The sequence below is a fragment of the Nicotiana sylvestris genome, chromosome 5, assembly GCF_000393655.2.
Source record: "Nicotiana sylvestris chromosome 5, ASM39365v2, whole genome shotgun sequence".
NCBI classification, from domain to species: Eukaryota; Viridiplantae; Streptophyta; class Magnoliopsida; order Solanales; family Solanaceae; genus Nicotiana; species Nicotiana sylvestris.
The window spans coordinates 41,315,899-41,387,987 of record NC_091061.1 but is presented as its reverse complement, the minus strand read 5'-3'; the positions used below and the strand labels follow the sequence as shown (position 1 = coordinate 41,387,987).

At 36.4% G+C, this 72,089-nt stretch overlaps 4 protein-coding genes across 4 annotated transcripts; all 4 read left to right on the top strand.

Annotated features, from left to right (window-relative positions):
- The first annotated feature begins 23,290 nt into the window (after positions 1 to 23,290).
- On the top strand, positions 23,291 to 25,650 carry LOC104210505 (ABC transporter G family member 5). Its single transcript, XM_009759417.2, has one exon. The coding sequence runs from the start codon at positions 23,429 to 23,431 to the stop codon at positions 25,334 to 25,336; it is 1,908 nt and encodes a 635-aa protein (XP_009757719.1). The 5' UTR covers positions 23,291 to 23,428; the 3' UTR covers positions 25,337 to 25,650.
- A 5,839-nt stretch (positions 25,651 to 31,489) lies between these two features.
- Positions 31,490 to 32,284, top strand: LOC138868552 (uncharacterized). Its single transcript, XM_070146107.1, has one exon. It carries the CDS (start codon positions 31,490 to 31,492, stop codon positions 32,282 to 32,284), a length of 795 nt encoding a protein of 264 aa, XP_070002208.1.
- Positions 32,285 to 59,089: 26,805 nt separating this feature from the next.
- On the top strand, positions 59,090 to 63,423 carry LOC104247565 (uncharacterized protein At1g10890). The gene is made up of 4 exons (XM_009803613.2): positions 59,090 to 59,464; positions 60,866 to 61,078; positions 61,881 to 62,100; positions 62,599 to 63,423. The coding sequence occupies exons 1-4, from the start codon at positions 59,337 to 59,339 to the stop codon at positions 62,836 to 62,838; spliced, it is 801 nt and encodes a 266-aa protein (XP_009801915.1). The 5' UTR covers positions 59,090 to 59,336; the 3' UTR covers positions 62,839 to 63,423.
- Positions 63,424 to 66,681: 3,258 nt separating this feature from the next.
- On the top strand, positions 66,682 to 68,981 carry LOC104247566 (aspartic proteinase nepenthesin-1). Its single transcript, XM_009803614.2, has 2 exons — positions 66,682 to 68,087; positions 68,567 to 68,981. The coding sequence occupies exons 1-2, from the start codon at positions 67,041 to 67,043 to the stop codon at positions 68,864 to 68,866; spliced, it is 1,347 nt and encodes a 448-aa protein (XP_009801916.1). The 5' UTR covers positions 66,682 to 67,040; the 3' UTR covers positions 68,867 to 68,981.
- Positions 68,982 to 72,089: the final 3,108 nt, after the last annotated feature.

Here is a 72,089-nt window from a genome sequence, read left to right as displayed (position 1 = left end):
GAAAAGAATCACATACCCTCCTTGTCCTCTTTGTACTCATCTATTGCCTTGTGAGAAGCATAAGAAAATTTAACATCAGGTCCCAACTCAGGGACAATGAACTGATGAAGTGGCTGGATCAAACAATGAAAAACCATAAATCAGCACACGGACAAGATAATCATATATCCGATGAAAAGAAAAGGTTGATGTGTCACTTGCTAGTTGGTGTCAAACCATTTTGTCATCTCCATAGAAGGGACAGAGGCATTTCCTCAGGCCATAGACAAGAATGTTTCGAACCCGATCTCACCACCGGTCCAGTTCTCACTTCTCTGAGTTCTCTCTCACAGTCAACGTAGCCGATCTCTATTCTCTTAGGTTAGGTTTCTCTGTCTCTGTTTCTCCCTTCTAATTCCCTAATCCCTAATTCCTTGTAGTGAAAGACTAAAGAGGTTTCTGTTGGGCCTTATTGGGTTGGGTTGGGCTGGCCGGCTGCGGCGTTGGGTACCCCAGCAGTGTGGAGAATTAGATGTACAACATATTGGGTTGGGCTGGGCAGTATAGGTCCAACATAAAATTCTTTACAAATTCGGTATTTCGGTATACCGAAATTTCAAGATCCTAATACCGAGGACCGTACCGTAATACCAAAATACCGAAAATGTTATACCGAATTAGACCAAAATACCGAATTAATTCGGTCCGGATCGGAATTCGGTTTTTCGAATTTTATGCCCACCCCTACCATGAAGGCAAACAATCTCTCTAATATAAATCTCATCCAACTGCTCTGAAGAATAAGTAGTACCTATTGGAATGAAGTGCGCGGACTTAGTCAGCCGATCCACAATCACCCAAATAGCATCAAACTTCCTTGAAGTTCGTGAGAGCCCAACTATGAAATCCATGGTGATCCGCTCCCACTTCCACTCTGGGATCTCTATCCTCTGAAGCAATCCACCCGATCTCAGATGCTCATATTTTACAAATTGACAATTGAGACACCGAGCTACAAACCCAACTATATCTTTCTACATTCTCCTCCATCAATAGTGTTGTCTCAAATCCTGGTATATCTTCGCGGCACCCGGATGGATGGAATATCGTGAGCTATGAGCCTCATCAAGAATCAACTCCCGTAGCCCATCTACATTGAGCACACATATCCGACCATGCATCCTCAACACCCCCATCATCTCCAATAGTGACATCTCTGGCATAATCGTGCTGAACATTGTCCTTGAGGACAAGTAAATGGGGATCATCATACTGGTGCTCTCTGATGCAATCAAATAAGGAAGACCAAGATACCACACAGGCTAGAACCCGATTGGGCTCCGAAACATCTAATCTCACGAACTAGTTGGTCAAGGCCTGAACATCAACTGGAGGTCTCTCACCAAAGGGAATGAATACAAGACTACCCATACTCACTGACTTCCTACTCAAGGCATCAGTCACCATATTGACCATCCCCAGATGATACAGAATAGTAATATCATAGTTCTTTAGCAACTCCAACCATCTCCACTACCTTAAATTTAGATCATTATGTTTGAACAAGTGCTGGAGGCTACGATGATTAATAAATATCTCAAAAGACACACCATAAAGATAGTGCATCCAAATCTTCAACGCATGAGCAATGGCAGCTAACTCCAAATCACAAACAAGGTAGTTCTTCTCATGGGGCTTCAGCTGAGACAAAGCATAAGCAATTACTCTACCCTTCTACATCAAAACACACCAAATACTGATCCGAAAAGTATCATAATACACTGTATAAGAACCAGAAGCTGATGGTAGAACTAAAACAGGAGTTGTGGTCAAGGCAGCCTTGAGCTTCTGAATGCTCTCCTCATACTCATACGACCACCTGAAAGGGGCACCCTTTTGGGTCAATTTGGTCAAGGGCGATACAATAGACGAGAAACCCTGCATGAACCGACTATAATAACTAGCCAAATTAAGAAATCTACAAATCTCTGTAGCTGAGGACGGCCTAGGCCAACTCTAAACCGCCTTTATCTTCTTTGCGTCCACCTGAATACCCTCACTTGACAACACGTGCCCCAAGAACGCCACAAAACGGAGCCAAAACTTACACTTGGAGAACTTGGCATAAAGTTTCTCCTACGGTGCAACACAATCCTCAAATGTTGGGCGTGCTCCTCTTGGCTAAGAGAGTACACCAGGATATCATTAATGAACACAATAACAAACGAGTAGAGATGAGGCCGAAACACACTGTTCATCAGATGCATGAACATTGTTGGGGCATTGGTCAGCCCAAAAGACATCACAGGGAACTCATAATGACCATAAAAGGTCCTGAAAGTTGTCTTTAGAACATCCCAGTCCAGAATCTTCAACTGGTGATACCCTAACCTCAAATCAATCTTGGAGAACACCCTCACTCCCTGAAGCTGGTCAAATAGATCATCAATACGCAGCAAAGGATACTTGTTCTTGATTGTGACTTTGTTCAACTGCCTATAATCAATGCACATTCTCATAATGCCATCCTTCTTCTTCACGAACAGGACCGGTGCACCCCAAGGTGACATACTAGGCCGAATAAACCCCTTATCAAGGAGTTCCTGAAGCTACTCCTTCAACTCAGCCGGCGCCATACAGTACGGAGGAATAGAAATGGGCTGAGTTCCCGACACTAATTCAATATCAAAATCAATGCTCCTGTCAGGCGGCATGCCTGGCAGGTCTACAGAAAAAACATTCGGGAAATCTCGCACCACCGGAATAGAATCAATAGTAGGGGTTTGTGCACTGACATCCCTCACAAAGGCCAAATAATATAGGCAACCCTTCCAAACCATTCATTGGGCCTTCAAGTATGAAATCACTCTACTAGGAACATAGTCTAAAGAACCTCGCCACTCAATCCGTGGAAACCCCAGCATCGTCAACGTCACAGTCTTAGCGTGAAAATCCAAAATAGCATGACATGGAGACAACCAGTCCGTACCCAAGATCACATCGAAATCAATCAAACTGAGCAACAATATATCAACTCTAGTCTCTAATCCCCCAACAGCCACCATACATGACCGATATACACGATCCATAATAATAGTGTCGCCTACCGGTGTAGATATATGAACAGATAAAACTAGATACTCATAGGGCATATCCAAATAATGACCAAAATACGATGAAACATATGAATAAGTGGAACCAGGATCAAATAATACAAAGGAATCCTTGTGGCAAACTGAGACTATACATGTGATCACTACATCTGAAGTAATGGAATCTGGCCTGGAGGAAAAAGCATAGAATCGGGCCTAATCCAGGGCGACCTCTAGCTAACTGGGCCCCACCCCGAGCTAGCTGAGCGGGTGGTGTAGCAACTGGTGCAGATGATGTTGTTTGACTCTTCTACTGCACTGGACCTCCGTGATGACGAGGACACTGCCTCCACACATGCCCAAACTCCCTACACTCAAAACAACTCCCTGGTACTGGTGACGGGGACTGAAAGGAGCCCCGAACACCAGGATAACTGGTAGAAGGACCTGGCATAGATGAGCCCTGAACCGATGGAGCATGGGATGAACTCTGAGCTGGAAGAGAACTGAGAGATGAGTGACCCTGATGAGAACTGTGAGAACCATGGCCAGATGATGCACCACAATGAACTAGGCGAGCCGTCTAAGCATGCCTGTAAGGACGACCTCTGTCATGGTAGAACTGACCTCAAGAAAGAACACCACTAAAACCACCTGATCCACGAGACCTCTTGAACTCCCTCTCAACTTTCTCCTGGCAGCGGACCATCTCTATCTACCAAGCAATGTTAACAACCTCATCGAAAGTAGCACCAAATACACTTACCCTAGTCATAAGCACCCGCAGCTAAAATGTGAGGTCGTTAATGAACCTCATTATCCTCTCTCTATTAGTGGGAACTAAACAGACCACATGACAGGCCAACTTAGAAAACCTCATCTCATACTGTGTCGCAGACATATCATCCTGACATAACTGCTCAAACTGTCTGCACATCACCTCTCCGCGAGACTGCGGCATGAAATTCTCTAAGAAGAGAACGGTGAACTCCTGCCAAGTAAGTGGTGCTGAACCAACCGGCCTACGCCTCTCATAAGCCTCCCACCAACTGAAAGCAGCTCCAGTAAATTGAAAAATAGTGAACGAGACCCCATTGGTCTCTAGAATACCTGTTGTACGGAGCATCCTTTAACACTTATCCATGATGCCTTGTGCATCCTCTGCCTCTACACCACTGAATGATAGAGGCTGGAGTCTCCCAAACCTCTCCAATCTACGCTGCTCATCATCAGGCATAACAGGAACCACATAGTCCTGAGCAGCTACAACTAGCTGGGCTGGTGGTGTCCCCGGTGTCTGGAGTCCCTGCATCACCTACTCTGGTGTGCGGGCGATGGGAGTCTGAGTACCTCCCGTGGCCTAAGAAGTGGTTGCTGCGGCTGCGGCCGGAACAGAGATCGCCTGAACAAGAATAGTGCACACGGTAAGAATCTGAGCTAAGTCCTCCTGAATGCCTGGAATCACAATGCGCACAGGTGGTGCCTGAGCTGGCCCCACTGGCTCATCCACAACCGAAACCTACTCTTGAATTGGGGCAATTGGTGGATCTGCAGGTGTTGCCCTAGCTGCTGCGTGAGCTGCACCTCTACCCCTACCGCGACCTCTACCTCGACCTTGGCCTCTTGCGGCCCTCACTAGTGATATTGGTGGTTGTCCATCCTGCCCAGTAGTACGTGTCCTCACCATTTGTGAGAGAGTAAAATAACAAAAGTTTAGTTACTACAATCAACAGATTTGCATGACAAAAATTCAAGAATGTGAAGTTTCCTAAGGGTTCGGCAGCCTCTCGAAGATAAGTACAGACGTCTCCAAACCGATCCGCAAGACTCTACTAAACTTGCTCATGACTCGTGAGACCTATGTAACCTAGGCTCTGATACCAACTTGTCACAGCCCAAATGCTACCCTATCGTGGGGACGCCTATCGATGGTACTAGGCAAGTTGACAGTCTCCAAAATACTTCCAAATTTAACAGAAAAATAAATCCAGAAATTTTAAATAAGCAGGGTTTTCATAATCAGGGTGAAACCCAAAACACAGTATGGAAAAACATCTCCCAATATCGGGGTGTCACTAAGCCATGAGCATCTATACAAAATCAGTCTGGAAATGAAATGACTATAACAGTTTGGATCCAACTACAACAAAAGAAAAAATAAGGAAGGAGAAGGAACAAGGTCGGCGAACGCCAGGCAGCTACCATGCTATCTCCAACGGTCAGCTACAAGGACTATCAACACCCTCCACGTCTAGAAACTCCTGGATCTGCACATGAAGTGCAGGGTGTAGCGTGACTACAACTAACTCAATAAGTAACAATAATAAATAAGGAACTGAAAGATAGTGACAAGCTACACGATTGTAATTCATTTTCATTAGTCTCAACAAGGAAAAATATACATGCTTCTCAAATCCGCAAATCAAGTCAAATTAGTTGTTTACGCCAAGTTCAAGTAAAATCGGATGAAAATATCTTTCAGAAGTTTTCGAAACAGAGATAAAGGAAACTATGTGCAACAATAATGAAATCATATACAACCTCTCAGGGAAACAATCACATTGTCCTCCCATTCACTCTAACCTCACAATCACTCATTCCTTACAGTCACTCATTCCTCACGATCACTCAGCACTCGGCACTCGCACTCAGTAGGTACCTGCACTCACTGGGGATGTGTACAGACTCTAGAGGGGATCCTCCAATCCAAGCGCTATATCAAGTCAATCATGGCATAAATCACTGAAACATGATGCGGCGTGCAGCCCGATCCTATAAATATCTTCACAATCAGGCCCTCGGCTTCACTTAGTTATAAATCTCTCCAGTCTCTCGGGCTCTCAGAAATCAGCAAAAATCAGCCCAAACAGCAATAACATGATGTATCAATAAGAATAATAGAGACTAAAATATGATATGCGAGTAAAAACTGAGACTGAGTACAAATAGCATTTAGCAGATAATTCAACAGGTAACACAACCTCTGTGGGTCCCAGAAGTACCAACACATAGCCTAAACATGATTTCTAATATGAATTACGATCAAATTTCTATGACACATAAAGAGCATATAGCTAACAGCAAGTTATTCAACTTTACAGTTTCACGGAATGGACCGAATCACAATTCACACGGTGCACGCCCACATTCCTGTCACCTAGCATGTGCATCACCTCCAAAATAATCACATAACAAAAAATTTGGGGTTTCATACCCTCAGGACCAGATTTAGAACTGTTACTTACCTCAGCCCTAGTAAAACTCTACTCCAAAATGCCTTTGCCTCGCGAGTCGGCCTCCAAATGCCCCAAATCTAGTAACAAGCAGTAAAATACAATCAATATAGGCTAAAGGAATCAATTCCACAAGAAAAATACGAAATTATAGCCAAAATCTAAAATCGGCTCAAACCCGGCCCCCGAGCCCACGTCTCAAAATCCGACCACAAAACCCGAAAGCCCATTCACTTACGAGTCTAACCATACTAAATTTACCAAAATCCTACACCAATTGATCATTCAAATCTCCAAAATTTATTATCCAAATACCTAGTCTCAAACCCCCAAATTTCACCTCAAAAACACACCAACTAGGTGGGAAATCAGTTGGGAAACATCATTATTGAAGAAAAATGAACACAAGGAGCTTACCTCAGTAATCTCTTCAAAAATCGTGTCAAAAACCTCCAAAGTTCGAGCTCAAAGTGATGAAAATGGTGAAAAATCTTGAAGTCTCGTATTTATATGTTCTGCCCAGGTCTTCAGCACCTGCGGCTAAAAATATGCTTCTGCGGTCCCGCTTCTGCGGTGAAAGTTTCGCTTTTATGGAAGTCACTTGCCCTTACTGCCTCCACTTCTGTGATTCCCCGTCCACATCTGCGGCTCCGCAGGTGCGGGAAATTCTTTGCACCTACAACCCCTACCCCTCCTAGCCTTGCCCGTTTCTGCAACCTTTCTTCACGCTTCTGCGAGCTTGCACCTGCGGTGCCCACTCCGCAGGTGCGAATGCACCAGCAGTGGCCAAAACTTCAGCTGCACTTCTGATTCAATCCAATTTCGTTTAACCACCTGAAATCAACCCGAGGCACTCGGGACCTCAACTAAATGTACCAATAAGTTTTATAACTCAATACGAACTTAATCAAATTCTCAAATCACCTCAAACAACATCAAAAACACGAATTACACACTGATTCAAGCCGAATGAACTTCGAAATTTTCAAATTCTACAACGACGTCGAAACCTATCAAATCGCGTCCGATTGACCTCAAATTTCGCACACAAGTCATAAATGACACCATGAACCTACTCCAACTTCCGAAAATCCAATTCGACCCAGATATCAAAAAGTCCACTCCTTGTCAAACTTTCCAAAATTCCAACTTTCGTCATTTCAAGTCTAATTCTACTACGGACCTCCAAATCACAATCCGTACGCACTTCTAAGTCCAAAATTACCTAACGGAGCTAACAGAACCATCAAAATTCAAATTCGAGGTCGTTTATACATAAGTCAATATCCGGTCAACTTTCCAACTTAAGTTTTCAATTAAGAGACTAAGTATCTCAATTCACTCTGAAATCTCTCCGGACCCGAACCAACCAACTCGGTAAGTCATATAATAGCTGTAGAATATAAAAGGAGCAGTAAATGGAGAAAAGAGGCTACAACTCTCAAAACAACCAGCCGGGTCATTACATTTTATTTTGGACTATTTCAGTATTTCAGTTCCTTCTCATTATTTAATTTAAACTGTTAAAATAGATAAATTGTTCTAACGTTAGCTTGCCTAGCATGTTATATATTAGGCGTCATCACGGTCCCCACGGTGGGAATTCCGGGTGTGACAATACCCTTTACTATTAAGGATATAAAATAAGGAGAGATGACATTTGAGTTAGACACAATTTTATTCAATCCAACAATCATGATGAATAGAAAGACATACCATATGTCTTTTAATTCTCTGGCCGAGTTGAAATTGCGGGAAGAGTTATAGCTTCGGACGGAGATTAACGATTTGGCATTATCGATTAAAGAAAAGTTCTTGACGCTCGACTAATTAGAGAGTAGGTTTTGGTAAGAACAGTAAACACCGCAGACTCTGGTCCTAGGGAACAAGAGTCAGAGTTCAATTACAAAATCCATGTGGAGAAAATGTGAAGGCATTTTTCACATTGAGGCCATTAGTGGAGAGGGGTATTTTGAACCTTTAAAGTAAAGACGGAGTTGTAGGGTGGTAATTTGAGCCGAAACTCATTAAGTCCACCCAACTCATCCAAGGTTAGGTTGGTCGTTGACCCACCCGTTTATTGAACTCAGTCCATCTTGACTCAATCCATCGAAAGTTGAGCTGATTTTTAGCCCAAATTAATTCATGAGTAGCTTTGCTGAAATATGTTAAAAATAAATTTTTTATTTGATATATTATATATGACCACAAAAAAAAAAACTTATTTAGCTTGGTAAGAGTTAGACAGGTTGGGCTATGACCCAAATTTTAGCTCATCTTAACCCAGCCCCAAGTAACTTTTGGGTGAGTCATTGTCATTTATTAACTCATCCTATTTTGACCCGCTCAACATCAGTCTACCCGCCTACTTACACCCCTAGACGAACGCTATTTTGTCATAATAGTATAACAAAGCCAAAATCAAATCTTTTCAAATAGTAGATGGGCAAATTGACCTTATCTAGTCTATGCAAAAAAACAAAACAAAACAAAAAAGAGAAACCTTTTTAAAATCTTAGTAGAAACCACCCCCCAAAAGTACCAGAAAAGTGTGTATATATATATATATATATATATATATATATATATATATTACACGACAGAAAGGAAAATCTTTCATTCTTTTTCTCAGAAAACTCTTTTAAAGTTTTTAGCAGAAACCACCAGCAGAAGCACCAGAAATATATATATGTTGTAGAGAGGAGAATCTTTCTTTCTTTTTCTCTTTTACTTTACTTTTCATTTGTTCATCTGCACTTTTTCGCCTGATTCCTAACAACATTAAATTCAATCACCAAGCTTAGTCCATGACTAAAATATATATTAAAAAATATTTTAGGCTACGTTGTTCGGATTTTACAAATTACACAAATAATATATTTTTGAAGGATTCGGCATAGAAATAACAATATTTTTAATTAGGAGTTCGAGCAACATAAAATTTTAGAAATGAGAGTATTACACTACATATTGATAATTTAATGTTCTAACATCTTCAAAATCCTACTATATCTTTAAAACTTATACATGAATTTCTATATCAGTTTACACATAACAAAATTTGGAATAAGAACATGTGAATTAGCAATACGTAGGAAAAAAAAACTCTCTCAAGATTAATCCCCAACTCTATGAAACTCCAAACACAATACCACCCAAACTTCTAGACATTGATCTCGATAAGTCCATACACGAGAATCTAGAGGAAAAATCATCCTTTAAAGATATGCTAACAACCTCTAATCCAATGACCTTTGCATCAACTGTGAATTAGTCCGACATGGAACTGTCAGAAACTACCTCAGAAGAAGGAACGATCGAGCATACAATGATATCGAACACACGAGACATTAAAATTATCTCGTTAATAGAGGAATATAGACAACGAATTTATGAGCCCTGAAAAAAATTCTATCATTGTGAAGCTTAGTGGGAAAACGCATGTTACAACACTACTTAAAGAAGAAAATTCAAGAATTATGGCGGCCAACGGAGGACTTCTCACTAATTGATCTTGGAGAAGACTATTACATAATTAAGTTCAAAAAAATATGGAAAAAGCTATACATCAAGGGTCTTGGTTTATCAATGGTCACTTTCTTTCCATTACAAGATGGAAACCAACTTATGTGGCCACAAAAGAAAAATTAACTGCATCGGCAGTATGGATTAGGCTTCCTCAATTGGACGCCTGCTAAAAATTGATGTTTGTACAACAACCACACTAAGGGGCCGTTATGCAAGGCTTTGTGTATAACTTCCACTAAAAATTCCAGTCCAATCTTTCCTATATGTTCGACACCACAAACAATATATTCATTATGAGGGAGAAAATTTCCTTTGCAAAAATTGTGGAAGACTTGGCCACACATTAAGGCAATGTATTTATATTCAACAGAACACCAAAGCCAGTACGCATCCAGCCAAGGAGCAACCAACAACAAAAGTGGAAAACCCACAAGCGGAGTGGAAAACAGTGTCTTTCACCAAAGGAAGAAAACAATGTATAAGAGGTAATCAACAATCCAGCAACAATGCAATCAAGAATACCAATGGCCCAGGTATCTTAGTTAAATTGTTCAATGCTAATACTGGTAAGTACTTGGATACTCAAATGTTACAATATAAATCGAAAGATCCTATAAATTCCCTAGAAAAAAATAGTGCAAGAAATCCGGCCACCATGGTTAAGGAACAAACCACTATTCCAATAAAAAAATAATTTCTCTCTCTTGAATAGTGAGAAAATGGATTTAGAAAAAATTACTAATGAGGAAAAAATTAATAATACAAAAATAAATTGTAGCCATACAAATGAACACATGTCCGCTCCAAATGAGGACATTGACATGCTGGAAAATAACGTGTCTTCTACAAATAAAAGGAAAAATAATGTCATGCAAAAAACTTCACTAAATGACAAAACTAACCCCTCTACTAATAATAACCCTACCGTTCCTATTAACTAACATAACCAACAAATTGGTAATAATCCGTCTATAACCAAAAATCATGAACAAAATCTTTCCTTAAGATTTGAAAACAATCCCACCCCAAAGCATGTCATCCAAATGGCAATTAAAGATGGCAGTATTGCACAAATGTCCTCCAACGTAGAACACGAAATGGATACTATATCCATGGAGGATCAACCTATAAAATAAAATATTGGTCACCCAAAAGCCATGCAATTGGCAACCCCAATCATTAACCTATCCTCCAATCCCTCTCATACTACCAATAGCCCAAATCCCACTCGTGTTTTAGGTTCTTTAAATATACAACCCTCTATTAAAAATGTCAAGACTCCTATCAACCCTAAGAAGAAGACACATACTCATTCAACTTCTACAACAACACAGAGCTCAGGCTATGGAGAACCTACCACCCTTCCTTCCACAACCAGAAAACCTACAGATCATTTATGTCCAACCTCCATAAGCACAGGACTACCAATCTGTCTCGTGGATGGAAATGGGTCTAATGGGACATGTAGTTTCATTCAATCTCCAAATCAATGATCAGGAGTCAATAGTCATACTACACAACACTCATTACCTAGCCCAGTTGATAACAGAGGGCATGAGGCTTGCGATGAACAATTATCTAAACCAAGTTTGGCTCAACAACATCCTCCAACCCCTAGCTCTTTTAGTGAACCCACAATTGGTGCATGCAATGAGAAACTAGTGGAATATGCCACCACATTTCAATCCAATCTACCCACAGAATGCTCTCCTAGACATGACATTCTTTCCACCAGAGATGCTATCCCAACTCAATACCATATTCATGCCATGGGAGAACCCACAGCAAGCCCAGGAGCAAATAATTCCTCCAATATACCAATAACCACCACCAACACATCACCAAACAGTTCAGGAGTCAGAACCAGTAGAAGCATAAATGGGGGAGGAAGAGGAACCCCTCAATATAGTCTTAGAACAAGTCCTAGAGTTCTCAAATCTAGACAAGGTAAAAGTGTATCTCTTCATGGATATGCAAGAGAAGAGGCATGTGCTCAATTGCCCATTAGCACTATACAAGTGTTCGACGGACATCAGGCCACCTCAGGATCCAACAGTGGGCAATAGAGCTATGATTCTAGTTCCATCACTGAGAAGGAATCTAGTCCTAGGGAAGTGAGGAAGAATGGGGAACCAGCGAACTCAAACCTTAATATCTCTATGAATTGGCCAACAAATTTCATCATATGGAACATAAGGGGTGGAAACAATGACAATTTCAGAAGGAATTTTAGGGAAATAATAGACACTCACAGGCCATGCATGGTGGCCTTGGTAGAGACTAGAATGGGAAATCATACTGAGATGCTAAATGACTTTGGTTTTACGGAGATGATAGAAGTACCAACTGAAGTCCAAGCAGGAGGCATGATTGTGATATATAACCATGAGGTAGTGACTATCCAACACATCGTTCGTAGGAATCATGAAATCCATGCAATAATAGTGGTACTACCTATTCGTAAATCTTGACTTTTTACTTCAATATATGCTAGTACCGACATGCTTAATAGAAATGTGATGTGGGAAAATCTAGAAAATATTAGTAGAGCTTACAAAAGGGCCTTGGATGGTAGGAGGAGATTTTAACGACATTTTAGTCTCAAATGAAAATTTTGGTGGAAAGTCCTTAAATGACAGTAGAGCTAAGTATCTTTGGTCAAAAATTAACAATTACAAATTACTTGATCTTGGCTTTAAAGGGTGCAAGTATACTTGTTCTAATCACGGACATAAAAATAAGGGCTTCATAATGGAAAGTCTTAATAGAATATTAGGAAATTAGGAATTGGTAGAACTATTCCCGAAAAGCTCTATAATATGTCTTCCTAAGACTTATTCAGATCATAATCCTATTCTAGTAGAATTAATCCCAAAAAATAGACTACTTCATAAACAACCCTTTAGACTTGAGACCTCCTAGTGCAAGCATCCGGAATTTTAATCTATTATAAAAATAATTGGTATGATTCTGACTATTTTAGGGCTAGCAAAAATTTTGTGGACAATAGTAGGTCTTGGAAGAATAAAATTTTTGGTGATATAATGGGTAAAAAAAGGAAAATACTAGCAAGACTTTATGGAATCTAGAATTCCAGTAATTATGCCTATAGTAATTTCCTTCAAACGCTTGAAAATAATTTAAAAAGGACTATAATGATTTGCTTAAGATTGAAGAGGATTATTGGAAAATAAGGTCTAGGTTAATGTGGCTCAATGAGATAGATGCCAACACAAAGTTTTTTCACATTTCTGCCTCTAACAGAAGAAGAAGAAGAAGAAGAAGAAGAAGAAGAAGAAGAAGAAGAAGAAGAAGAAGAAGAAGAAGAAGAAGAAATAAGATTAATTTCTTTAAAGATGATGCAGAGAATTGAATCAATGAGCCTCATTTAATTATGTCACATGTCTTTAGCTATTTCACAAATATGTTCACCACTTCACACTCCAAAGCAAGCTGGATTAGTCCTCTAAAAAAATAATTCTACACACTAGAATTTAAACCTAAACTCGCTAGACAGTCCATTACTTGATAATGAAATTAAAAGGTCTATTTATTTTTTAAACCATTCAAAGCTCCAGGACCGGATGGGCTTCATCCCTTTTTTTCCAAAAATACTGAAAAATTATAGGTTATTCAGTAGTAAAACTATGTCATGACATTTTTAAAAATCAGGAAATCCCCAAGACATCAACAGAACATATCTTTGTCTAATCCCAAAAATCCCTAATGCTAATAACGTTAGGAATTTCAGACCAATTGGCCTTTGCAATACCATCTACAAATTGATTACAAAAATCCTTGCAAATCGCCTTAAGCCATTCCTTGAACAAATTATAAGTCCCTTTCAAGTAAGCTTCGTGAAAAATAGAAGGGCTTCTAACAATGCAGTTATCATTCACGAACTAGTTTCCAACTTAAAAAAATAAAAGGCAAACAAAGCCACATGATCTTAAAAATTGATCTGAAAAAAGCTTTTGATCGACTAGAGTGGCCTTTTGTCCATCACATTATAAGATATTTCAACTTTCCTCCTAATTCTCAAAACTGCTATTAGTTTGTATATCAACAAGTTCTATAGCAGTCTTAGTTAATGGCTCCATCACAACAAATTTCGAACCAAGCTGAGGAATTAGGCAAGGTGATCCTATATCACCTTATGTCTTCATCCTTTGTTTAGAAATGCTATCAAGATACATAAATCATCAAGTTGATATTAGGAATTGGGATCCAATAACCATAGGAAGAAGATGTCCAAATTTTTCTCACTTATTCTTTGCAGATGACCTTGCTCTTATGGCAAAGGTCAATAATAAATCATACCAAGCCATTAAGAGAGGATTAGAATTTTTTTGTGACCTGTCAGGACAATGTATTAACACTACTAATCCAAAATTCTCTTTTAAAAAAATTGTCCTCCAACTCTTATTAAGAATGTTACCAATAGGTTAGGTATTAAAAAAAGTGAATACTTTGGCACCTACCTAGGTTTTTCTATATTAAATAATACCCTAGGCTATCAATTCATAATTAATAATATGAGTAGCATCTTGGAAAATAAAATTCATTAATATAGTAGGAAGAACAACCATATCCTAATCATGCCTAAACTCAATACCCAACCATTATATGCAATACACATTACTTTCCAAAAAGGTCATTAACAAAATTGATAAAGTTCAAAGAGACTTTATATGAGGCACTACCACTGAAAGAAGAAGAAATTCATCTTATCAAATGGTCTACTATTTGCCAACCAAAAACCAATGGAGGTCTTGGCATCCATAGTACAAATGCTAAGACTTTATGCATACTAGCTAGCCTAGTATGGAGAATCCTTACAAATGCTGCTACACCCTGGGCTAAATTAATCATCACCTCCTATGGAACTAGTAATGCTAAAAAGAAAAATTCCTTCATTTGGAAAAGCACTCAAAAGAAATGGGAATTATGCTCCAAAGGTATTATTTGGTCACCCCATTGTCGTTCCAACATGAACATATGGGAGACCAATTGGATTCCCAATTTAGGAAATCTTAGAAATACAGTAGAAGGCCCTCTCTTGAATACTGATTATTCCATAAAAATAAAGGTCATCTTTGATGGAAAAAAATGGAACTTCAATGAAATTTCTCTTAACATCCCTAATGACATTAAGGAGAACATCTCCAAAGTAAGAATTCGTCTAAAGGGACCAACTAGTGACATTCCAATATAGTCTCTAAATATAAAAGGAATATTTACGATCAAAACTTGCTACAATCTTATGGAACCTCCAACGGATACCCAAATAGATTTCAAATGGATTTGGAATTTAATATGTCCTAATAAAATCAAATTTTTTTATGGCAATGTCTCCATAATAGGATACCATGTAAAAAATACCTAGCATGAATTGGTTTAAACATTGATCCAAAATGCCCTATATGCAAATGCAAAGAAGGGGAATCCATAATCTATATTTTCTTTAACTGCAAACCATTAAATTGTTTTGGGACAGTCTTGGATGACAAAATCTTTATAGAGCTCAAGTTGAACACTGGCTTCTTCAATTAAAAGCTTTTAACTACCCACTAAAGAACAAATTTATAAATTGGATTTCTTTCTTTCCATTTTCCATCCGGTACATTTGGTTAAATAGAAATAACAACAATTAAAACAACACTGAAAATCCTATAAATAGTGACCTTATTATTCAAAGGGAAACTGAAGTTAAAATTCTCTCTAAAAAAAGTATAAACTCTCCTCAAAAAATAGCCATTAAAGTTAGATGGCATAAACCACCAAAAGGATGGTTTAAACTAAATATAGATGCTAGCTTCAATAGTAAAAACCAAAAATGTGGCCTGAGAGGTGTATTCAAGAATGCCAATGGAAATTAGGTAGTTGGTTTTGCAAAATCAACTCATGCTAGCGGATCATTACAAGCAAAAATCAAGGCACTCCTAGAGGGACTCAAAACAGCACAAGCATGGGGAATGTTCCCTCTTCAAATAGAGACAGACTCCACAGAGGTAATCCAGTCTATCTAACAAGGCAGCAGATTATATGATGACATTGTTAATGAATGCAGGTTGTTAATGCACCAACAGAAGGAGGTAACCCTCCAACACGCATTCAAGCAAGAAAATAATATAACTCATAAGATGGCAAAGAAGGTTGCTGATCAAATAAAGGGAAAAAAATATTTTGTTGAACCACCATCTTATATAAAATATTTTGTGGAAAGTGAACTAGTAGAACATTATGTTTTTATGAAGTTTTTATCTCATGATGCTTGCAATACCCTAGCAAGCTTAGGCAATCAAAGTGTCTATAGTGACACAAAGTATGAAAGTTATGTACTGAACGCTACGTAGTTTTTAATATATATATTTCCTGTTTGCTAAAAAACATCTTCAAAATCTTAACACTTCAACTGATCAAAAGGGAAAAGATCACATAGTTATGTGGGGGAAAAGGCCCAATAATTGGAAAAAAGGCCAAATAATTGGGTGGTGTGGGGGGAAGGCACTTTGCATATACATGGAGGGGGTGAGGGGGGACAAAGTATTAAAAATAGCATGGGCTAGCCAATTTTCGGACTGGTCATTGAAAAATAGCCAATGTTTGCAAAGCCATTGAAAAATGGCCACTGTTTTATTGCAATACGAAAAGTTCCAGCACAATATACTGGAGATTGGAGCACCTGTGTATGAACCTCCAGCATATTATATTGGACCGGTATATTATACTGGAATTCTAGTATATTATACTGATATTCTACTATATTATGCTGGAGTATTTTCCAGATTTTGAACAGTGTTTTCGTTCAGATTTATCTTTAAATGAAAAGTGGCTAAATTTTGATTACTTTTGAAACTGTGGCTCTTTTTGAATAACCACTTGTAAATTTGGCTATTTTTAATTTCCCCGACGAAGTAGTAAAAATTGCACGGGGCGCCCTATTTGGTCGCCCCTATTTAACCTATACACATTTTTTTTTAAAGTTTTAACTTGTACCCACTTTTTAAACAACTTCATCCCCCTTTCTCCTCCTTCTCCTCCTTCTCCTCCTCCTCCTCCTTCTCCTTCTCCTTCTTCTTCTCCTTCTCCTTCTTCTTCTTCTTCTTCTTCTTCTTCTTCTTCTTTCTTCTGTTGTTGCTGGTGCTGCTATGAAACTTCAGTTTATGGGATGATTGTCATAAGTATGTTTATCAGATTATTTAAAAATAAATTATAAATAATTACATAAGTTAGTAGACAATAATTTGTGAATATTTCCATGTAATTATGTTCTTTTCACGTTTATTGTTTTCAAAATTTATGATTTAGGTGTTGTTGGCAATCTGATTATTTTATAGTAGTAATACACTATGAAAGAATAAGGTGATTATTTATCTACTATGTTAGAAAGCTTTTTCAAAAACTTCAGCTTATATAGTGCTAAAGTTTTTACAAATGAACTAAATAACTTCGGCATCTTCTTGCTAAAAATTTTGAAAAAAACTTTATGACAAAATGAATGAATCCAGGACAAAATAACTTCAGCTTATATAGTGCTGAAGTTTTTACAAATGAACTAAATAACTTCAGCATCTTCTGCTGAAGTTTTTAAAAAAGCTTATCCAGGATAAAAAAAACTTCAGCTTATCTAGTGCTGAAATTTTTACAAATGAACTAAATAACTTCAGTATCTTCTGCTAAAGTTTTTGAAAAATCTTTATGACAAAACTAATGAATCCAGGACAAAAAAATTTCAGCTATTTTAGTGTTGAAGTTTTTACAAATGAACTAAATAACTTCAGCATCTTATCTAGGTCAAAAAAACTTCAGCGTATTGCCTTTGCTACTTCAGGCCCGTCTATTAGAATGCTGAAGTTTTGCGTGATTGCTTTTGCTAATTCAGCCCCGTATGCTGAAGTTACGCGAAAAAGTGGGTACGCTTGCAATTCTTTTTGCAAAGCGAGCACAAATTAAAACATAACCCAAAAAGCGGGTATAGATGCAAATCCCCGACGAAGTATTCAACAAATATAACATGCGCAGTTACATAAATTGAACAAACCCAATTATCAAAAAAAAACCTACGACCTCAAGTTCTTAGAAACACGAGATTTGAAAATTTATCAAATATTACTCGCCTCAAGTTTTTGTTGAATACTTTGTCTGGCTCGCCCCCCTCCATATTTGTAGGATCGCATATAGGTGCTCATAACACGCAGCGAAAGGTAATAACAATCATATGCAGAACTTTTCGTGTTTAAAATTTATTTACATGTCAAAGAACGGATCTAAGACGTACCTGGTGAAGAGAGTCTTGTTTCAAAAAAAAATTCGATTGTGCGAAGATTCTATGCATATCCATATCGAGACCGATCCTTGCTATCAACTCTTTGATCAATGAAACCCGTGAACAAAATTGAACAAAATAATGTGTTGAAATTTTTCTCAAAAATCTCAACTCAATGTTACACGACAAGAACTGTTATTGTCAAGAATGTTTGTCTCTTGATTTTTATGGCTTCTCAAACCTGTTATTTTCACTTCAAAAATGGAAGCTAAAAAAGGGGAAGAATAGAGAGTTTTTGCTACTGCAATTGAATGTCATCCGATTCTAAATCAAGAGTAAGTCTTTTAATATAAAAATTGAATCCATTGAAAAATATATCTCATTCTAAGTGGGATGATTATGACAAACTTCCTTTATTAACTTTATAAAAGTTTTCCATTGAAAAATATATCTCATTCTAAGTAGGATGATTATGACAAACTTCCTTTATTAACTTTATTAAAGTTTTCCATTGAAAAATATATCCCATTCTAATGGGATAAATCTTCCAAGATCTTGAGGAGTTTGAATTGAAATTCTGCCGTAGGAATTCCTTCATGGAATTTCATGTCCAATCAAAATTGGATCAAGTTTTCTTCATTAATATTTTATATATATATATATATACACACACACACCTTATATAAACTAATATTAGCTATATATATCACATATATGTATATATATATATTTCAACCAAGAGATACAATTTAATTTTCTGTCCAAATAGAAACTTCAATTTATTCACAATATTAATTATATCCTCTGTGCTAGCAAAGAATATAATAATATTTCATTTAGACTAATAACTAAATTTATTTAACTAATTAAATTCCTTAATTTAATTATTAAATAATAAAGTAATTAATCATTTAGCAATGATCAGAACACTCGTTAGTTTGCGACCCCATAGGTTCAATACTAAGCTGGTAGTAAATTGATCACATCAATATACTAATCAAGGGTGGCATCTAGCAACACTCCTTAACGACCAGATAAAATAAAGTATACAATTTACTCTTAAGAACCAGTAGAAGAATAATGTAGTAATTCCTTCTGTCCTTATAGCTGTGGATCACCCTAGGATATGGTTCAACTGTCAAATCCAAATAGGCGACCAACTATGTGTTCATGTCAAATATAATCGACCATTGAATGACCTAAGAAACTCATTTCTTCTTTCATTCAATTGCCCTGGCCAAGGTCTTAGTTTGGTCGTTTATAATTCATGATAACATGAAGCTTAAACTCATTACCAAGAGTTGACAGATTCCATCTTGGATCAATCACTAATTCTACAAGTATTTAATCGTACCCAATATCCTTTCAATTATTGCCCTAGGGCCATAGGTGTCTAGTATCAAAACACAATAAATAACTTGTCAATTACTATGACGATCTCAGGTCAAAGGAAACTCTTACATCACATTCTTCAAGAGAATATCATATTGACAGTTTATGGTAATTCTAACAATTAGGAATTATCCAATGAGTCGGTTCAATAATCATCTCTCTATATGCATCATCTATCTATGTGATTCAGTTAATGAGATCAACCAATCTTTATCCTATAAAGACGATCACATAGACATTGATCTAACCGGATTATTAATGTCCAAATTAATAATCCTATGATCAAGAACTAAATTTATATTAAATTATAAGAAACTTTACTCTCATTATCATGATCTCAATCACGATGACAAGTCTCAAAATTTAATCAAGGACCTTATCAAAATAATTAAGCAATTAATAATAATGATAAAAGAATATCAAATGCCATATATATATTATATGAAATAACATTCGTGAAAAATATGTTCAAATCATCAAACATGAGATTGGATCTAGGACATATTTAATATATCCCTAACAATTGTATCCCTAACAATATTATCCTCTGGCTGTGCAGTTGGTCAACTTTATACTCCCTATAACCTTAGCTTAATTCTAATGAAAGTAATCATTCAGTCATTCTCTTCTTTTCTTTTCCAATTTCCTTTGAAGGGTGCAATTGACTTATACTACAATAGGAAGAATCACGGGTTATACATACCAAGTTAAGGCAAATAAATGCTACCCCTACCTAAATCATAGAAGTGTTTGAAATGTGTAACTGTTTCATTTAAGTAAACTAGTCTTTGAGTACGCGCTTTGCGCGTGTAATCTGTCTCAATGAATTATATGCTTGTTATTGAGTTACAAAAATAAAATTTTACAAAAAAATAATTCTTGAGAATAATAATAGTTGATCTAATTTAGCCAATTACTCAAGAAAAAAAATATTCTACCTCATAGAGATTCTCAATCATGCATCTCAATTATTATATTCAACTTAATATTTCTCCCAGTTTTATAATTTTATTAAAATAATATACCATAGTTTACCTAATACTGAAAATAATAATCTTATACCTCTTTATTGTTTGATTTTGAGTTGTTTTCCTTTCGACTTTGGATTTTTAGCACCCAAAAAGTGTGTCTGTACAAACAATCTAGGCATGTATTCGGAGTTTCCATGGGGTTGGTAAGGCGAAATGAGGCTACCCTTTCGTCCATAGTTGTGCATTGGTCCTTTATGCCAACTAGCATAATATAAAAAAAAATTCTATGTATTCTAATAATCGCTTATAGCTTCTTACACATTAAACAAAATAAGTATAAAAATATACAAAATCGGCTTATGGAAGTAGAAGATAATAAAACTTATTGTATATATTCATATCTGTATAAGGAATAACATAAATAAAAGAATACAATAGAATAATACTATATTCTTTATTTTATTTTTAACTAAATAGTAAATAGAATAGAAACTATAGACCTTTTTTCTAGAATTTAAATATATTATGAAAATAATTTCATATTTAACGTTATACTTTTAAAAGGAGTTGATGAAAAATATATTATATGCAAGAATAATTTCCCCCAAAGTAAAAATAAGACGTAACATATAAAAAATTTAAATTAAAAAAATTATATAAGGAAAAGATAGATTTAATGGTAGAATTTAAATGGGAATCAACCTTTATATAAACCAAATCTAAACTTTATATAGAACAAATATAGACGTAAGAAATCTAACGAAGACAAATTAATTATGAAGTAAATAAGGAAAGAATTTACTTAAGTAAAATCTTATTTGGTTTTAAATTCTTAAATGTTAGGTCCTAAATATTAGGACTTTTTACCTAGTTCAATAAGAAAATATTTAATAGTCAAAATTTTAGTTGATTTTAAAGTGCTAGATATTAGGAAAGTTAATTAAATTACAATTTTATCTAACGTGAAACCTATTTTTAAAGGGTAAAAAAGGCGAACGATATTTCGCTAAGGGCCTTTGTACTTTTAATATAGTATAGATTCGCGCGATGCGCGTGTACCTTGTACGATGCATATAAAATTATAAAAATATAAGCCCTTAAAATATATTTTTTTAATATAAGCTCTTGAAAATGACAAATATTGAGCCTATTTAGTAAAAAAACAAAAGTAGAGGCTAAGCATGAAACAACGTAACCAAGATGATTTTGAAAGTTTAGTGTTCTTTTATATTAGTTTCGTATCAAAATAATCGTCTAGATACCATGTATTCTAGACAAGTCAACTACATAAAGAAATAAATTAGCGATGAAAAAATTATGTAGTTAAATAATAAAAAATTATTGCTAGTGACAGATCAATAAAAAAAAGTGATCAGCTACAAGAAGAATTTCGTAACTAAGTCCTATTTTTAAAGTTAAATTATGCAATAAAATTTCTTAATAATAATATTAGTTTCTTTTTTAACACGAATTTTTATTAAGATACTTTAGGTATTTTCGTAAATTAGATTACGCTAATTAATATTTTATCACAAATTAGTTATTACTTTTTTCCAAAATAATTACTCTTCCCTAAAACCTAATGTCGTAGAAAATTTGAGAAATAAACAAATTTAACAACCAAGCTTCTAAAAAAATACTTTTCATTTAAATTTTTAAAATAATAAATAAATTATATGAAAGGGAAATAAAGAGGCAAAATTGGTCTTTATGATTAAACAAGGACAAAGAAAAGAAATTTTACACAAAATCGTGAAGTTTCCTTGTTGGGAACTAATGAAAAAAATTTCCTCCTACCCTTTTGGATTCTTTTATTGTCTTAATATTTTGTATCCTTATTAGGAGAAGATATCAAATAGTAAATTACTTAGAAAAAACTTAGTCTATTTAGAACTCCTAAATATTTGGAATTTTTTTTAATTTTACAATTTTATCCGATGTAAAATATATTTTTAAAGGGTAAAAAAGGCGAACGACATTTCGCTAAGGACCTTCGTACTTTTAATATAGTATAGATAAATTATTAGAAAAGCCATACTTTTATTTATTTAGTTAAATATGTCTTCTCACATACCGGTTTGATTATTTTTCATTTGATGTGTACATTTTTTTGGTTAATGAATAGCGAGAGACTTATATTCTAGGACCTCAACCTGCTGAGATTACTATGTTAAAGCGTGAAAGAGAATAAAAGTTCACTCTATCTTAAAATTTAGCTTTTAAATGAGTCCATCACATAATTAAACAAAAAAGTAGGGCAGAATGGCATCACAAAAGTGATTACAAGGTGTCATGGGAAGATATACCTAGCCCAAAGTGGTGTCACAAGGCATCGCTTGCCACTACAGAGATTTATTCTTTGTTTACTTATTCAAATGTTGACGCCGTCTTTAAAAAATTTTGCATACACCACTGCAATTTTGACAAAGTAAAATATCAAAAGCTTCACTCATGATTATCATTTAGTCTTACAAAAAATCACTGCAAGTACAGCAAAAATCTCTCTTTCAATCTGCATTTAAAAAAAAAATCTTATCTTACAATACACTGAATTAAATGTACATTTTTTTCGAAGGTGGTGAAGAACGACGACCTACAAGGCTATGAAATTGAAGCATCAATAATGCTATACTATTATACACCCGATTGAAATGGAGTTCTAGGTTGTCATGCATGCTGACACGTGAACTAATGCCAAAGAACAAGTTCACGTGAAACTATCAAACAAAATTCCTTTGAAACTAGAGGTCATTATATTTTGATAAATTCCAGCCACTAACTGCCAATAGTTCTTGAATCTCATGAGCAAATAGCTGCTTTTTTATTAAAAGAATTCAAATACAGAAACTAATAAGAGCTTATAGAGTACAAAACAAAACTTTAGAAACTTAGAAAAAGAGAGGTAAATAGGTACACAAAGAACAAAGCAACTCTGTGAGTGGAGGTAGCTAGTTAACTTCTTCAATGAAGAAACAAGGTTGTGAAATTGAAGCAATAGGAATCAACTACACAATCTATACACAAAAGAGAGAAAACCCTTTTAAAATCTTTAGTAAAAACCATCATCAGAAATGTTCTAGAGGAGTTCAAGATTTGCATGAAGTGAAGGAATTGGAAAAGGGAAATACTCCTAAAGTTAGGAATGTGCTTAAGGATGTGAATTGTAGAGCAAAAGCAGGGGAAATTCTAGCCATTGTTGGTCCAAGTGGTGCTGGAAAATCTTCATTTCTAGAGATTTTAGCAGGCAAGATTGAACCACAAAGTGGATCCATATTTGTAAACCAAAAGCCAGTAGATAAAGCTAGGTTCAAGAAAATTTCAGGCTATGTAACTCAAAAGGACACTCTTTTTCCCCTATTAACTGTTGAAGAAACCTTGAGTTTTAGTGCAAAACTAAGGCTAAGACTTCCTGGAACAGAATTAAGGTCAAGGGTAAAGTCTTTGATTCAAGAACTTGGCTTAGAACATGTTGCTGGATCCAGGATTGGTGATGATCGAATTCGAGGGATCTCGGGTGGTGAAAGGAGGAGAGTTTCCATTGGAGTTGAATTAATCCATGACCCTGGAGTCCTTATTCTTGATGAGCCAACTTCAGGACTTGATAGTACTTCAGCTGTGCAAATCATTGACATGCTTAAAACCATGGCTGTAACTCGTAGTCGAACGATAATTCTTAGTATTCATCAGCCATGTTACAGGATCATGAAGTTGTTCAATTCAATCCTTCTTTTGGCTAATGGTACAATCTTGCATCACGGAACTATTGAACAGCTTAGTTTAAGGCTGATATTAATGGGGTTACAGCTTCCCCTTCATGTTAATATCCTGGAATTCGCTATCGAATCGATTGATACAATTCAAAAACAAAACCACACTACTCCTCAATCAGCACTCATGATCAAGAATTCAGGTAAGTTTACTTTGGAGCAACTTTTTCAACAATCTAAACTGATTGATGAAGACTTGTCTATGTCTATTCATGTTAGTAATGATTTCCCAAGTGGTTTTGCCAATTCAAGATTGCAAGAGATTGTGATTCTCACTGTTAGGTTTTGGAAAATCATATACAGAACAAAGGAGCTTTTTGGTTGTAAGACACTACAAATGTTGGTTTCAGGCCTTGTTTTAGGATCAGTTTTTTACAATCTTGAAGACAATTTAGTTGGAGCACAAGCAAGGGTAGGTCTATTTGCTTTCATCTTGACATATCTGTTGTCAAGTACTACAGAAGCCTTACCAATATTCTTGCAAGAAAGGGAGATACTAATGAAAGAGACTTCTTGTGGGAGCTATAGAGTTTCATCCTATGCAATAGCAAATGGCATTGTTTACTTGCCATTTCTCCTCATTCTTGCATTGCTATTCTCAGTTCCATTATACTGGTTGGTTGGTCTAAATAAACAGTTTCTGGCATTCATGCACTTTTTGCTCCTCATTTGGCTCATTCTCTACACAGCAAACTCAGTAGTTGTTTGCTGTAGTGCCTTAGTCCCAAACTTCATAATTGGAAACTCATTGGTTTGTGGTATGATGGGATCATGTGCATTGTTCTCAGGATACTTTGTGTCAAAGAATGAGATTCCAAATTATTGGATTGTCATGCATTATATATCATTGTTTAAGTATCCTTTTGAAGGGTTCTTGATTAATGAGTTCTCTGGATCTGGAAAATGCCTACAATACATGTTTGGGATGTGTTTGGCTAGAGGTGATCAAGTGCTTAAAGAGGAAGGATATGGTGGAGAAGAAAGTAGAAGAAAAAATTTGCTTATTATTGTGTGTTTCATCTTGCTTTATAGGTTCATTTCTTATGTTATTCTCAGAATTAGATGCTCTCAAGGAGGATTCAAGAACATCCTCATTTCAAGATGATCAAAGAGAAATGAAGTCAAGTGTATATACAAGTCACTTTGTGCAAAATATACAAGTTTGTAATATTGACTGTGTATTTTGTCAAAGGGACTTGCACTTTGATTGTTTTTAAGGGGGAGAGATGTTAGATCAAGAAAGTAACAAGAAATCAAAAGGAAATAAACTAGTAGTATCCATTTCTTGATATGTTTTCTTGAGGGGAACCTGCATGAGAATATTATACTAACAAATTACTTGCATTTGCTCTTTTTTGGTTAATTCCTTGGGCTGTTCTTTTATCTTTCTAGTTATAATATTTTCAGTAATTTCTGTCATTTCTTTTTCTCTTTATTTTTTCGTATAGTGTGGGGCAGCGGAGCTATGTTTGTCGAAATATTGTACTGTATATATAAGTGAAAACTTTTATTTATCTATATATAAATAAATTATTTATCCAAAACGAAAGAGAACATTTTTTTTGAATTTTCTTGATGAAATTCCAAACTCCACCGCGTGAAGTGTCTCGAGAACTAAAAATAAATAAATGATATTGAAAATATAGTTACAAGATCAATCATCAAAAAAATTCATGTTTGACATAATAAGTGAAGGATAAATTTATTTTCTTATAAGTATTTCTTTGTTTTCCATTACTTTCCAAACAGATATTTTTTTGTTCATTCTATTTTATTTTGGGGTAAAGACAAAGGAACATCACGGACTCCCTTTGGCAGTTTAGCTCATGCAATGTCTATATTCCGTACACACGTTTGTTCATAGCCACACACACACACATATATATAAAACTAACTTTAATAGTAAGTCATTTTCTCTACTGTTTTATTGTCTTTCCTATCCGTGACTTCTGCTTCTCTCTCACACACAGCCAGCTAATATTAAATCCACTCTATTTTTACTTGCGACAGTATTCTTTCCGCAGATCAATATTAATTTCTTAGTTTTCTTTAATCTTTTCCTTCAATAACTGAATGAGAAAAATATATAATCATGCCAAAAGGTCGAAGAGCGGAAAATTGTATTTGGCATTTCTTTATTTTTTTTTTCCTTCCATCCAAAAATAATATTTTTTGTTGTTATTTATCTTATCATTGTTCAAAGATAATACAACAACAATAACATATACAGTATGTTTAACTTCCATCTAAATTCATCTCAAGCTAACTTATACAACATAAAAATAAAAACGAAAAGTACTAGAAATTCTATATATTCCTACCGGTTTAAGAATCTCTAATAGTGCTAAAAGACTCTTAGAAAGCATATTAATTAGAGTAGTTATTAACATAATTATAATTTATTCTCAACTAATTGGTATTACTTATACAAATCTTTTTCTTCCAGAGTTCTTGCACCTATTTTCTGCAAAGTCTCGTTAAATTATCTAAGTATAATTGTTTTAAAAATAACTCTATTAGTTCCAATTTATATGAACTTATTTGATTGGATACAAAGCTTAAAAGCATGTTTGGCCAAAGCAGCTGAAAACTACTTATTTCGGAAACTGCTTTATTCAAAAGTCTTTTTTAAAAAAGTACTTTCCGTATTTTGAGGTCTTAAAAACCTCATTTTGGTCTTTTTCGATTTGCGTGCGCAGTCCAGACGTGCATCCGAAAAGCTTTTATGTGAAAAATTGATGAAATAATAATTTTTGGTCTAAAAAGTTGATTTTTGTTGACTTCGGTCAACGTTTTGGGTAAACGAATCCGGACCTGTGTTTTGACGGTCCCGGTGGGTCTGCAGTAAAATATGGTACCTGGGCGCATGCCCGAAATCGAATTCTGAGGTCCTAAGCCCGAGAAATGAAATTTTGATGAAAATTGTAAGACTGAAATTATAAAGGTTTTAAGAAATTGGCTAATATTTGATCTTGTTGGTACCAGGTCCATATTTTGGTTTTGGAGTCCGGTACAGGTCCGTTATGATATTTATACCTTATCGGTGAAATTTGGTGAGAAACGGGACTGATTTGACGTGATTCGGACCTTTGGTTGAGAAAATAGAAGTTTTGAAACTTTCTTCAAAATTTCATGCAATTTGGTGCTAAATTCGTAGTTCAAAGTGTTATTTTGGCGATTTGATCGCACGAGCAAGTCCATATGACGTTTTTAGACTTGTGTGCATATTTGGATTGGAGCTCCGAGGGCTCTGGTGAGTTTCGGTTAGGCTTCGGGGTGTTTTAGACTTAGAAAATTTAGTATTTTGCTACAGCAGTTGTTCTGATATGCCCTTCTTCGCGTTCGCGTAGGTAGCATCGCGAACGCAAAAGGTAAAATGGGGGCAGGGGAAATTCCTCTTCGCGAACGCGAAGGACTGGTCGTGAAAGCGGAGCAGCGGGGGTTTTACCCTTCGTGAACGTGACCTGTCTATTGCGAACGCGAAGAACATAGGACCTGGGGGAGGGGAAGATAACTCATCACGAACGCGGTACTTGGCTCGCGAACGCAGAGGCTGGGGGGAGCATGCTTTCGCAAACGCGAAGGGTTTCTCACGAACGCGTAGGCTAATAGGGCCATAGCTTCGCGAACGTGACAGTCCTCTCGCGAACGCGATAAGGCCTGTCCAGTGATTTTAAAACAGAACCATCACGGGATTTCTTCAAAAATTTCACAACTCTTTCATTAGAACTCGACCTATGAGCAATTTTGAAGAGAGATTTTAACACCAAATCATAGGTTTGTGTTCTTTAACTCATTTTCTTCAATTTTCATCAATACCCATTAGATTTCTAGTCCTAAATCTTATTCTTAAGGGTAGAAAATTAGGGAATTTGGGAGAATTGGGGATTTTGCAAATTTGGGAATTTAGACCTCAATTTGGGGTCGGATTCCAGAACTAATTACATATTTGGGCTCGTGGGTGAATGGGTTTTGGTCCGAACCTCGAGTTTTGACCAAGTGAACCCGGGATTGGTTTTTGATTTTTTGGAAAAATATTGGGAAACTTATAATTATGCATTGGAATTGATTTATTTAGCGATAATTGATGTTATTAAGTTAATTATGACTAGATACGAGTGGTTTGGAGGTAGAATCTAGAGGAAAAGTGATAATTGAGCAGTGAGAAGCCCGTAGATCGAGGTACGTGTTGTGTCTAACTTTGACTCGAGGTATTAGAGATCCCCGACTTACTTACTATGTAAAAATCCAGGTGTGTGGTGTATAGGTGAGGTGATGAATAACTATGCACCGCGAAATTATCTGTTTAGCCTGTTTCTTTTCCCCGTTCCTAATATATTGTCTTTCTGTCTTAACTACTATATGTTGGTGCTTCCATGTTTAATTGCTTCTTGTTAGATGTTATTTTCTTTATTGAAGGTATTAATTATTCCATAGTTTCATTGTATTACATAATTGGTTTAAGTTGGTTACCGGTATTTCATGGTATATTTTGGTTAGTCTCGCTGTGTAGTATTGGTTGAGTGAAGTTTCATAATTGTATAGCCTTTTGTTTGCTTTGGTTTGAGGCTCAAATATTATGGAGGGTTTTGAGCCAAATTGTGAAATTTCTATTCCTACTGTGTGACTGGTACTAATATGGTAGGATCGGGTTGCACGCCGCAACAAGAGGAACAAGGATGATATATTGAGAAGGAATAAGGATAAAATGTGATTGTCTAGTGGGATCGGGTTGCGCGCCGTAACAGGAGGAATAAGGGTGATATATTGAGGAGTAATAAGGGTGGATTGTTATTGTACGATAGGATCAGGTTGCACGCCGCAACATGAGGAATAAGGGTGGATTGATACGGAGTAATAAGGGTGAATGTTCATATTGCTACTGTTTATATGGTGGGATCTGGATGCATGCCGCATCAGTTTATTGTTTATGTATTCTTCTTCTGCTGTGAATTTATTCTGTAGTTTTGTATCTCACCTAAGGATTGGTTATAGCTGAGTACTGATAAGATATTTGAGTTCCGTATCCATTTTTGCTGCAAGTTATTGTTTCATTTTGTTCCGTATTTCCTTTTCGCTTTATTATATACTGTGTGCAGGTTATATTGTAAATTTCCCGTCGTAGCCTCGTCACTACCTCATCGAGGTTAGGCTCGGCACTTACCAGTACATGGGGTCGGTTGTACTGATACTACACTTTGCACTTCCTGTGGAGATTTTGGAGCTGGTAGTGGCTGATCGAGAGTTCGGTTGCAGACATATCACCTAGAAGACCCAAGGTAGTCCTGCTGGCGTCCCCTCCTATGTTCTACATTCCTGTTTTCTTTTCTTTTGAAACAGATGTAATTTCTTTCAGACTAATGTTTGTAGATATTTCTAGTATGTTTGTGGATTGTGACACCAATTTCTGGGTGGTGACAGTTTCGGTATTGTTAATAGTATATAGATAACAGGTTAATTATGTACTTCCGTATTTATTTCAGCTTGATTTAGCTTTGTTAATTTTAATCTATGAAATGTAAAGGAAAAGGTGAATAAAACTCTAATGTTAGCTTGCCTAGCGAGTGCGATGTTAGGCGCTATCACGGTCCCGATGGTGGGAATTCCGGATCGTGACAAGTTGTTATCAGAGCACTAGGTTGCCTAAGTCTCACAATTCATGAACAAGCTTAGTAGAGTCTGAGGGATCGGTACGGAGACATCTATGCTTATCCCAGAGGCTACAGAGTTTAGGAACAATTTCATTTATATTCTTCTCTGTCGTGTGATTTGATCTCTCAATGCTAATTCAACTCTCTACTCTTGTTCCTTTGCATATGGCGAGAACGCGTACCGCTTCATCAGCTGATCAGCAGCCCGAGCCCCCAGTGGCAGCTCCTATGAGGGGCAGAGGGCGAGGCCGAGGTTGTGCTAGAGGATGGGGCAGGGCTCTGCCCAGAGCTCGAGCAGCAGCACCAGCAGCGGAGCCTTAGGAAGAGTTTGATAAGGAGGCTCCAGACCAGACCGTTCCAGCAAGGCCAACTCAAGTTTCAGAGGGGTTCATCGCTACCCCGGTACTTTAGGAAGCTTTGGTCCGTCTAGTGGGACTTATGAAGAGTGTTACTCAGGCCGGTATATTCCCTGTAGCACCAGCCGTCTCTCGAGTTGGGTGAGGAGCACAGACTTCCACTACTCACACTCCGGAACAGATGGATCCCTAGTTTCAGATTCCAGCAACTCAGCCAGTTGGGGTAATTCAGCCGAGTGTTGTAGCACAGACCGGCGATGGATCAGCTATGTCTTCTGAGGCTCTGTGGAGATTGGATAGGTTTACCAAGCTTTTTACTACTACCTATGGCGGTACATCTTCAGAGGATCCTTAGGACTATCTGGACAGTTGTCACGAGGTATTACGAAACATGGAGATAGTGGAGACCAATGGGGTTGCCTTTGCTACCTTTCGTCTGTTAGGTTCCGCCAAGAAATGGTGGAGGGATTTGTGTTTGGCCAGACTAGCTGGGTCTCCAGCTCATACTTGGGACCAGTTCTCTAGCTATTTCTGGAGAAATATCTTCATATCACTTAGAGAGAGGACTATCAGAGGCAGTTCGAGCACCTTCAGCAGGGTTTTATGACTATCACTCAGTATAAGACTAGATTTGTTAATTTGGCCCGTCATGCTCTTCGTATACTTCCTACCGAGAGAGAGAGGGGTGAGAAGGTTTATTGAGGGACTTACTCAGCCTATCAGATTGCAGATGGCTAAGGAGACAAGGAGTGAGATTTTTTTCCAGGATGCAGCCAATGTGGCAAGACGAGTTGAGATGGTTTTAGCTCAAGGGAGTGGCCAGGGGTCTGACAAGAGGCCTCGTCACTCCGGTGGATTCAGTGGGGCCTCATATGGAGGCCGGAGTAATTTTGGTAGAGGCTATCCTCCAAGGCCATTTCATTCAGCACTTCAGACATCCCATGGAGCTTCAGGGGGTTGTGGTCCTTATGTACCTCCTTCATGGCGCAGCTTATAGTGCACCATCAGCTCCTATCAGAGCACCTCCTCTTCAGAGTTATTATCGCGGTCAGTCGGCCTGTCATGGTTAGTCTCAGTTTCCACAACCGCACTATTAGGATAGATGTTTCGAGTATGGTGAGTATGGATATATCCAAAGGACCTGTCTGAGATTAGTGGGTGTTCAGTCACAACAGCAGAGGTCAGCCCGCTAGAGGTGGAGGTTAGGCCATTAGAGGTGGAGGCCAGTCAGCAGGAGGCCGTCCTAGGGATATGGTTCAGAGTGGTAGGTCCCAGCTCCGATGTTATGCTTTCCCAGCCAGGCCTGAGGCTGAGTCATCCGATTCTATTATCACAGGTAATGTTTCGGTTTGCAGTAGAGATGTTTCAGTTCTATTTGATCCAGGGTCTACATACTCTTATGTGTCATATTATTTTTCTTCATATTTGGTTGTGCCTCGTGATTCTTTGAGTTCTCCCGTGTATGTGTCTACACGGGTAGGGGATTCTATTATGGTAGATCATGTCTATCATTCATGTGTGGTTGTTATTGGGGGTCTTGAGACTAGCATAGATCTCCTACTTCTCGATATGGTTGATTTTGATGTCATTTTGGGGATGGATTGGATGTCACCTTATCATGATATATTGGGTTTTCATGCCAAGACCATGACCTTAGCATTGTCGAGGTTGCCTCAATTAGAGTGGAGAGGGACTCCTAGTCATTCTACCAGCAGGGTTATTTCTTATATGAAGGCTCATCGTATGGTCAAGAAGGGGTGTTTGGCTTATTTGGCTTATGTTCGTGATTCTAGTGCGGAGGTTCTTTCCATGGATTATGTACCAGTTGTTCGGGAGTTTCCAAAGGTATTTCCTGCAAACCTGTCGGGGATGCCTCCCGACAGGGATATTGACTTTTGCATTGATTTGGCTCCGGGCACTCAGCCCATTTCTATTCCGCCGTACCGCAAGGCCCTGCCAGAGTTGAAAGAATTGAAGGAGCAGTTGCAAGATTTGCTTGATAAGGGCTTTATTAGACCTAGTGTCTCGCCCTGGGGTAAAGAATAAGGATGGGTTGATGAGGATGTGCATAGACTATCGACAGTTGAACAAAGTCACTATCAAGAACAAGTATCTATTGCCGAGGATTGATGACTTATTTGATCAGCTTCACGGTGCCAAGGTGTTTTCAAAGATTGATTTGAGGTCTAGTTACCATCAGTTAAGGATTAGGGCATCCGATGTCCCTAAGACAGCTTTTCGGACCCGATACGGGCATTATAAGTTTCTAGTGATGTCATTTTGGGTTGACAAATGTCCTAGCAGCATTCACGGATTTGATGAACCGGGTGTTCAAGCCCTATCTAGATTCCTTCATGATTGTTTTTATTGATGATATCTTGATCTACTCCTGCAGTCGAGATGAGCATGATCAGCATCTTCTGATCTTTCTTCAGACTCTGAGGGGCAGCCAGTTATATGTTAAGTTTTTGAAATGTGAGTTTTGGTTGAGTTTAATTGCTTTCTTAGGTCACGTTGTATCAGCAGAGGGTATTCAGGTGGACCCTTAGAAGATTAAGGCAGTCAAGGACTGGCCTAGACCCACATCAGCTATAGAGATCCGAAGTTTCTTGGGTTTGGCAGGTTATTACTATCGGTTTGTAGAGGGGTTTTCATCTAAAGCATCCCCGATGACCAGGTTGACCCAGAAGGGTGCCCCGTTCAGATGGTTGAACGAGTGTGAGGCGAGCTTTCAGAAGCTCAAGAAAGCTTTGACTACGGCATCGGTGTTGGTGTTGCCCACAGGTTCAAGGCCTTATATAGTATATTCTGACGCATATTATATTGGACTTGGTGTGGTATTGATGCAGGGTAGCAAGGTTATTGCATATGCTTCATGGCAGTTGAATATTCACGAGAAAAATTATCCAGTTCATGACTTGGAGCTAGCATCCATTGTTCACGCGATGAAGATTTGGAGGCACTATCTATATGGCCTGTTGTGTGAGGTGTTCACAGATCATAAGAGTTTGCAGTATTTGTTCAAGCAGAAGGAGCTCAGTTTGAGGCAGAGAAGGTGGTTGGAGCTATTAAAAGACTATGATATCACCATCTTATATTATCCCGGGAAGGCCAATGTAGTGGCCGATGCTTTGAGTAGGAAGTCAGTTAGTATGGGCAGCCTTGCGTACATTCCACTTGGTGAGAGACCACTTGCATTAGATGTTCATGCCTTAGCCAATCGGTTCGTGAGGTTGGACATTTCTGAGCCCAGTCATTTTTTAGCTTGCACAGCTACTCGGTCTTCCTTATTTGAGTGCATCAGGGATCGATAGTATGATGACCCTCATTTGCTTGTCCTTAGGGACACAGTGCTGCACGGTGATGCTAAGAAGGCTAAGTTGGAGACGATGGAGTTTTGAGGATGCAGGGTCGTGTTTGTGTGCCTAATGTGGATGGGCTGCGTGAGTTGATTCTAGAGGAGGCCCAGAGTTCCCGGTATTCTATTCATCCGGGTGCCGCTAAGATGTATCAAGACTTGCGGTTGCATTACTGGTAGAGGAGAATGATAAAGGATATTGTTGCATATGTAGTTCGGTGTTTAAATTGTCAACAAGCAAAGTACGAACATCAGAGTCCTGGTGGTTTGCTTCAGAAGATAGAGATTCCTGAGTGGAAGTGGGAGCGTATCACTATGGATTTCGTTGTTGGACTCCCACGAACTCAGTGGAAGTTCGATGCGATTTGGGTTATTGTGGATAGACTGACCAAGTCTGCATATTTTAATCTTGTGGCAGTTTCCTATTCATCGGAGCGGTTGGCAAAGATTTATATCCAGGAGATTGTTCGTCTTTATGGTATGCCCGTGTCTATCATTTCTGATCGAGGTATGAAGTTTACCTCGCACTTCTGGAGAGCAGTACATCGTGAGTTGGGTACGTGGGTCGAGTTGAGCACATCATTGCATCCTCAGACAGAAAGATAGTCCGAGCGCACTATTCAGATCTTGGAGGATATGCTTTGCGCCTATGTTATTGACTTTGGACGTTCTTGGGATCAGTTCTTGCCGTTAGCAGAGTTTACCTACAACAATAGTTATTAGTCGAGCATCCAGATGGCTCCATATGAGGCATTATATGGTAGACGGTGTCGATCACTGGTTGGGTGGTTTGAGCCGATGGAGGCTCATTTACTGGGTACAGACTTAGTGCAGGATGCCTTGGATAAGGTTAAGACTATTCAGGATAAACTTCGTACAGCTCAGTCCAGGCAAAAACGTTATGCCGACCGTAAGGTTCGTGATGTGGCATTCATGGTCGGAGAGAGAATGTTACTTCAGGTATCACCCATGAAGGGTATGATGCGGTTTGGGAAGAAGGGCAAGTTAAGCCTCAGGTTCATCAGGCCTTTTGAGATCCTTGATCGAGTGGGAGAGGTGACTTACAGACTCGCGTTGCCACCAGGTTTATCAACGGTACATCCAGTGTTTCATGTGTCCATGCTTCAGAAGTATCACGGAGATCCATCCCACGTGTTAGACTTCAGCACTGTCCAGTTGGATCGGGATTTGACCTACGAGGAGCAACCGATAGCCAATTTAGGCCGGCAAGTTCGTCAGTTGAGATCGAAGAGTTATCCTTCGGTCCGAGTGCAATGGAGAGGTCAGCCTGTTGAGGCAGCTACCTGAGAGTTTGAGTCCAATATGCGGAGCAGATATCCCCACCTATTCACCGGCTCAGGAACTTTTCTATGTCCGTTTGACGACGAACGGTTATTTTAGAGGTGGAGAATGTGATGACCCAAAGGTTCATCTTATATTTTAGAACTTGATTTTGTGTTACGAGGTCTTAAAACCTTATTTTGTTCCTCCTCAATTTGCGTGCACAGTCCGAGCCTACATATGGAAAGCTTTTATGTGAAAAATTGATGAAATAATAATTTTTGGTCTAAAAAGTTGATATTTGTTGACTTCGGTCAACGTTTTGGGTAAACGGACCCGGAAATGTATTTTGACGGTCTAGGTGGGTCCGTAGTAAAATATGGGACCTGGGCGTATGCCCAGAATCGAATTCCGAGGTTCCAAGCCCGAGAAATGAATTTTTGATGAAAATTTTAAGACTGAAATTATAAAGGTTTTATGAATTTGGTTAACATTTGATCTTGTTGGTACCGGGTTCGTATTTTAGTTCCGAAGCTTGGTACAGGTCTTTTATGATATTTATACCTTGTCGGAGAAATTTGGTGAGAAACGGAATTGATTTGATATGATTCGGACATTTGGTTGAGAAAATAGAAGTTTTGAAAGTTTCATGCAATTTGGTACTAAATCGTAGCTCTAGGTGTTATTTTGGCGATTTGACCGCACGAGATATTTTTAGACTTGTGTGCATGTTTGGTTTGGAGCCCCGAGGGCTCGGGTGAGTTTCGAATAGGCTTCGGGATGTTTTAGACTTAGAAAAATCGGGTATTTTGTTGCAACAGTTATTCTGATATGCCCTTCTTCGCGTTCGCGTAGGTAGCAACTGCAAACGCGATAGGTAAAATGGGGGAAGGGGTAAATTGATCTTTGCAAACGTGGAGCAGCGGGGGTTTTACCCTTCGCAAACGCGAAGAACATGGGACTTGGGGAAGGGGAAGATAACTCATTGCGAACGTGACACTTGGCTCGCGAACGCAGAGGCTGGGGGGAGCATGCCTTCGCGAACGCGAAGGGTTTCTTGCAAACACGTAGGCCAATAGGGCCATAGCTTCGCAAACGCGACAGGCCTCTCGTGAACGCGAATAAGACCTATCTAGTGATTTTAAAATAGAACCAGCACGGGATTTCTTCAAAAATTCACAACTCTTTCATTAGAACTAGAACTAGGAGCAATTTTGAAGAGGGGTTTTAACACCAAATTATAGGTTTGTGTTCTTTAACTCATTTTCTTGAATTTCTATCAACACCCATTAGATTTCTAGTCCTAAATCTTGTTCTTAAGGGTAGAAAATTAGGAATTTTGTGAGAATTGGGATTTTAGAAATTTGAAAATTTTGACCTCGATTTGGGATCGGATTTCAGAATTAATTACATATTTGGTCTCGTGGGTGAATGGGTGAATGCGATTTGCTCCGTACCTCGAGTTTTGACCAAGCGGGCCCGGGGCCGATTTTTGACTTTTTGGGGAAAATGTTGGGAAACTTATAATTATGCATTGGAATTGATTTCTTTAGCGATAATTGATGTTATTAAGTTAATTATGACTAGATACGAGTGGTTTGGAGGTGGAATCTAGAGGAAACGCGATAATTGAGCAGTGAGAGGCTCGTGGATCGAGGTAAGTGTTGTGTCTAACTTTGACTCAAAGGATTAGGGATCCCCGACTTACTTGCTATTTGAAAATCCAGGTGTGTGGCGTATAGGTGAGGTGACGAGTACCTATGCGCCGCTAAATTATCTGTTTAGCCTGTTTCTTTTCCCTGTTCGTAATATATTGTCTTCATGTTGTCACACCTCCTTTTTTCCGTCCCCGCGAGGGATGAAGGAGTTTTTTCATTTAAAGGACAATCCAAACGGGATTTGTTTGTTTATTTCAGAGTCGCCACTCGGGAGATTTAGGGTGTCCCAAGTCACCAATTTAATCCCGAATCGAGGAAAATATTCGACTTTCCAAATGAAGTCTGCGAACCAGAAATTCTAAGTAAGGAATTCTGTTGACCCGAGGGAAGGTGTTAGGCACCCTCGAATCTCGTGGTTCTAGCACGGTCGCTTAAACTGTTGTAATGACTAAAATATCTGATTTTAATACATGTTCAAAAAAACTATAGTGCAATTTTAACTTTTAACCGCTTTTATTGATATTATTATTTTTATTGCAACATTGTGAAAACGTATTTCAAACCACGTCACAGTTAATGTACCTGTGGTTATCGACACCTTTTGACTCCGTTGAGATTTGGATTTGGGTTACATAAATGCACACCCATATTTAAGAAAATAATTTGTTAAAGACGCGCCTAGAGCGACTAGCGTATTGTTGATTTGGGAAAGGCCGTAAAATTTCACTAGACGACCAACTCCGATGTTCTAAATAATTAATACATACATTTGTGAGGGCCCCGCAATCTATATATTTTACTAGGCGAGGCTCATCTCATTTATTTTAAATGGACAAATCTTAAAGCGACTACATTTTTCTATTAAAATTAGTCTCTAAAATAAAGAAAGAAAATCCTAATTAATTACGAGCTTTTTTTATTTATTTATTTAAGAAAGCATGGCATACTAATTGCTAGATTAATACAAATATTTATGAAAAGGAATTTTACTAAAAATTCGAAATTATAAATAAAAATAAAAATTCGACAACTAATATTCAAAAGAATCAAATATAGCTAGATTAAAACTCGCATTGTTATAAAAAAACTATTGAGATTAATTATTCACAACCATTTGAAACTAGATTTAACCATAATTACTAAAGCTTATTAGAAAGTTTATTAGACTTAAACGTTCTTCTAATCTTGCTTGAACTCAAATCATGCCTTAATGCCCAATTTACGAAATTTAATTTAAATTCATGCCTTAGCTAAATTTAGCTACTTGTTCATGATTAACCTACTGTTGATAATCTTGAAACCTTCGTAACTAGTGAATTAACCCGTTTTGCCAAACCGATTCATTAAAGACTAACTTATGTTATTTTCTCTTATTCCAATTATTATTTAGTAATACATGAAATAGCCTAAATACAATCAATAAAAGGACCAAAGAAAAAGCGAAATTAAAACTTCAAAATTTCATTCTTCATATGTATTCATGCTTCCACATTATTAACTTGCGATAGCTAGTATTACAGTCGTGTACCTGATATTGGAAGCAAAAGAAAAGGAAGATCAGCGGAAATTCAGTAGCATACAACAACAACAACACCCAGCAACTAGCAATGAGAAACCAGTGACGGATTTTAAAACTCAAGATAAAAATCCAGAAACACCGACAACAATCAACGGACAGAAGCCAAGAGAATCTTTTCAGAGTTGAAAGACTAATTAATGTTCAACCCTTAATTTCTGAATCCGTATATCAGAATATTTAGATTGTATATCAGATGTATACTATTCTTCTTTTGAATTTCCAGAATATTTTTCTTTTTATTTTGGAGTCTTAGTATTTTCGGAATTTTTCTCTCTATCTTCAATATTCAGCCCCCTTTTTTTCTCTCCGTCCTCCTTCTTTAAAATCTGATCAAGTCCCCTCTTTATTACCATCTTTCAGCATTTTCAAACATAAAATCCACTATATTCCCACTCATCCCCCTTTTAATCCCACTACCTAATGTTTTGTCCCCCACTACATTAAACAAATACCACATTATATCTTGTCCCCCATGCTTACATTAAACAAATACATTATTCCCCCCCATTATATCTTGTCCCCCCATTATTGATTATTTTAATATTATTTTAATCCTAATTGACAGAACACTCAAAATAAATAATTGTTCAGAATTTTAATTCCAAAAATACCCCTCTAACCTTACTAAAATTACCATTTTACCCCTGAACGTACTGCAAATTACCAAACTACCCCCATCAGCTATAACCAATTCACCTAATCAATTTCAACCAAAATACAGCAAATATGACCAATTTCTAAACAATTTTCAACAACAAATTCAAACTAAATGATGAACAACAAAGAAACAACTAAAATTATTTTGATTGAACAATATTTTTTAACAACAAACAAACCTACTTTCAGATTCAACAACAACAACAACAAACAAGTATATTCAGATTTCTAAATTCAATAATCATTTGAACTTAAAATTAAATCTAACAACATTACAACCAACAATTTCTATATTAAAACTAAACAAGATCATGAAACAAACTGAAGAAATAATCAAAAATGATAATCAACAAACAAGAAGATCAAACTTATACTAATTTCGGATTCAAGAACAATCAAACAAAGTATGGACATAAATGAAAAGATTCAACAACAATAACAAGCAAGTTTTATTCAAATTCGAATTAAACTCGAATTAAGCTTAAACAAAACAAATAAACATATTCAAATCACTAAACTTCAAATAATCAATTGATCTTTTTAAATTAAATCCAACAAAATTATAACAAAGATACATTGAATCAAAAAATTTAAAACCAAAACATAACTTCACATTAAATCACTGAATTAAAAACGAACTTCAAACAAAATGAACACGAATTAAATCTATATTAAACAACAAATAACGGATTCAAGCGATTTAAACTAACACTCTTCTATATATAATTTAAATCCTTTTAAATTAATAAAACAAACTGAAAAATAATTAATTGAATCTTCAACTTAAATCTAGCAACATTATAATTAAGCTAATCAATTTCTACCTAAAAATAACCAAGAAAAATGAATGAAACACACTGAAGAAATATAAAAAAAATGATGAACATGAAGTTAATATCAAACATATTTGATTTCAAATCCGAAAAATATCAAACAAATTACGGATGGGAACGAAACTTAAACCAACTAACCGGATCGGAACGATGATGAACTCGAAGAAAACAAATCTGCCCGGAAACAAATATCGCACCAAAACCATTTGACGCCGAAGACGATCACGAACGGACAAACGAAGAACTTGAAGAAAGAAGTAGCGGACAGTAGCAGCAACGGAGGAGAAGAAGCAGCGGGCACGAAGGTGAAGAAGACGCAGCAGCAGCACGAGCAGCGGTGAAGCTGGAAGAAGAAGGAGACGCAGCAGGCAGCGGGAGAGAAGCAGCAGCGTCGGGGTGGAGCTACAACGAGTAGCAGCACCATGGACATGGCAGCATCTTGACGGAGAAGAAGCAGCGGGCAGTAGCAAGTGGACGCAGCCATGGCAGCATCTTGACGGAGAAGAAGCAGCGGGCAGTAGCAAGTGGACCCAGCCATGGCAGCAGTGGCGCGACGCAGCAGCAGCACGCATGATGAAGAAGACGCAGCAGCGAGAGGGGAAGCCATAGCTGCTTGAGCTTAAGCTTGACGCAGCTGAAACGAGGGCGAAGACGAAGAGGAAACAGCAGCCCGTGTGTGTGTGTGTGTGTTGAAGGTGAAGGACGGGGGGAAGGGCAGCAGCCATGGCTGCCATGGGAGGGGAGCTTGGGGTGTTTTTGGAGAAGAAGAAGATAAGGAAGGGGGGGCGGATGGTTAGTGTTAGGGTTTTTTGTTTTGTTTTGTGTAAGATAGGGGGTGTTGGGTATTTGGGTTATGGACCGGGTGGACCCGGTTTGAAATGGACTGGGTCATGGGGAAGGTTGGGTATTTTTTTTTTGGCTTGTGGCTTGAATTTGAAGAAAAGCCCAATTCCGATTTTCTTTATATTCTGCTTTCTTTTCTTCTTTTATTTTTATAAAACTAAATTCTAAAAATCCTTAAATTATTATTAAGTTATAAAAGCGCAAATTAACTCTCAATAACAATTAACGCATAATTAAACATTAATACAAATAAAAATCACACAATTTGGACATTAAAATGCTAGAAATGCAAAAGATTATTTTTTATGATTTTCTCATTTTTGTAAAACAAACTTAAATAAATACTAAATAAAAAATGCGACATATTTTATATTTTTATTAATTTAAACAAATAAACAGCACAGACAAAAATACAAATAATTATACAAAAATAACAAAAAAAATACAAAAATTGCACACAAAGGAAAATTATTTTATTTTGAATTTTTTGGGAGTAATTCTTTCATAGGGCAAAAATCACGTGCTTACAGCTGCTCCTCTTTGCCCGAAGACACGAAGGGTTTTCGTGCAAAGATAAAGTGAGCGATTTTTGCCCATCCGAGTACTCCGTGTGAAGCATTTTTTTGGAAAAAAATTTAACCGAACCTTTGCTTAAAGGGTTTCCTACATATCCATGGCTAAAAGGGAATCAGGTTAATGTAGTTCGGGAAGTTTTGGTAGCTGGGACTGCCATGGGACTGCAATGTTACTGCTGTTGCATGCTACTTTTACTTGTTTGCTGATCTCCTTATTACACCATTCTTAAAAGAAAAATCAAGAAGTTAGGCTAGACTACGGATTACAAGATCTCACCTATCTTCCATTTGTTCTTGATGCCTTGCTTTCTTGTCGGCTTGCATCGATTCTGGTGCTTCTTTCTTCCGAGAACTGACGAGGGGTGACACCGACCTTTTGCTACTCTGAATACCAATTCTCACTGTCTGATTCGGTCTGCTGGGGATATGGCTTTCTTCCTTAAGCTTTGTTATGCTGGGCATAATTCAATGTTCACAGGCCGCTTCTTTCAAGATACGTCTTTTCTTCCTTTTGACTCATGCGCTTGATTTTGCGCTGAGATCTCTTGTTGCAACCTTCCGCTTTCCGGTGCTGGAGATTTTTATTGTTTCCCGCTGGGGATTCCTGTTGGATTCTTCTGCTTTATTGACTTGCAATGTATTCCTCTATTATATGGGTGGGCTCCCAACTTCAAACAACAACTTTGAAAATAAATTCGCCATTCCTCTCTTCAGGCGGGCTCCTGACTTCATCAACAACTTTGAAAAATAAAACGTCTTTCCTTTATTCAGGCGTGCTCCTGACTTCAACAACAACTTTGAAAATAAAATGTCATTCCTTTCTTTAGGCTGGCGAGATTTCAACAACTTTTAAAATAAAATGCCTTTCCTTTCTTCAGGCGGGCTCCTGACTTCAACAACAACTTTGAAAATAAAATGTCATTCCTTTCTTTAGGCTGGCGAGATTTCAAAAAATAAAACGCCTTTCCTCTCTTCAGGCGGGCTCCTGACTTCAACAACAACTTTGAAAATATAATGTCATTCCTTTCTTTAGGCTGGCGTGATTTCAACAACTTTTAAAAATAAAACGTTTTTCCTCTCTTCAGGCGGGCTCCTGACTTCAACAACAACTTTGAAAATAAAATGTCATTCCTTTCTTTAGGCTGGCGAGATTTCAATAACTTTTAAAAATAAAACATCTTTCCTTTCTTCAGGCGGGCTCCTGACTTCAACAACAACTTTGAAAATAAAATGGCATTCCTCTCTTCAGGCGGGCTCCTGACGTCAACAACAACTTTGAAAATAAAATGTCATTCCTCTCTTCAGGCGGGCGAGATTTCAACAAATAAAACGTCTTTCCTCTCTTCAGGCGGGCTCCTGACCTCAACAATCAACTTTGAAAATAAAATGTCATTCCTTTCTTTAGGCTGGCGGGATTTCAACAACTTTTAAAAATAAAACGCCTTTCCTTTCTTCAGGCGGGCTCCTGACTTCAACAACAACTTCGAAAATAAAATGACATTCCTTTCTTTAGGCTGGCGAGATTTCAACAACTTTTAAAAATAAAATGTCTTTCCTCTCTTTAGGCGAGCTCCTGACTTCAACAACAACTTTGAAAATAAAATGTCATTCTTTTCTTTAGGCTGGCGAGATTTCAACAACTTTTAAAAATAAAACGCCTTTCCTCTCTTCAGGCGGGCTCCTGACTTCAACAACAACTTTGAAAATAAAATGCCATTCCTTTCTTTAGGCTGGCGAGATTTCAAAAAATAAAACGCCTTTCCTCTCTTCAGGCGGGCTCCTGACTTCAACAACAACTTTGAAAATAAAATGCCATTGGCAATGATTTATGAAACATATATTTTGGCAATGTTCATACAAGCCGGACCACTCGGGTCGAATAGATTCAACATCCTATTTGAGGGCGGATAGACCCAAAATATCCTATTTGAGGGCGGACGAACCCAATTTCTTCAACTTAAATGTAAAGACTGAAATGTATTCCAACTTCAAAACTTGAAATTTAAATTGCCATTCTACAGGTGGGCTCCTGACTTCTTTAACTTAAAATTTAACAACCTCCATTCTACAGGCGGGCTCCTGACTTCAACAATTTCTTAAATTTTAACACCTCCATTCTCCAGGCGGGCTCCTGACTTCAACTCTAATACTTTAAAAATAAATCAAGCTCCTTTCGAGCTTTGGAGAAAGATTCATCGGACTAAGATTTGATATCTCAAGAGAAAATTTTATCAGACTAGGACTTTTATCCTAGGAGGAAAATGTAAAGGTCAAAGGTTTGAGAAACTTACCTTTGTAATTCCTTCTTTTCTTTTCTTTTTCCCTTGCGCTGCTTTCTTCCTGTTTCAACTCTCAAGCAAAGAAAATTTTATCCGTTTTTTTTTAAATGGTGGCCGATTTGTGGCCTTGCTGGGGATGATTTTCTCCTTTAAAAGCTCGTGTTGTCTTTCCCCGAGACTGCTGGGGATAACACTGCTGGAGAATTATTTACTTACCTGTTGGGGAATAATATTATTGGGGAGTATCCTTTCTTACACTGCTGGGGGATTTTGATTCCTTCAAAACTAGTGCTTCACTCTTCGGAAGGCTGCTGGGAATGACACTGGCCTTTTGCTTTTTCCGAGCACAAGTTTCATCCTTTTGTTCTGTCCGCTGGGGAACAACTTCCTCCATTGAAACTTATTATGCTGGGGGCAACACTGGTTCAAATACCACTTCCCTTGAGACTGGTGCTATCTTTATTCTTCCCCAAATGGGTACCTGACTTCCAGAAAATTTTCTAAATGAAAGGAAAATTTTCTGCCCCAGTTTGATAATCTCCCTTGTGGCATGCATTTCTGTCATCAATGCCATTTCCTTTACCTGTTTCAAATCAAACAAAATTTGTTAGTTTAAAACGCGGTGGTTGGTTGTGATACTCCTACTGGGATGACTTTTCCCTTTCTCCTTCCTTGTTCTGCGTTCCAAAAAACTTGCTGGGGATGATATTATTTGTTGGGGATAATCCTTTTCTGCTGGGGATATCCCTCTTCTTTTGTGGCATAGCTAGAAAACTGGCATTTCCCCGACCTTTTAGTCTCGTAGGAATTTCCCAAATCATGCTCATATCTCTCCTTGCTTTGCCCACGGGCCTTGGCCTTGAGTTTTAATAACCTTTAATTTCGGCGGGGATATCCTTCTTGATACTCGCCCATCCTTTTGTTAATCTCCTTTTGCGGGGGATATCTTTCTTGACACTGGCCTCGCAATTGTTCCTTGCTGACTATACCACTTGGATGTACTAGTCAGATCTGGTCTTGCATAATTAGAAAGCTGATGGCAGATTTTGAAGTCATTTCTCACTTGTTCTAACCAAACAGACTCTACTGGGGAATTTTTCTATGAAAGGAGAAAGATAAAAGGGAACAGAATAAAAACCTATCAAACGCAGATACCGACTCTAATGGTCATGACATGCACATGTGGCATATCCTCCGCCGTCAATCGTCTTTCAAGATCTTCATTTGGCGATTCCCCATCTGATTCTCAATCTTATTCGACTTGTAGTGCCCGAAGGTTTTTCACTATCAAGCCTCTCTCATTTTGGTTTTTCTCTCAGCTTTCATCGCCTTATGGTGCCCGCGAAGGTTTTCACCGATAAGACTCTCTCATTTGTATCACTTTCCAGCTGGGGATTTGGAGTGTTGCCGATATGACTCTTTCTGCTGGGGATTAGAGTCCTTTCTGTTGTGGAACAGAGTGTTATGTTCACCGGTAAGACTCTCCTTTGTCTGACTTGGCATCTTTTGAAGACTGATCAGAAGGTCTTTCTTTGGACCGTAATGTGGGTTTTTGGATAGGGCTAGAAAGAAAGGGTTTTAAAGGCTAAAAAACAAATCAATTTGGGGTTCAAAATTACAACCTTCGGAACCGACTTTCTTTACATCAAGCACAACTTCTGCCCCAGTTTCTTGCTTGGGGATTTTTTTTCTTCTAGTTTTTGTTACACTATGCACATCATGCACACTATGACCATTATGGCCATTATGACCGAGCCGTGAGGCGCCTACGTATCCTCTTTGAGGAATCAGGTCGAACGTAGTTCCCAATTCCTCTGTTTTCTTCTGACTTTCTTTTGTTTTTTGTTATCATTTTTCTTTTCTTCTTTTTTTTTTCATTTTTCTTTTGTCGTTTTGTTGATTTTTTTTCTTTTTCTTTTTGTGTTTTTTTCTTTTTTTTTCTTTTCTTTACCTGCCATGCTTGTGTTTTCTAGTCGTTGTTACTGATTCCGAATGAGGGGTACGAAAGAAAAATAAATAAGGCTCAAAAGGGGTAACGAAGGATAAAGTGTTTAGGTAGCAGAACAAAATGCCTTCGTCATTCCAGTCTTCAAAACATGCCAAGTGCAAACAACACAATTAAACAAAGATTTGTAGTCTCTTCTGATGGTGCTGGACTTGACAATTATATTCACACATTTGCTTTTCATTTGTCATTTCTAAAGCACCGTTGGGCGACACTCTCACTCTCATTATTATGAACGACCCTCATGCCAATTTGGCGAATCTTGCTTTTAACGGTTTTCTTTGTGTTTTACTTGCCCTAGTTCCACATGACTCGAGCTCCGAATAATCTTAAACCGTCCTTATTTTCCTTTTAAATGTTCCGATCACCTTTTCGGGGTTTTATGATTAACTTCTAAGATTAGGCCCAAACTATGTGCGCATGTCATGTCACTAGAATCGGCGCTGAACAAAAAATGATAAAAGGACTAAACAAAAAGATGACTGAAAATAATAAAAGACCAGATTTTGCATTCGACTACCGGTGAAATGGTTTGAATAACAAAACAAACAAAAACAAACCAGAATAAAATCCTAAAACAACCTGGCCAAAACTTAAACAAACCGCTATGACAAAATGGAAAGATAAGAAAGTTTGACACAAGACAATATCCGAATTACAACCCTAAGAATAATCCGGACAACAGAAATGACAACAAAATAAGCCACCAAAAGCTTCTCTCTTGCTAACCAAGGAACGAAGTGTCCTCCCACTTTATCAAAACTAGCATCTTAGCCACTGAGCTTCGCATCAGTATTGCCCAGACCATTGCCAACTTCAATATCATCAACCTTAGTCAACAAGTCCCCAATAGGATTCGAGTGCTTCTGTCATCAGGCCTGATCCCCGCAAAGTGTGCTTCTGGATCTTGTATTTCCGGCTTACCACAAACCAACCACCTTGACATTCTTTATAATTCAAAACAAAACATGTTAGAATGGACTCAGTCGGTCCTCATTATTAACAACATCTTTTTCCTTTTTTTCTTTTTTTTTTCATTTTTTTTCTCTTTTTTTTTTTGTTGTGGTCGAATCTTATGGAGATTGCCTACGTATCATGACCCCGCATGAATCAGACCTTGCATAGTTCGGACCAATAAAAGATAAAAAATAATAAACATTTTTTTTTCACAATTTTCATATTAAAACAAACTGGGTTTCAAAGGTTTGAAGATGACCTACAAACTCGAAAATCAAACAACCCACATATTCTAATCAAAAGATTTACAAACTCCAAAAACAAATGGCCAACTTCCTTTCTCTGTTTGACAAATGCAACCAAACGGTTATTTTTGCAAATGTGGACCCTTCCAAATTTCACATGAATTTTGAGGTCGGGGAAGATTATTTTATGACACTTTACAAACTCGTCCGTTCTTTTACAAAAATAGCCTTTCGACAACTGAAAGATACTCTAAGGCTATTTCGGCAAGAACGGTTTAAGACGCGGCCGAAGCTGGCTCGGCTTATTTTTGACTAAAAATCCAAACAGTATTCACCTGACCGCTGACTCTTTGTTTTTTTTTTCAAATTACAATAAAAACCTGGTGTTGCAATCACGGCCCTTCAGCGCCTCGGGGACGAAGATTTTTAAGGCTGTGTGGGTCAACTGGACCAAAATCCTAAAAAAATGACCCAAGGTGGCTGTTTATACAAAGTCAGCCCTCCGGCGTCCCTTTCGGGAACATTCGGCTATTTTTGACAAAAACAGCATCACCCGACTTATTTATGACTCTTTTTATCGTTTTTCAAAATAGAAAACTCAATATTGCAAACACGGCCTTTCAACGCCTCGGGGACGAAGATTTTTAAGGCTGTGTGGGTCAACTGGACCAAATCATAAACATGACCCAAAAGGTGGTTGTTTATGCAAAGTCAGCCTTCCGGCGTCCCTGTCGGGAACATTCGGCTATTTTTGACAAAACAGCATCACCCGACTTATTTATGACAAAATTAAAACTTTGACATGTTTTTTGTTTATTTATTTATTTTTGGTTATTTTAGCAAAAGGGGAGGTTGGACCCGATGAGGGTTGCCTACGTATCTCACATCAGGTGAGAATCAAACCGGCGTAGTTCGCCCCTCAGAAATAAAGCAAATAAGCTAACTCCTTTTTTTCCGAGAAAATACTTACAAAGAAGAGAGAAAATATTCCTGGATTTTGATTTTTGTTGTTTATATATATATATATATATATATATATATATATATATATATATATATATATATATATATATATATATATTTTGAAAAAATATGAGGGCAAAATTGGGTATCGACATATATATATTAACTTCTTTTTCCTTTTTTTTTTGGAAAGTTCAAAAAATCTTCTAAAGAAAAAAGGAAATATTTTTGGACTATTACTGTGGATTTCTCAAAGAAATACTACAAAAGAAAAGAAAAAATATTTTTAAATTTTGAATTTTCTTTTGAACTTTTAAACAAATATTTTGAATTTTGAGAGAGATTAAAAAGAAATATTTTTATATTATTTTTTTTTATTTGAGATCTAAAAGACTGAGTAATCAAAAATATTTTTTTTTTTGATTTTTGGAATATGGTGGGTCGGAACCGAAGAGATTTGCCTACGTATCTCACATCCGGTGAGAATCAGACCCGCGTAGTTCGGGCCATCATGAATAAACTAACTTTTATATATATATATATATATTTATTTTTTTGAAGGAAAGACTTATAAAGAAGAAATGGAGCAAAAGAAGGATTTCTAAAGAATTTTTTTTTTGAATTTTGAAAGAGAAACTTCTAAAGAAGAAAGAAAATATTTTTGGACTTCTACTTTCAATGAAAGAAATGCTTCTAAAAAATATTTTTGAATTTTGACTTTTCTTTTCAATTTTGAAAGAAGAATGAAAATATTTTCGGATTTTTTTGGAAGAAATTAAAAGAAAATATTTTTATTTTTTTAATTTTTTTTAAAACAATTAAAAAGACTTTCTAAAGACATCAATAATGGAAAATATTTTTGGATTTTTTTCTTGTAAATTGGGGGTCTAAAAAAAACTTTTCTAGAAAGGAAATAAAGAAAAATACTTTTTGGATTTATATATATATATATATATATATATATATATATATATTGCAACAAATAATAAAACCACGTTCAACGCAAGACTCTTTTTATTCATTTTTTGGCATTTTTATAAACAAATAAATAAATAAATAAAAACCATTTTAAAAACAAGACTCTTTTTACATTTTCACTTTTCATGGCAAGACAAACTATTTTTCTTTTTCTTTTTTTTATTTTATTTTGAAAACAAGACAAAGTGAAGATTTTTTTTTTCGTTTCAACAAAATGACTAACCTATTCTTCAACCTAAAAATAAGAGACTCTTTTCTATTTTTTCTTTTGCTTTTTTGAGTGAAACAAACTATATAAAAAAAATATTTTTCCTTTTTTTCCTTTTTTCCAAAATTTCGGCAAAATTTCGCCAGTATTTGGGGCATTGGGGTTTTTATTTTCTTTTCTTTTTTTTTAAAAAAAAGGCAATTAACTCTCTACACAGTTACTTCCCTCTTTTTCGCAATTTTCCAATATTCCCGATTTTTCGAAGCCAGGCAGCATGCAAGTCTGAAACAAGTAAATGCATAAAGCACATAGGATGCAGCAGGATGGTCTTTTCATTTCAGGTTGCTAGTCCTGGACGGACTCAACCCCTCTGTTGAGTCCCCTAAGTCAAAAATGCACATGATGCAGATAAGCGTTCCTACTAGGGATCCGGCATGAAGTTTAGTTATTCTAGGTTCAGAACCTGGGTGTTTGTTCTAGACCTGGCTTACCCGAGCGGACAACTCGAGCCGGAGGGGCAGCATACCGGGAATACAGAAGCTTCACCGGCTTAGCAACTTGTCCGAACCTCGTTCTAAATTGGGATTTGACACTATACAGAAAAGAAGTCATACGAAGTACACCCTTCTTCATGATTCAGAAGACTCAGAGAGAAGTTGGGTTTCAGCACAATTTATATACAGTTCACGTAATATCAAAGCGGTAAAAGGCAACCAATTAGCACATTGAGCCAAAACATGTAATAAAATCAGACAAAACCAAATATAGCAATTTATCTAAGCTCAAATTTCTAACCATGAACCAGTGGTTCTGGGTAAATTCCCCAGCAGAGTCGCCAGAGCTGTCACACCTCCTTTTTCCGTCAGGGGTGAAGGAGTTTTTTCCATTTAAAGGACAATCGAAACGGGATTTGTTTGTTTATTTCAGAGTCGCCACTCGGGAGATTTAGGGTGTCCCAAGTCACCAATTTAATCCCGAATCGAGGAAAATATTCGACTTTCCAAATGAAGTCTGCGAACCAGAAATTCTAAGTAAGGAATTCTGTTGACCCGAGGGAAGGTGTTAGGCACCCTCGAATCCCGTGGTTCTAGCACGGTCGCTTAAATTGTTATAATGGCTAAATATCTGATTTAAATACATGTTATGACTTACGTGCTTTTATTAAGTTTAAACCGCTTTTATTATTATCATTTATTTTTATAGAATTGCAACGTCGTGAAAATGTATTTCAAACCACGTCACAGTCAGTGTACCCGTGGTTATCGACACCTTTTGACTCCGTTGAGATTTGGATTTGGGTTACATAAATGCACACCCATATTTAAGAAAATAATTTGTTAAAGACGCGCCTAGAGCGACTAGCGTATTGTTGATTTGGGAAAGGCCGTAAAATTTCACTAGACGGCCAACTCCGATATTCTAAATAATTAATACATACATTTGTGAGGGCCTCGCAATCTATATATTTTACTAGGCGAGGCTCATCTCATTTATTTTAAATGGACAAATCTTAAAGCGACTACATTTTTCTATTAAAATTAGTCTCTAAAATAAAGAAAGAAAATCCTAATTAATTACGAGCTTTTTTTATTTATTTATTTAAGAAAGCATGGCATACTAATTGCTAGATTAATACAAATATTGATGAAAAGGAATTTTACTAAAAATTCGAAATTATAAATAAAAATAAAAATTCGACAACTAATATTCAAAAGAATCAAATATAGCTAGATTAAAACTCGCATTGTTATAAAAAAAACTATTGAGATTAATTATTCACAACCATTTGAAACTAGATTTAACCATAATTACTAAAGCTTATTAGAAAGTTTATTAGACTTAAACGTTCTTCTAATCTTGCTTGAACTCAAATCATGCCTTAATGCCCAATTTACGAAATTTAATTTAAATTCATGCCTTAGCTAAATTTAGCTACTTGTTCATGATTAACCTACTGTTGATAATCTTGAAACCTTCGTAACTAGTGAATTAACCCGTTTTGCCAAACCGATTCATTAAAGACTAACTTATGTTATTTTCTCTTATTCCAATTATTATTTAGTAATACATGAAATAGCCTAAATACAATCAATAAAAAGACCAAAGAAAAAGCGAAATTAAAACTTCAAAATTTCATTCTTCATATGTATTCATGCTTCCACATTATTAGCTTGTGATAGCTAGTATTACAGTCGTGTACCTGATATTGGAAGCAAAAGAAAAGGAAGATCAGCGGAAATTCAGTAGCATACAACAACAGCAACACCCAGCAACCAGCAATGAGAAATCAGTGATGGATTTTAAAACTTAAGATAAAAATCCAGAAACACCGACAACAATCAACGGACAGAAGCCAAGAGAATCTTTTCAGAGTTAAAAGACTAATTAATGTTCAACTCTTAATTTCTGAATCCGTATATCAGAATATTTAGATTGTATATCAGGTGTATACTATTCTTCTTTTGAATTTCCAGAATGTTTTTCTTTTTATTTTTGGAGTCTTAGTATTTTCGGAATTTATCTCTCTATCTTCAATATTCAGCCCCCTTTTTTTCTCTCCGTCCTCCTTCTTTAAAATCTGATCAAGTCCCCTCTTTATTACCATCTTTCAGCATTTTTAAACATAAAATCCACTATATTCCCACTCATCCCCCTTTTAATCCCACTACCTAATATTTTGTCCCCCACTACATTAAACAAATACCTCATTATATCTTGTCCCCCATGCTTACATTAAACAAATACATTATTCCCCCCATTATATCTTGTCCCCCCATTATTGATTATTTTAATATTATTTTAATCCTAATTGACAGAGCACTCAAAATAAATAATTGTTCAGAATTTTAATTCCAAAAATACCCCTCTAACCTTACTGAAATTATCATTTTACCCATGAACGTACTGCAAATTACCAAACTACCCCCATCAGCTATAACCAATTCACCTAATCAATTTCAACCAAAATACAGCAAATATGACCAATTTCTAAACAATTTTCAACAACAAATTCAAACTAAATGATGAACAACAAAGAAACAACTAAAATTATTTTGATTGAACAATATTTTTTAACAACAAACAAACCTACTTCCAGATTCAACAACAACAACAACAAACAAGTATATTCAGATTTCTAAATTCAATAATCATTTGAACTTAAAATTAAATATAACAACATTACAACCAACAATTTCTATATTAAAACTAAACAAGATCATGAAACAAACTGAAGAAATAATCAAAAATGATAATCAACAAACAAGAAGATCAAACTTATACTAATTTCGGATTCAAGAACAATCAAACAAAGTATGGACATAAATGAAAAGATTCAACAACAATAACAAGCAAGTTTTATTCAAATTCGAATTAAACTCGAATTAAGCTTAAACAAAACAAATAAACATATTCAAATCACTAAACTTCAAATAATCAATTGATCTTTTTAAATTAAATCCAACAAAATTATAACAAAGATACATTGAATCAAAAAATTAAAAACCAAAACATAACTTCACATTAAATCACTGAATTAAAAACGAACTTCAAACAAAATGAACACGAATTAAATCTATATTAAACAACAAATAACGGATTCAAGCGATTTAAACTAACACTCTTCTATATATAATTTAAATCCTTTTAAATTAATAAAACAAACTGAAAAATAATTAATTGAATCTTCAACCTAAATCTAGCAACATTATAATTAAGCTAATCAATTTCTACCTAAAAATAACCAAGAAAAATGAATGAAACAAACTGAAGAAAGATAAAAAAAACGATGAACATGAAGTTAATATCAAACATATTTGATTTCAAATCCGAAAAATATCAAACAAATTACGGACGGGAACGAAACTTAAACCAACTAACCGGATCGGAACGATGATGAACTCGAACGAAAACAAATCTGCCCGGAAACAAATATTGCACCAAAACCATTTGACGCCGAAGACGATCACGAACGGACAAACGAAGAACTTGAAGAAAGAAGTAGCGGACAACAGCAGCAACGGAGGAGAAGAAGCAGTGGGCACGAAGATGAAGAAAACGCAGCAGTAGCACGAGCATCGGTGAAGCTGGAAGAAGAAGGAGACGCAGCAGGTAGCGGGAGAGAAGCAGCAGCGTCGGGGTGGAGCTGCAACGAGCAGCAGCACCATGGACATGGAAGCATCTTGACGGAGAAGAAGCAGCGGGCAGCAGCAGGTGGACGCAGCCATGGCAGCAGTGGCGCGACGCAGCAGCAGCACACATGATGAAGAAGACGCAACAGCGAGAGGGGAAGCCATGGCTGCTTGAGCTCAAGCTTGACGCAGTTGAAACGAGGGCGAAGACGAAAAGGAAACAGCAGCCCGTGTGTGTGTGTGTGTGTTGAAGGTGAAGGACGGGGGGAAGGGCAGCAGCCATGGCTGCCATGGGAGGGGAGCTTGGGGTGTTTTTGGAGAAGAAGAAGATAAGGAAGGGGGGGGGGGCGGATGGTTAGTGTTAGGGTTTTTTGGGTTTTTTGTTTTGTTTTGTGTAAGATAGGGGGTGTTGGGTATTTGGGTTATGGACCGGGTCGACCCGGTTTGAAATGGACCGGGTCATGGGGAAGGTTGAGTATTTTTTTTTGGCTTGTGGCTTGAATTTGAAGAAGAGTCCAATTCCGATTTTCTTTATATTCTGCTTTCTTTTCTTCTTTTATTTTTCTAAAACTAAATTCTAAAAATCCTTAAATTATTATTAAGTTATAAAAGCGTAAATTAACTCCCAATAACAATTAACGCACAATTAAACATTAAAACAAATAAAAATTACACAATTTGGACATTAAAATGCTAGAAATGCAAAAGATTATTTTTTATGATTTTCTCATTTTTGTAAAACAAACTTAAATAAATACTAAATGAAAAATGCGACATATTTTATATTTTTATTAATTTAAACAAATAAACAGCACAGATAAAAATACAAATAATTATACAAAAATACCAAAAAAAAATACAAAAATTGCACACAAAGGAAAATTGTTTTATTTTGAATTTTTTGGGAGTAATTCTTTCATAGGGCAAAAATCACGTGCTTACACATGTCTTAACTGCTACACGCTTATTGGTGCTTCCATGTTTAATTGCTTCTTGTTAGATGTTGTTTTCTTTATTGAAGGTATTAATTATTCTGTAGTTTCATTGTATTACGTTATTGGTTTAAATTGGTTACCGGTATTTCATGTTATATTTTGGTTGGTCTCGTTGTGTATTATTGGTTGAGTGAAGTTTCATAATTGTATAGCCTTTTGTTTGCTTTGGTTCAAGGCTTAAATATTGTGGATGGTTTTGAGCCAAATTGTGAAATTTTTATTCTTACTATGGGACTGGTACTGATATGGTGGGATCGGGTTGCACGCCGCAATAGGGGGAATAAGGGTGAAATGTGATTGTCTGGTGGGATCGGATTGCGCACTGCAACAGGAGGAATAAGGGTAATATATTGAGGAGTAGTAAGAGTGGATTGTTACTGTATGGTGGGATCGGGTTGCACGCCGCAACAGGAGGAATAAGGGTGGATTGATACGGAGTAATAAGGGTGAATGTTCATATTGCTAGTGTTTATATGGTGAGATCGGGATGCGCGCCGCATCAGTTTATTGTTTATGTATCCTTCTTCTGCTGTGAATTTATTCTGTAGTTTTGTATCTCGCCTAAGGATTGATTATAGCTGAGTGTCGATAAGATATTTGAGTTCCGTATCCATTTTTGCTGCAAGTTACTGTTTTATTTTGTTCCGTATTTCTTTTTCGCTTTATTATATACTGTGTGTAGGTTATATTGTAAATGCCCCGTCGTAGCCTCGTCGAGGTTAGGCTCGGCACTTACCAGTACATGGGGTCGGTTGTACTAATACTACACTCTGCACTTTCTGTGCAGAGTTTGGAGCTGGTAGTGGCTGACCGAGAGGCCGGTTGAAGACATATCACCTAGGAGACCCAAGGTAGTCCTGGCGTCCGCAGGCCCTGGCGTCCCCTCCTATGTTCTACATTCATGTTTTCTTTTCTTTCGAAACAGATGTAATTTCTTTCAGATTAATGTTTGTAGATATTCCTAGTATGTTCGTGGATTGTGACACCAGTTTCTGGGTGGTGACAGTTTCGATATTGTTAATAGTATATAGATAACAGGTTAATTATGTAGTACCGCATTTATTTCAACTTGATTTAGCTTTGCTAATTTTAATCTGTGAAATGTAAAGGAAAAAGGTGAATAATACTCTAACGTTGGTTTGCTTAGCGAGTGCGATGTTAGGCGTCATCACGGTCCCGATGGTGGAAATTTCGGGTCGTGATAAGATATTAGCAGTTTAAGTTTGTGCAATATTTGATAAGCATATTGTGGTTGGCCAAATCTTCGGAAAAGTATTTTTGAGTATCAAATTACAAACAAGAATAGTAAAGGTTCAGTTTGCAATTATAACTATTCAAAAGCGAGAAATAAATTTAAAAATATTTATTATAAGAGAATTCGTATTGTATATAAAGTAAAATATAAGTTAAAATTTTTAATCAATACAAAACCAAAGAAATAATATTAGGTATATTATATTACTTATTGCTTACATAACATTTTAAATATAAAGACATCGTTCAATATAAACTAAATATCTACTTACTATATAAAAAAGAAATTTATTTATAGTAAAGAGACAATTCAAAACAGGAATAGGAGAAGGAAAATAAAAGTACGATGAGGGGGGGGGGAGGGGGGTGGGGGGAGGAAGCGCTACAAGAGAGGATAAGAAAAATAATTTGAAAAATATAAATTAATAGTAAAGATATTTTGTCTTGAACAAATTAATTTTTTTGCTTCTGCTTCTTGGAAGAAACTAGAATTTATAGCTTCTCCAGTAAAAATAGAAAAACTGCTTCTACTGCTATTCAATACTTTTCTATCTTGTCCAAATACCTCAAATTTCACAAAAAATATTTTTTTGCAACAAAATTTGGCCTCCTAAACGCTTGGCAAAAAAAAAAAAGAAATAAAAACTATTAAAATTTGTGGTCTTAAACAAGTCATAATATTTGTACGACTATAATTTCTTTGAAACTTGTGGTGTTAAATATTTTAGAGTATTTGTTGTGGCTATGAAAAGTTCTCATTGAGGATAGAATTAAAAGTTTAATTTAAATTATTTTTAAATTTACAATATGATCATTTTTTTTAGAATGTACCTAATGAAATAGGTTCACATTAATTAACTGAAACAGAATAATTAACAGGAAAAATGTTGGAGAATTTTTCAATTAATGAATGAGAAAGAAAATATAATCTACACTATATTAAAAACACGAAGCCCTATAGTAAAATATTGTTAATCTTTTTTACCCTTTAAAAATTGACTTCACCCTACAAAAAATTATCATTGTCATCTTATTATTTTATAATATTTAGAACTTTTAAATTAACTAAAAGTTTGACTATTAGATTTTTCTTATTTGAATTATGTAAGAACTACTAATATTTAGGTATTTAAATCTTTCTATAACTATAATATTCATAACATACTATAGAAGATGGAATCATACATGGACGTTCATGACTTCTAAGAATATAGAAGTCCTTGATTTCATTTAAAAAAATTATTTCAGAGAAAAATATAAATAATTTGTATGCTTTTACCTTTCTCATAATAATTGAGATAAAATTGGACAACTAAACTGGGATGAAAAAATAATAAATACTCCTTGGTCCTACAATTAAAAAGGTTAATAATCTGAGCATCAAAGTTAGCCACCAGGCATCTTTTGTTAATATTTATACGATTTATTTTTAAAAAAAACTTACACATTAAAGTAGTGTACACGTGTAATGCTTATATTAAAAATATCGAAGAGCGGCACATTTTTTTTTTCATGTAAGAGCAGGCATAACCGTATTAGGGACCGACATAGACTTTTAATTTCTTCTTTTCTTCCTTAATAGCATATTTGATCAAGCTTCACCAAAGCTAAAAGCATTTTTAAAAGGTAACCTTTTTTAGAATTAAGGTATTTGACCAAGCTTTTAAAAGGAAAAAATACTTTTAAGTAAAAGCAAAAATAATTTCTTAAGAGCAGAAAAAGTAGCTTTTCCCAAAAAATATTTTTTAAATTAATTACGTCTTGTCTGGATGGTTGTTATGTATCGTATAGTATTAAGTTGTATTGTACTGTATCATTTTGATGTATACTATGTTCGGATAGATTTTATTGTTTGTCTTCGTTTCATGATATCATGCACCAAAAATGTGAAGAATAAACTTACAATTTATAAAGAAAAAATAAGGTACGATGTAGAATTATTATATAAAAAGGTAGAGTAAAGGATAAAATAGAATTATTAAATAATAAGGAAGGGCAAGATGAGAGAAAAAATAAGGTAACGACGCGACCACATCAAATCGGTCGTTCTATAAATGACACTTTTCGTCGTTATATAACAACAGATTAACACTACGATACAATAAAATTTAAGTATCAAAACAAATATTGTATTTAACGTAACAATACGATACAATACAACATGTAACAACTATTCAAACAAGATGTTAGTTAAACATAAATTGCTTCTTACAAAATTATTATTTTAAAAAGTACTTTTCAAAATAAGTTAATTTTAGAAGTTGGGCCAAAACAGGCTGATAGAAACTTCTAATGATTGCTTATGCTATTCTTCTCTTTTTTTTTTGTTTGATTTTCTTGTCCAATACTCACCAAAAAAATAAGAGACTAAGAACCAAAAAAACACAAAAGCAAACTATTTTGTTATCCAAACCCAATATTTTCTGAAACTACCTCATGGTCTGCTAAAAGTATAATAGAGATTTCAAAGAATTTTTTGGGGAAGTGCAAAAATAGCCATTTTCTTCGCTATTTAAAAAATAACTGAATTTACGAAGTGTTTAAAGTTAAATACTTCATAATTAAATGCCAAAAGTTAAAGACCACCCTTTAGATATCCTATTTATGTCATTTTCTAATGTTTTATATGATGTTCGTAAAATGTAAAAATTGCACGGGACGCCCTATTTGGTCGCCCCATTTAACCTATACTCATTTTTTTAAAGTAACTTGTACACATTTTTAAACAACTTCAGCCTCCTTTCTCCTCCTCCTCCTCCTCCTCCTCCTCCTTCTTCTTCTCCTTCTTGTTCTTCTTCTTCTTCTTCTTCTTCTTCTTCTTCTTCTTCTTCTTCTTCTTCTTCTTCTTCTTCTTCTTCTTCTTCTTCTTCTTCTTCTTCTTCTTCTTCTTCTTCTTCCTTCTGCTGCTGTTGGTGCTGCTATGAAACTTCAGTTCATGGGATGATTGCCATAAATATGTTTATCAGATTATTTAAAAATAAATTATAAATAATTACGTAAGTTAGTAGACAATAATTTGTGAATATTTCCACGTACGTAAGTTAGTAGACAATGATAATTCTGTTCTTTTCACGTTTATTGTTTCCAAAATTTATGATTTAGATACTGTTGGCAATCTAATTATTTATCTAGTATGTTAGAAAGCTTTTTCAAAAACTTCAGCTTATATAGTGCTGAAGTTTTTACAAATGAACTAAATAACTTCAGCATCTTTTGCTGAAGTTTTTGAAAAAGCTTATCCAGGACAAAAAAAACTTCAGCTTATTTTGTGCTGAAACTTTTATAAATGAACTAAATAACTTCAGCATCTTCTGCTGAAGTGGAGGTTAGCGTCGGGAGTCTTGTGTGACAAGAAAGTGCCACCGTTACTAAAAGGTAAGTTTTATAGAGCAGTGGTTAGGCCTGCCATGTTATATGGAACTGAATGTTGGCCGGTAAAGAACTCACACATCCAGAAGATGAAAGTAGCAGAGATGAGGATGTTGAGGTGGATGTGCGGGCATACAAGGATGGATAAGATTAGGAATGAAGATATTCGAGAGAAGGTGGGTGTGGCCCCCATGGAGGACAAGATGCGGGAAGTAAGACTCAGATGGTTCGGGCACATTCAGAGGAGGAGCACTGATGCACCGGTGAGGAGGTGTGAGCGACTGGCTGTAGTGGGCACGCGGAGAGGTAGAGGAAGACCTAAGAAGTATTGGGGAGAGGTGATCAGACAGGACATGGCGCGACTTAGGATTACTGAGGACATGGCCCTTGATAGGGAATTATGGAGGTCGAGCATTAAGGTTGTAGGTTAGAGGAGAGTGTGAATATTTCTACAGCACAATAGAGGGAGACTATTCAGTTAGGAGTTAGACTAGGAATGTCATTTGGTCGTCTATTGATGCAGGACTTTCCCTTCTAGTTGTACTATACCAACCATCTATTTCGTATTTCGTATTCTGTATCCTGTATTTCATATTTCATATCTCTTATATATTGTTGTTGTTATTGTTGTTATTTTTATTACGCATTTTTATGGTACTAATATATCATCTCCTATTGCTTTTTGAGCTGAGGGTCTCCTGGAAACAACCTCTCTACCCTTCGGGGTAGGGGTAAGGTCTGCGTACATATTACCCTCCCCAGACCCACTTGTGGGATTATACTGGGTGGTTGTTGTTGTTGTTGTTTTGGGCCACGGAGGGTCACTTTGATGGGTCAAGCAGCAAATCAATCGGGTCTAAAAAATTCTTCCCCAACCCGTTAATTAGCTCACAATCGAGCAAAAATTCAGATTTTCCTACTTTATGTAATCATGGCTCGGAGTATATCCCGGTCGCCGTCGTATTCTCGGCGGTACTCTCGGTCTCGATCTCCGGTGAATCACCGCCGCCGCAGCCACCGAAGCCGTCGTGACCGAAGCCGTTCACCGTATTCCAGCAGGTAATCTCTTTGCCAAATTTCCAGCTCTTATACTTATATGAATTTACAATAAATCTTTATTGAAAAATGAAATTTTTATGCTCTAGAGCTAACGCATATGAATTTGAATCTCCGTTTGGTTGAAAAGGTGCAATTTTTTACTTTAATTTTTTTTTTTAAGAGACTAGTTTTATTTCTATTCAAATGTATAGCAAATTAACTAAAAATAGTTCGAATTCAACTTTAAATTAACTGTACTTTTTCTTGTTGAATTTATGTGACCATAATAATCCGTTGGAACTTTCCTCCATAAAAACAACTCTATCCAGCATACTAGAGCCAATTCCATGAGCATATAATTCAAATTTCAGCATTGCAAATTCAAGTATAAATTGTTACAATTGCTTTTTGCCTCCTTGCTTATGACTAATAAAAGCTAACAAGGGATCATCTTTAGGAGGTATTTGAATAAAACTACAATCTCATCTCTGAAAAATTGAATTTCCAGAAAATAAAAGAAACAACAACAACAACATACCCAGTATAATTCCACAAGTGGGGTTTGGGGAGCGAAGTGTGTATGCAGACCTTACCCCTACCTCGTGGAGGTAAAGAGGCTGTTTCCGAAGACTCTCGGCTCAAGAAAATAAAAGAAACAAGATAAAGAATCATAGAAGACTTCCGCAAATCTTCCAAATACTCGATTGAGCCTATACGCTTTTTGGCAGCTTTCAATATTCCTTAATATGGGATGGAACAATCTTTATCCATCCTAACTAAATGACGTCTTCACTGGTCAGTTTGAGATTAAAGGGAAGGTTCTTTAAAGATGGGTTTGAACTGTTGGCATTAGTATGCTTTATTTTGTAAAGAGTGCCAGGACAGACTTTTCCTGATATATGTACATGCGGCGGCTTGTGTGTGATAAGATAGCACATAGATTTTCTGACTTCCATGTGATATAAAGCTGTAGATGCCCCTTTTTCTTATAATACTGGTGTCGGGGTCAGTTGTGTGCACCTCGACTATTCCACCAGGTACCTATTACCTTCCACTAGTATAGTACTGGGTAACTTTGACCACCAATATTTAGGTAGATGGAAAAAATCACCTACTATTTTTGTCTCTACTAGGATTTAAACCTTGGTCTCCAAGGTTTGCACCCACTTGGCCACACCCTTGGGTTAAAGTTGTAAATGTCCTTGATGTATCCACTTTCACATTGTAAGGCTTTGTTATTTTAGTGTATTTTTGTGATCTTTTAATACATCAATAAGATTTTATGTTTCTGCAACAAGAAGGTTGTGATAGTGAACCACATGGGATAGCGCTTATATTTAGTGGCGGATTTCGTTGAAGTTGGCTTTGACCTTCTCATTATCACATATATGCATTTCAAGTTATTGTTGCTCTGTTTCACAGGAGAAGAAGTCACTCTGGTACTCACCGTCGGAGCCGTTCACCAGATGCAAGACGCAAAAGAAGCCGGTCCCCGACAACTAGGCGTCACAGGAGACGACGAAGTCATAGTTCCTCAGAGTCTCCTATACCCAAGTCTCGAAGTCCCAGTCTTACGTCCACTGAGCGTAAAAGTGCTGCAGAAAAATTGAAAAAAGAGGAAGAAGAAAAGAAAAGGTTAGTTAAATGTGATGCCTTCAAGATTTTCCTGTGGCTATGAGTCTATATTCTTAAGTTGCTTTCTGGAGGTTATATTTAGCCTTTAAGTTAAAGAAGTTAATAGTAAGTAAAATGTAAACACACACACACACACACACACACTTATATATATATATAATAGAGAGAGAGAGAGAGCGCAGAGGCGAATAGGATTTGAACTATATGGGTTCGGATTCGGCAATTTACCACATTCCATCTAATTACTGGGCCTGAAATCTATTATTTTATTTATTTAGCGGGGTTTTAAAATATATGTTCCAGAGTCTAAGCCAAAGCTATTGGTTCAGATGAACCCGTAACTTGTTAGCTAGACCAGCCCCTGCGTGTGTACACCACAGCACGAAACAACAGTAGCTGTATCTTCTTATGTAATCGTGAAAGGTATCTATTTTGGTACTTGTATGTCATTGTGGAGTTATTCATTGCGTGCTTTTATGAAATTACTGCTCATGTTAACATATTTGTACAAAAAGTCTTAGCATTGTGTTCAACAATTGTCGACTTTTGGCCTGTTGGGTTATTAGTAGAGGAGTTAATGACCTGATCGTCTTTGGGTCTTAATGTGCCACATATTTTCATCTTGCATCTTGATCTGGTGATATTTCTTGGCATTCCAGGCTATTATATTTCAAAATATGTAGATGTAGCATGTATCTTGCTTGACGTACTTGTTTTTTCTTTTCAAACTCGGGAATTGCTGAATGGTTGAGCTTTTATTTCATGTGCCCGCCGTATTTTGATTTGATTGAATAATTTTCAGGCAACAGCTAGAGGCAGAACTCAAGCAATTAGAAGAGGAAACTGCAAAGAGATTGGAGGAAGAAATAAGGAAAAGGGTCGACGAAAAGTTATGTTCAGAGGAAGTTAGGCTGGAAATTGAGAGACGAATAGAAGAAGGTCACAGAAAACTGTTTGAAGATGTTGTGATTCAACTTGAAAGAGAAAAGCAAGCTGCTCTTACCGAGGCAAGGCTAAAAGAGGTAAGTTTCTCTAGCCGGTTATTGACTCTTGACCTTTTGTTGATATTTTACTAATCATTATATTCTCTGCTTTTTTACTTTTCTTTTTTGTCATCTTATTTTTACGAGATGAGATTTTATAGAAAGATTACGTTTTACACTAAAAGTTAAAACTTATCAATACTTAATTTGGATGTGGAAGGAAGCAGGGAAGGTTTAGTTCTTCTTTGTTCTACTTGTACTTTCATAGCAGCTTTTCTTGGAAGAGGTTTAGGCATGGGGTTCACTGATTACCTCCTGTCTATAATTACTTTGAAAATCTACTTGTTAGTTCAACCTTAGAGAGAACATCTGCTAGATGTCTTCCTTTTATGAATTTTATTCCTCCTCCTAACAACTCCAACACAGTTTCTTGTCATTCCATTTCATGAAGATTGAACTTTCATGCTCTTTGTCTAAATATACAGATCTTTGAACCTTTCAATAGCATTGTTTCTAACACAACACTGGATTAAACAGGAAAAAGCACGAAAAGAAAGAGAGGAGCTGGACAAAATGCTTGAGGAGAACCGGAGGAGGGTACAAGAGGCTCAAAGGAGAGAGGCTCTGGAGCAGCAGCGAAAAGAGGAAGAACGACTTCGGGAGTTAGAGCTCATTCAAAGACAAAAGGAGGAGGCTGCTCTAAGGAAAAAACTTGAAGAGGAAGAAAATCTGATGAAACTATTGAGCAAAAGTAAATCTAGGCCCATTGGTCTGTAAGCACAATCTAAAGAGAGATTCTTGCTCAGGTGTAAGAAATCAAGATATTCAAACATTGTGTGCCTTTCATGAAAAGTTGTAGAGCCAGGATTTTGCTAAATTTTGGAAGTTCGCTCAACCAGAATGATATTTCCATGGCTCAACCCTAAGTCTTCATCGCTGGTTTCTACATCTGCTAAGCTCGACTTCCAAGAGTTTCTACATTTGCAGTTCATGGCTAATGCTGTTAATCCATGTATTTTGTAAACCTAGAGGGGACAAACGGAGCCATGACCGATTGGTGAAAGTTTTGTCATGACTTCTGAAGTTAGTCCAATATGTATTTGTTGAACTGCTGGGGAATATTTACTCCCTTTATTGGTACTAGATAGTAGATAGGCAAAAGAGAAAAAGCTAAACTTTGATCTTATGGAGATTGGTTTGATGTGGTCAACTCAAGATGTTGTGGTTTGCTGCCTCGTCTCGGAGTTGCTTCTCTCCCTGTATCTGGTGCATCTATGTTGAACTTTTTGTTTATGGCATCACCGGAACTACTTCGATATCATGATCTCTTCTTTTACTTTTTAGTCAGTCTTTGTGAGCCCATATGACTTTTATTCTTCTAATGTTTTGTTTGAACTGCTAGTTCAATTGTTTCTTGATTTCATCTATTTATTCATTCAGTTCAGTCTCAGGGGCCAAAAATACTTTTAATTCTACTGTTATTCAATTCAGTTGACAGATAAAACTTTCGAAGTATTTCACAATATCACTTTCACCCATGATACTGTTAGATTCTGTTGATTCAAAAGTTATTTTCATTTGCCTTGTTGTTTGGCAATTCCAATCACACTGATGGCCTCAACTCAATCAAAATATGCTAAATCCATTTGTAAGTAAAGAATGCCAATTGCTTCAAGTATCTTGACTTGGCAAAGCAAAACGCAAACAAGTAAAGAAAGAAACACATGATTAGCTTCCATGCTTTGAGAGTTACCTAGTAGGGATGTCAAATAGGGTGGGGCGGGGTAGGGCCGGGCAGAACAAGTCTTGACCCGCTAATATTTAACCCGCCCTCCCCTGCCCTTTTTAGCATTTTTTCAAAATTTTGCCCTGCCCCGCCCTACCATGCCATGCCCCGCCTCGCCCCGTTTATGTGTTCTTTTAATTCTTTATTTTGTTTTCACTTTGCAATATGCTATTTGTTTTATAAAGAGAAAAAAATATTTCAACTCTATTGAGACATTACAATAGACATGTCAATAGGAGTTACTTACGTATATCAGTTGAATAAAATGTGACTTTTATCAATGTTATATAGTACTTATTAAAGAGTAAATTCCCTTATATTAATGCTTTAGCCCAAGTAAATGGGTAAACTGTTTGATACACTTCCGAGGCAGTCATTGCATTTCTAGCAGTGGAGTATTGCAATTTTCTATTCAGTTAACAGTAGCATAATGAGCAATTAACCATATCCCATCGCATGGCATTAGATAATTACTGCAGCAAGTCAATAAACTACATAAATTAAAAAGAAATATTAAGATTGTCCTTTCAGCTTTTGTAATAGCCATCTAATATTTTTCTAACCAAAGCTGAAGCTTTTACTTGTAATTAACTATTAGGCCTAAAAGTTAATTCCTCCCCAGAGGTAAGGTCTGCGTACATATTACCCTCCCCAGACCCCACTTGTGGGATTACACTGGGTTGTTGTTGTTGTTGCCTAAAAGAAAATTATAAAAATTGAAATAAAACAAAGTACCTTCACCCTCAATAGACCTGTAGGCTTGTAGCAATATATTTTCGCAACCAATGAAGTTTTAGAATACTTAGTTAGCAAAATAAAATGGTAAATCATCATTACCAAATTAACCCAATAAGAAAAAGATGTACCAGGACGCATGGGTTTCGTAACAGAAAAGACGCAAATTTTCACTAGTGTTACCCATCAAACATTAAACCAGATCATATGGAAAGCTTGCCCTACTATCTGCCCTGCCCTATTTAATATTTTAAAATTTTCAGTTTTACCCACCCCGCCCCGTCTAACCATTGCCCTGCCCCGCCCCGTTTAACCTTTCCTCTGCCCTGCCCTATTGACATCCCTATTACCGTAATGCTGAGAATAAATAACTTAAAACTTTTAGAGAAAATAAAAAGAAACAAAAATAGTCTGAAGAATAAAATGACTTTTATAAATAGAATTGTATTTAAGATGAATGCCTATATTATAGAGAGATTCTAGGGTTTGTTACTTGGTGGCTAAGTCACTTTTCGCCTATAAATGGAGGAGTTCTATTCCATTATAAATTATCCCAAAATCAATAAAAATTCTCTCTCTACTTTTCTCTCCAATACTCCTCTTCTTCTTTTATTGTTTTATAACAATGACATGATAGTGAAAATGAAAACGAAAATAGAAAAGAGAATTAGTTTCCTATTCCCTTATTACTCGGTTTTAGGATAATAAATGAAAAGGATGAAAATGATTTTTTCTCGCTGTGAAACAAAATTTTCGAGCCAAATGTAAAATCTTACTCTTTTATCACAAACGAAGAAAAGAAAGTATTTCCAAGTGCTTTCCACTGATAGCCCCAGGGATTTGTTTGGTATAATGGTGAGATATCTCATAGCGTGGGATATACCATGGAATTAGTTATTCTATCTTCTATATAGGATAATTAATCTTACCATTTTGGTATAAAAATTATCCCCGAATTAATTAACACCCCAAACCAAATATAGAATAAAGTTAATTTCAAATTTTATCTTAAAATTATTATACTTATCCCATGCACCAGACTACCTCGAGAAATCTCAATACGAGTAAGTTTTTACTTCTTCCTTTTGATATACAATAATTTTGTATGATCGTAAAGAATATAATGCTATTTGTACTTATGCTCAATAATCATACCTACTCAATATGTAGGCATTGCTTTTTATCTTCAATCAAACAAGACTTGGAGGACAAAACAAGTAAACAACACATGCCCCCCCCCCCCCAAGAATTCCAACCCCACTTTTCTTAAGATTTATTATCATTGATAATAGAGTTAGTCCACCAACTTCCTCTAACTTTCTTTTAAGAAGATCATCTCATCATTTGACGAGAAGAAAAAACTATCTATTATTCGTCTTTTGGTATTCATTCTTATCATTCGGACCCTTTTATTTTCAAGGTGGTAGGTTAAATGGTTTGATGTTATATTCATTACTAACTCAAGCCAATCAGGCCAATGGTTAAGAATTAAGATGTGCCACCTAAATTGGTAACGCAAAATTTTGGAACAAACATCAACTAGCATTTATTTTTCTTATCCACCCATTTATTAGAAGGAAATTTTATGTTCGCTACATGAAATGTACATTTGCTATTATTGAGAAAAAGTTATTCTTACCTAATAAATCCTAAATAATCTACTTAGGTCGTACCCTATTTATGTTTCTTTTACTTGCTAATGTAACCCTAGGTCTTGAATCCTAACCCATTTAAAAACTTCCTTCAAAGAGAAGGTTAAATAACTTTCAAGAATTATTACTACGCAATAAATAAGAGAACTCTATTATGATAAAAGAGAACTACATTGCCGGCTAATCATAACCTTGTCCACATAATATTAAAAGGAATCTTTACCTAATAGCCGGATGGATTCACATGTTTACTTTTTCTAGCCAGTATATATATATATATATAGATTGATTGATTATATATGCGCGACACATATTATACATGAATTATACATCAATCGTTTATTTTTTACTTTAAGCTGTTATTTTGGGCAGCTATTTAGGTGAACTCTTCAAATTATTAAAATAGAAATGAAAATCTGACACTTCATCCCATTTTCTTGTCATCCCCAACAACCATCCATTGGTGTGCTATTAAGTTGATATCTCACTTTCCCTTGATGTTGAAATGGCTTAAGTTTAGTACTGTCTCACTTGAATTCCAACTTTTTCTCTCCATTTCTGTCACCTCTCTTTTTACAATGCTCTCTTTTGATTCCTCTTTTTAAGTGTTTGATACATTCTTTTATTCCTTCAGACCTTTCCTCCATCAATTTCCTGGAAATGCACATATATTCACTGAAAAGTTCAATCATATTTAATCTTTGTTAGGATTTGAACGTCGTGAGACAGTTCAGTTCTTATCTGCCGTTGGTGTTAAAGGGAGAATTGCAAGGAGTAGTCAACCCTAGTACAAGAGGATTAGCAACATGGCTTCATCAAACTTTGCCAATTTCACCATGTTTCTTTCTATATCAGTCTTGTTTGTTAATATTCTGCCAGTGAATTCAACATCAAGGCATGCTTTAATCAACAACCGTAAGGGATTCAAGGTGAGTCTAAAACATGTTGATTCAGGTGGGAATTTCACCAAATTCGAGCGTTTACAACGTGCAATGGCACGAGGGAAATCGAGACTTCAAAGGCTAAACCTAATGGCTAATAATTTGGTAGCAACAACAGCCAAAGATGACTCTGACATTGTAAAGTCTACAATCCATGCAGGAAATGGTGAGTTTCTCATGCAAATATCCATTGGCAGTCCAAGTGAAACCTATAATGCTATAATGGATACTGGAAGTGACTTGATTTGGACTCAATGCAAGCCTTGTAAAGAGTGTTTTGATCAATCCACACCTATTTTTGATCCATCAAAATCATCCACTTTTTCCAAGATTTCGTGTTCTAACAAACTTTGTGAAGCATTACCAATGTCATCTTGTGGAGATAGTAGCTGTGAATATATGTACACATATGGTGATTATTCATCAAGTGAAGGTTTTTTAGCTAGTGAAACATTCACTTTTGGCAAAAATTCCATTCCAAATGTTGCATTTGGATGTGGAAATGACAATCAAGGCAGTGGCTTTAGTCAAGGTGCAGGTCTAGTTGGGCTAGGAAGAGGTCCATTATCACTTGTTTCTCAACTCCAAATGCCTAAATTTTCCTATTGTTTAACCTCAATTAATGTTGATGCTAATAACAAAATTAGCAGCACACTACTTATGGGAACCATAGCAAATGATGATCATTCCAATATAATCACAACTCCATTAGTGAAAAATCCTTCTCAGCCATCTTTTTATTATCTTTCCTTAGAAGGAATATCAGTTGGAGATACTCAATTGCCTATCAAGAAATCCACATTTTCACTCAACCAAGATGGCAGTGGAGGAGTAATAATAGACTCTGGGACAACCATAACATACTTAGAAGAAAGTGCATTTAGTCTTCTCAAGAAAGAGTTCTCTTCACAGGTAAATTGGTTAATTTTGCGTATAAATACTGAATTTTACTCGCTATAATAATACCGGGGCAGAAGGGGTCCAAACTCCCTTTGCCGAAGATTATATTATATATAAAGTCAAATTATTTATGTATATATTAAATGTTGAATCCCTTTGACTTTTTTCGTATTTCTCTTTTATATTCTATATCCTAGTGGTAAATTTCCGGTATGTACCACTAAATAGTAAAGCTATAATTAAAACTATTTTTTATATTAAAGTAATTAAAATTTACCAACTATAACAGTAAAATTACAAAAAATTACTCATCATAACAGAAAATCACATTGATGGGTGGGTTTTATCATTATAGTGGGTTTATTTAAAATTTAGTGATTTTATTGTTGTAGTGGGTAAATTAAGTTCAACTAATTCTAATACGACAAAAAATAGTTATGTGACTTTACTGTTATAATATATAACGTTGCTATATGTGAAATTAACTGCAGGTAAACCTTCCAGTGGACGACTCCAGCTCAACAGGACTGGATTTATGTTTCACTTTGCCTTCAAACACAAACAATATAGAGGTTCCAAAATTGGTTTTCCATTTTGAAGGTGCAGACTTGGATTTGCCTGCTGATAATTACATGATTGCTGATTCAAGTATGGGAGTTGCTTGTTTGGCCATGGGAGGTTCAAGTGGAATGTCTATTTTTGGAAATGTTCAGCAACAAAATATGCTTGTCATTCATGATCTTAATAAGGAGACTTTATCGTTTGTACCAACACAATGTGATAAACTGTAGAATCTGTATGTGGTTCAGGTGTTCATTTATATATGTCTGTTTTCATTTTCCATTATCTTTCTTTAGCAATATAGAAATTTTATCATTTGAATCAACAAAGTGTATTGATAGTCTATTTGTTTGTGGCTATTTGTATCACGTTAATATATTGGTGTATTAACGGCAGTGACGAAATTAGGAATTAGGCTGAGAGTATTCCAAAATTAATATATATGTATAAAAAGTCATATTAACTTTATGTTCACAATATAATTTATCGGCGAAAGGTATTCGACTGACCACCCTTCGGTATACATAGCTTCACCCCTGGTATTAAGAGAGGTAACACGAAATGATATTTATGATTTTTCACGCGATAATATGTTGTAAAATAAGACATGACATTGTCACACATTTTTCAAATTTTATGTTAGGAATACACGTGCTCAAACATGCTGGGGTATTAATTTTTTATTTTTAAGATTACGAATAGTTTGTTAAAGTGTTCAGGGATCTTAATATTGTTGCAACTTGAACACATTATTTCTAAAGGTAATTATGTGTTATTGAAAACTTAATAATAAATTTTCAAGTTACTGTAATCTCTATCAGTTTTAAGCTTTAAAATCATATAAAACTGCATAACTTGACAACAAGGAGTGAGTCAAGCCAATAACAACAACAATTAGTATCATAACAAGAGTCAAGCCAACATAAATCATACTATAAAATGCAAGAGTCAAGTCAATTACAACAACAATTCTTATCATAACAAGAAAGAAAAATTGAAGGAATACTCAAATAAGTAATTATAATGCCTTCTCTAGTCTCTACTACAATAATTAACCTAACCCTAAATCTATAAAAATTTAACTGTAAACCAAGTTATCCATTAGTATTTTATATTAACTTGAGATTGTCGTAAAAACTCATAAACTATAAATTTTAGATTCGCCTTTATTAGCCCTTTCACCTAAATCATTTTGTAATTAAATACTTGCTCAACTGCCTATCCACCTTCATAGTGACTTAATTTCTACTTATATTTCGTAGAAACTTAGTGCATGATGACGTAAAACAAGGCAAAAAGAAAGTAAAATGAATTTGACATGCGTAAATAATACTGGAAGATAGTTGAGGATTTTATGCTACAAGGTAGGCATAAGTCATAACAATAAGAGAAGAATTCTCATGCAATCATTTAGGTGAACTATCTAACCAAAGTCATTCAAAACTTGATTAAAAAGAAAAAAGAAAAATTAACCTAAATAATTGCCTACCCAATCATTTAAATTCAAAATAGTCGAAAAGTATATAATATATGTATAATTCATGCATAATATATTGTATACGGGTAAAATCGAGCCGATTTTGCCATTATCTCGAGATGAGAGAACTACATTAAGGGTCGGTCTCGTAATAGATCAGGCCTGAGCATGAAGACATGATACTAAGTTTGGAGATCGAGGTCCCCGATGATCGAGACCAGATATGATCAGCTTCGAGCGGAACGCAATAACGGAAAGGCGAAATATCCGTAATCGGTCGGAGATCACGGTGAAAATCTCGGAACGGATCAAATCAAGGGCAGTTATATGTATCAATCATGGGATTTACTTCTGTAATTAGAATTGTACCACAATTAGGATTCCTCTAGTATATAAAGAGGGGTCCCCATCATTTGTAAAGAAGACCTTACATTCATACAGATCAAGGCAATATAATATTTCTCTATTGTTCATCAACTTATTGTTATTTAACTATTCTTATTTCGCTATTCTCATGGGTTCATCAGCTCGAGGGCATTGTCCAAGTATTGGTTTGTTTTATGTTCTTGTAAATTCCCATCATTTATCTCTAAGTTAATGAATTAGTATTAAATGAAATCACATATCCTTAAAATCACATTACAAGTTTAATTGTTACTCGATTTTTAGGGTAAACAGTTTGGCGCCCACCGTAGGGCTAAGGATAATAGTGACTGCTTAATATTTTAACCTTCATAACACACACTACTTTTACGCTTGTTCTTGTGAGTAGTTTTGATTTCAAGAATCAACATGTCAAACTCTCAAGGAGTACCCACTCACACTGACACGGGCCTTGGTCTTCATGGCGAAAACGAGCACGTAGTCGCCCCGGAAAATGTAGTGCCTCCAATCAATCCCGACGCACCACAGGCTGTGGATCCGGTTGATGTCAATTCTCATGTCGCCATTCGTGGAGATTTAGGTGCCGACCCTGAAAATAGCATCCACAGAGATACCCGGGAAGCCGATCGGAATACACAAAATGGTGAAGAATGCGGAATTACCCTTCGAATGATATTTGACATGCTATAAACTCAGTAGGACGCGATAACGTAGCTCCAAAATCAGAATCGAGCCCCAAGTAGAATCGAACTCGATACATCACAGGAAGTTGCTCATAGGGTCGAACCTGTGCAGGAAAAATTTAATGACAATTGATCGGGAACTGATCCCGCCATCATGAAAATGCTCGAGGAGCTCACTAAACGGATAGAATAAGGTGAAAAGAAAATCGAGACTAATGATAAAAAGGTAGAAACATACACCTCACGAGTTGACCAAATACCGGGGGCACCCCCGATCCTAAAGGGTTTGGTTTCGAAGAAGCAGAAGCCTTTTCCTCAAAGTGCGGCTGCGAAGCCCATTCCTAAGAAGTCCCGTATACTGGACATACCTAAGTACAATAGGACCACTGATCCTAATGAACAGATCACTTCATACACATGTAGAATGAAGGGAAATGACTTAGAAGATGATGAGATTGAATCCGTTTTGGTGAAAAAATTTGGGGAAACTTTATCGAAGGAGGCAATGATGTGGTACCACAATTTGTCTCCCAATTCCATCGATTCTTTCGCCATGCTCATTCATAAAGGCACACGCCTGAGCAATAAAGGTCGCGACCAGGAAGTTGGACCTCTTCAAAGTGAGACAGAAGGATAATGAAATGCTAAAGGAGTTCGTATCTCGATTTCAGATGGAACGCATGGACCTACCCCCGATTACCGATGATTGGGCTATCCAACCCTTTACTCAGGCTTTGAACGAGCAAAGTTCGGTAGCATCACGTCAACTAAAGTAGAATTTGATTGAATATCTAGCGATGACCTGGGCTGATGTGCATAATCGGTACCAATCGAAGATCAGAGTCGATGATGATTAGTTGGGAGCTCCATCCGGTTCCATTTACCCAAACAGATCCGAAGGCAGGATTC

What these genes read in the sequence shown, in the direction of transcription:
- LOC104247565 (XM_009803613.2), top strand. Translation starts at nt 59,337, where the DNA reads ATGGCTCGGAGTATATCCCGGTCGCCGTCGTATTCTCGGCGGTACTCT. An exon ending in CGTTCACCGTATTCCAGCAG is followed by an intron (nt 59,465 to 60,865) that starts GTAATCTCTTTG and finishes TCTGTTTCACAG; the next exon opens with GAGAAGAAGTCACTCTGGTA. An exon ending in CCGAGGCAAGGCTAAAAGAG is followed by an intron (nt 62,101 to 62,598) that starts GTAAGTTTCTCT and finishes TGGATTAAACAG; the next exon opens with GAAAAAGCACGAAAAGAAAG.
- LOC104210505 (XM_009759417.2), top strand. Translation starts at nt 23,429, where the DNA reads ATGAAGAAACAAGGTTGTGAAATTGAAGCAATAGGAATCAACTACACA.
- LOC104247566 (XM_009803614.2), top strand. Translation starts at nt 67,041, where the DNA reads ATGGCTTCATCAAACTTTGCCAATTTCACCATGTTTCTTTCTATATCA. An exon ending in AGAAAGAGTTCTCTTCACAG is followed by an intron (nt 68,088 to 68,566) that starts GTAAATTGGTTA and finishes AATTAACTGCAG; the next exon opens with GTAAACCTTCCAGTGGACGA.
- LOC138868552 (XM_070146107.1), top strand. Translation starts at nt 31,490, where the DNA reads ATGGTTCAGAGTGGTAGGTCCCAGCTCCGATGTTATGCTTTCCCAGCC.